At 42.8% G+C, this 72,089-nt stretch overlaps 1 long non-coding RNA gene and 1 pseudogene across 1 annotated transcript; one reads left to right on the forward strand and one right to left on the reverse strand.

Moving 5' to 3' along the window:
- Positions 1–6,799: 6,799 nt before the first annotated feature.
- On the forward strand, positions 6,800–23,127 carry LOC140688133 (uncharacterized). The gene is made up of 3 exons (XR_012062900.1): positions 6,800–6,940; positions 15,839–15,928; positions 22,916–23,127. It is a non-coding gene; the product is annotated as an uncharacterized lncRNA (long non-coding RNA).
- Positions 23,128–30,995: 7,868 nt separating this feature from the next.
- LOC102538777 (olfactory receptor 5V1-like) lies at positions 30,996–31,942 on the reverse strand (annotated as a pseudogene).
- Positions 31,943–72,089: the final 40,147 nt, after the last annotated feature.

A 72,089-nucleotide genomic window follows, 5' to 3' on the forward strand; every position in this document is an offset into this window, starting at 1 on the left:
ATTAGAGAGATGAGGGTTTAAGTTCCAGCTGCAACACTTCCCAGCTTGGGCAAGTTACTTATTCTCTCTAAACTTCAATTTCCTGAACTGTAAAATGGGACTGTTAACAGTACTAAACTCTCAGGGTAGGCGTGAACATTGAGGGATCTGATGTATGAAGAGGATTTTATTATAATTTTTTATAACTCCAGGCACCCCAAAACACCATCAGAATTGTCTATTATTAGCCATGTGGTCTGAACCAGGGCAGTGGCAGTGGGCATGGGGAAAAGTAGATGTAGTTAAGAGTTGTGGGACATGGAATGGAAGGGAAATGTAAACTGGTTGGCTGTGGAAATAAAATAAAGAAGGTGTTGAGGATTTCTGGTTTGGGCAGCAGGTGGACTGCAGCACCCCTCATTGAGGTGGGATTTCAGGGGGAGGTGAGAATTCTGAATGGAGGCTGTGTCCTGTTCTGGGCGTGTTGCTTTTGAAGCACCTATGAGATACCCAAAGTAGAAATGTCTGGCAAGTAGCTGTCTATGTGACCTGAAGTTCAGAAGAGAACTCTGAACAGGAGATGTTCTGGTGGATAGACGAGTCCTGAGAACAGAGGAGAGGGTCGGGCACTGTGCTGGACCCGAGAAAAAAGGTGGGGAGACATGACTTACACACTCAGGGAACTCAGTTTCACGGGGGAAGCAGATCATTAAACATTATTAGAATACAATGGATATGTTTTTGAACTGAAGCTATGGGGTGGGTCCCAGGGGTTGAAGGAACTGAGGATGAGACAGAGACTCCAAAGGTCAGAACCAAAAATGGAGACAGCCAAGGGGGTAGGGGTGGGGCAAGGAAGGAAAGGGTGGAACAGCTTGGAAAGTATTTTTTTAATATGCTTAACTCAGAGACAAAGTAACTGTAACATCATAGCATCAGGAAGAGTTTTAGGGTTTTTAAGTTCCATGCCTCTCAGCCTGTGCTCTCACGGAATCCTCAGAGTTCCGGGGGCCCCTGTACATGGAGGCCGCCGTAGTGTGGGGAGCTGAAAGCAAGCAGAAAGCCGCTGTTGAATAGAGTGTCCTCATTGTTTTGGAAATTGGGACTTTGGGGTGGTGTGCAAGTTTCTTTGGGGAAAACTGTTGTACAAAAAAAAAAAAAAGCAAAAAGCTATTGACTTAGGTCAGTGTACAAGATAAGGAATCTGAGCCCAGAGAAGTTAAGTAATTTTCTTAAGATCATAGAGCTAATTAGGGGTCAAGCTGGGCCTAGAATCTAGATTTTTGATTCTCAAGCTAGTGTTCTTTCTTGCTGTATCTGAGACCTTGTTCTTCTCGTGTGCCTAGTCTACATTTAATTGTATCTTCCGATTTTTCTGAACTGTAGTAAAAGAGATGGGTGTGTGGTTTCTTTCACAATGAAAGACTTTTCACAGTCAAAATCCCTTTCCTATCAGGGCAGCAGGAAGTTAACCCTGGAGGAAGCCCTCAGCCTTGCTGGGGACCCGGACATCACTGCCCTTTAAGGGAGCCCATTTCATCAGAAATGGCCTAAGTTTGAACAAACACCACCACCTGATGGTGGCATGAAAGCTCTACTATGATCTCTGTGAAAAGATCGTTCTCAATGAAAAGTAGAATCATGACTCTCAAACAGATTTAGAATGAACAGGCATTAGAGGCTTTATTTAATTCAGTCAGTCAGGGAGCTAGGTAGATGGTACAGCTGGTTCAAAAGAGAATCCAAAAAGAACAGGCCCATTTCTAGGTCAGGAATATTGGCATTAATGTGGAAAAAGAGGCAAAATTGGTTTCTTCCTCGGGGGCATGGGAGACAATTGATCCTCCACCAGAGGGGACAGAAATTTGCTTGTCTATAGACGAGAATTGTTGTGGAATGCTGTCAGTTATCTATAATATGCAGAGTTGCAAAATAGCTCCCATTGAATCAAAATCAGATAACACAAAATTGTGCTACAGGTAACACATAGTTTTCCAGTGATGTGAAAATTTTTTCCGATACCTAAGAGAAAAGCAGAGACACATGTTACAAACATACACATCCCGGGTGCCCTTTCTCTGTTGCCTATGTATATATACAAAAATCCACACGCACGCGTATTAACACATTCTTTTTAAAAGTTTCACAGAGCAACACTTATCCTTACAACATGCAATGCGCCCTGATATTTTCGGTTCTATTCTCGGGTTAATGCAGGTATCTACACAGATTAATTTCATGCCTTATCAATGGGTTGCCACCCACTTATGGATCAAGGGTTCACAATTTGAAAATGGGGGACTAGCTCTGTGCTCCTTAAACCACCTGTTGTGAAGAACCCATTAAAATTTTTCTTTTCTTTTTTTTTTTTTTTTTGCAATTTCCAGTCCTTCATATACAGCTGACCCTTGAACAACATCTGAGTTAAGGGTGCCAACTCAGCTCAGTTGAAATCCAGGTATCACTTTATAGCCAGCCTGCCCTACCTGTGGTTCTGTATCCAAGGAGTCAACCAGATTGTGTAGGATGTATTCGTATTTACTAAAAAAAATTAGCATGTAAGTGGATCCACACAGTCCAAATTTGTGTTGCTCAAAGGTCAACTGTACTGGTAATTTTGTAAAACACAATAAAAATACATGACTACAAAAATGCACTGGAAAAAATCGCCAATTTATGAAATGCAAGCTCAAAATTTTTATTATGAGCTTCAACAGACATCAAATTAGATGTTGAGGCAAGGTCACATTCCTATTAAAGTTTTCAAATGCTTACTCAGTTTCTACTCTTAGTCGCCGCACACCGGGACAGCAGTGGGTTCCACTGGTCCTTGGACCACCCTTTGAGTAGCACCAACTAGGTGAGCCCTGACCAGCCTCTGACAGTCCCAGGATTTTTTGTTTTCCAGGAACCAACTCTCCCTTAGCATACCTCAGTCAGTGGGGGCTTACTGCGGTGTGCCTGTGGCAGTAAGAAGAGAGACGCATCATAAGAGCATCTGGCAGCGGTGGCCTCACAGTGAGTGAAATGCCGGATGGGCTCTGGGAGGCTCTGGCCCCAGGGGTGGGCCTTCATCTCTGGTCTGTTCACCAAAAGCATGACCAGGCTGCTCTCTCAAGCTGTGTTCATTTTCTTGATGCTTCTCGTGGTGCTGATCGATTTTTGTTTTTGGAGTTTCTCCGTGCAAATTCCTGAAATAACTTTAATGCCCTGTTTAATCGTCACTCCTGTTGTGGCAGAACTTTGTGTATTACTGGAGTTACTTGACAAAATTCAGATGGCCTGCCTTTATATCAGAAGTCAACTATACATCCAATCAGAGAGCAGAGAGAAGGCTCTTGTGATAGGAAACAGGCTCATCCTTGTTCAAGGGACAGCCCGGGGCCACTTCCCTCAGCCCAGCCAGGAATGGGAGGATGAGGCCAGCTCTCCTCTGAACAACTGGCACATCCCAAATACACTGTATCATTCTCCATTCCACATTCTAAATAACACTGAGATGCTACTCCCCAGGAGGCTTAAGGAGGGCAGAGCTGCCACAGCCGCCGCTCCAGAGTACCTGCAGATGCCGGCCCCTCTGACTCTGCTACTATCCTACCCTGGAACTAGATAATAAAAAGACATTGGAGATTAACCCATACCAATGGGGTATTTCCTCTTCTCTAAAATCAGGAGACCCTTTGTCTTTGTGAAGTATGCTCCTGAAGATCTTTGCAGGTCTGCAATCTCTCAGCGTCAGTTCAAAAGAATGACCAACTCAATGAAACACATAGAACAACGAAGTTGTATCGAGAGGTAGACAGTGGGCAGCGGACAGCTAAGAGAGCATCACTGCCCACCGCAAGTCAGTCCTGCATCTGAGAAATGACAAGTCAATCCGTGTCCTGCACTCTGAGGGCTGCTTGTGAACAGTCACAACCAGTTACGTCAAATCCTTGAGTGCAAGCTCTTACACCTCAGATCCATATCCTTTCATTTACTTCGCTTCATGCCAAATGAACAGGCATGTGACTTGATGTTTAGATTTCCTAGGCTTGCCCACGCTCCTCGTACATAAGACGTAATGTGTATAAAGTGCTTAATGCTGCATCTGCCACCTGGCGAGCACTCAATCAGTGTTAATGCTGACGTACGTGTGTATTAAGCTTATACTATGGAGACGGCTTGAGTTATTTTTTGTGCATGTGGTGGTTCTGCTGCCTGCTTCGGTTATAGCTGTCTTCATTATTCAGTATGACTCTGCCTTCTCTTAACGTTCAGAGACGTTTTCCTGGGGTGATCTCCTCCACTAGTTTTCAGGTTCATCTTAGAGGGTCCTTTACAGTCTGGCTAACTCCCTGCCATTATTAGTACCCGAACTGCTCTGCGCACAGTGGGGACCCAGCAAAGGTTGCTGGCTGGCTGGCTGGTTGATCTACTGCCGCCTCCCCTCCGGCCCATTACAAGCTTTCATCACTGCAAATGTAAGACCCTCCTTATCCACATCTCCTGCCATCCAGAACAGTCTTCCTCGCTCTTCCTGCCTCATTGACTCACCATCTTATTTCACCCTTTCTTCCTTTTTCTGGACCTTCTAACTTCGTTTTCCTCCCCAGACTATCATTTTAACTCAGTGCACATATTATTTAGTTCTGGAAAACGTTTCCCATTTGCTCTTGTGTCTTCATTTGGCTGTACCCATTTCTATGGAGCCTCCCAGGATCATGAGACCATGGCTCCAAGGGCCACTTGTAAAAAATGAAAAGCTCCATGTGGATGGTCGGGGACATTAAACACATATTTGAGGCCGGAAGCTGAATCTACGGGAGAGAAAGCTTCCTTAGCTCATCTTCTCTGTGAAGCTGTATTGGGGTGAATGTTGTAAAGGAACTCTCTGAATATGGACAGGGGTTGGGGTGGGGTTGGGATGAAGCCTTGGCCATCTGGATGAGAAAGATTCAGATTCTGAAACAGATCTCTGGAGTTCATGAATTTCACAGCCCTTTGCACTTACTGTGCTTCAGTCTCAGTCTAGGAACAGACACCTGTTTTGCACTCGTTAAATGGCAGGCATAAGTAAGGAAGTGAAGAAGAGGTGAAGCAAACTGCTCTGCAAACCACTCTCCCTGTGAAGTGAAGCAGGTAGCTTGAGGAGTGAAGGTAACTCAGCAGCCTCCTGGCTCCGTGCTGGGCGTAGCGCTGAGGTTCACACGCGTTTACGCACCTGCAGCTTTTTTTTTTTCTAAATCAAGTCTGGGCTAATTACAGAATTTCATTGTATTTTCATACATATAATAATCTAGTTTACCCTGTAAATGATTCATTTACAATTCCATTAAACAGCCAAGGAGAACAAAATATTAAAATAAACATATGTGGAAATAAGATACAATATGTATAATTAGACACAGCACATACCCATGTCTTTGTGTTTGATGTGCACAGTAAAACAAAACAGGTCATTTGAGGCTATGCCAAATAGCAGGGATTAGATGACCTTTAAGTTCCTGCCAAGCTGGAGAGTCTATGATTGTGTGATCTGAATGAAAAATGAAAAATTCAGTGCATCGTCCAAATGTTGACAAGAATCCAGCTGTTTGATGTCAGGTAGGCAAAACAGCCCAGGCAACCGACAGAGGCATTTCATTTCCATCCAGATGTTTTCGTGTTGTGTTGATTTAACCTGACACATAGCGAAGTTCAGTGACTTTCTCAAAATCTGTGACAGAAATCTCCACGTACTGGCACTAAAGTTGCTAGAGGTTTGCCGTTTCGGGGTCCGCAGCACCGATGCCTTGCTCCTGCCCCACTGATAGCTTCTGGGTCCACGTGATGAGTGTCAGTTCAGTCCTCTGCGTTCTCCAAGTCTTTGCTCTCCTTATTCCCCTGCCCCTTCCCAACTGAGGTCTGGTTAACCTGGGCTCTGACCCATGACAAAGTGGGCTCCTCTGTCACAGGGCTGTGCCTCGTGGCCTTTGTCTTTGAAACAGCTTCTGTTCACGGAGATCACTGTGTCTCTGGGACATCGTTATCTGGCCAGGGGCTGGCCCGATCAAAATTTCTAGCCATCTTAAAGGTTGATTGCAGTGCAGACAATCCCAGCCACCATTCATCCTCCCATTACCGTGGTCAGTAATACAGCTCATCTAGATTTGGCTGTGATTCACAGGCCTGGCTGAGGTGGCTGATGCCAACCAAAAGTCCTGTCCACACTCCATAAATCTAAGTGCTGTCCTTGAGTTGCAGCTGCGGCTTCTGTATGCAGAGCCCTGTGCTGTTTGCAAATCAGCCTCTTTGACTCAGCTTCTTCCGGTTGCCTTGACTCCCAGCGAATTTCCTGATTGCTGCCCATTCCTGGTCCATCTGGTCCCTCTCATGCCCAGATGTCTCAAGCTTGACCATTCAGTTGAAACTGTGCTTCTGCAGCACCTTCCTCTGCCACCTTTCCCGACTTCTTTGCTTCCAGCCCCCTGCACCCTCATTCCCTTGACCATGGCCTCCTTGCAGCCCTCTGTGCAGATGCCGCTGCGGATACTCAGGCCCTGCCTCAGTGTGGACAGTGTGTCCTTGATGTCCAGAGGGCGGTTCTAGACCAAACTCCCTGTGTGACCTTGAGCAAGTCGTAACACCTCCCTGGCCCTCACTGTCCTTATCTTAACATGAGAGCATTGGGCTAAATTAGGTCTGAGGCCCCCTCCAGTTCTAAAATTATATTATCTCTCTAATACTGTTAGACTGGCTGCCTTCCAAGGTGTCACTGCTCATCATTCTATCTCGTTGTTATGCAGGGATTTTCGGGGTGAAAAAAATGAGGCTCTGGGACTGATACCTTGAAAAATTATCAAATGCATCTGCTACCCTTCTCATCTTCGTGAGCCCCCTCCTCTTCTCTGTTGAATTGAAAACTCAGAGACTCAAACAGACACATTATGACAGCTCTGTCACTTCCCCAGTTGCACAGGAAAAACAGAGAAAGGTGCAGGTAAGCTTTGTGCCCTGAGTGTTACACAAGCCGTGCTGCTTCTGGGCCCAGATGGATGCAGGATGCGGGGCAGGGAAGGCAGAGGGGAGTGAGAGCAGAATGAGGGAGGAGAGACAAAGGGGGACTGCGGGAGGGGAGGAGTGCTCACCTGGAACATCCAGTCAGCACTTTGGAGTTTAGATATGTTAATTTCAAATGACTGTAAGACTTTCGAAAAAGACGTTTAGCACATGCACAGTGTTTGGGTGCTTCCGGTGTTTAGACTGTCAAATAAACAGTCATCTCTGGTAGTAAAAGCTTGTCCATTCCTGGAGTGACTGGTCCAGGGAGATCACGCTAAGCGCTCTCCCCTCACATGTTTATGCAGGTGAAATCAGGTTAGTGGACATCTGGGGCAGTTTTCACGAAGTCACAGAGTGTTAGTCTACGGAGGGGGTGCTGACGTGGAGAAGAAGGCTCTTTTATACCCTCTCTTTATGTGAATGAACAATAGGGGTTTTGCTGTGGTGATTGTGATGGTTTTTATCATTTGAAACCACCAGCTGATCACTGATTTTCCTACAACATCCCCCTGGTGGTGACTTTAAAAAAAAGTCACTTGAGAGTATCCTTGATTTTGGCCTCTAAGCTCAGGAATGGTTCTGAACAGCAACCCTGTTTCCAGATTAAGTCACAGGAGGTCAAATATGCGTGCTGTGTAGGTAGCCCAAGAGGAGAACGGGGCCCCTCCCTTTGGAGCTGGCAAGGGGCGTCGTCCTGTTCAGTGCGACGGGTCGCTGTCAAGGGATCCAGTGCGACCAGGGAGGGAGGAGTCACTGCCCTGTTCACCCAGCGACTCTCTTACCCTCACGTATACTCCTTACTTCTCTTTCTCCCTTTTCTCATGCGATTTCCAACCTCCCTCCCCTGTAATCCGTGGATTGAGTGTTTGCTTTAAAACTCTTTCAGCATTGTCTCCTTTCCAAATCGGCTTCTCCAATGGCCCGGAGAACCTTAGCTCAGGGTCCCCTCTCCCACAGTTACTGCAGTGAGTGAAAGCAAGAGCGGGCTGGCAGGGTGGTTAGGAACAGAAATGCTAATCCTTCGTGCGCAGGCAGTCACTAAGACCCCCAAAGGTGGGAGGACTCAGCCCAAAGACCTGAACTGGACTGAACCAGCACTGAGCTATAGGTGTGGAGGGGTGAGTGTAAGACCGAGGCTCAGCTGCTGACTGAGCCGAGTTGGGGGGTGGACCCGGCAGAGACGACGTGGAAGACATGCTGAGCAGCTCCTGGGTCAGAAGGGGGCGCCTCGGATGGATCTCAGCGGATGGGATGTTGAGACATCATGATCTTTTGACTGCTGAGGAGATGGTGGGTCCAGAACGAGGATGAGGAATCTGGAAAAGTAGGGGTGATCAGCCACACATAATTTGTTTTTATTGCTGTAGGGGTTTGTTCTACGATTTCACAGCTTACGAAGTTCGATCACAAATACTATCTCATGCAGCGTCCACAATTACCCAAAATAACTGAGAAGTAGTTACAATTAACTCTATTTTGCAGTTCATCCCCCTTCATTCAGTATACTTTGAGAGCTGTAAGATGCCCTGCTAGGAATTCAAGATACTACAGTGAGAGGGAAGGGTGCGAGCTTAGCATATCGAGCTTACTACAACTCAGCTTAGCATGCACGAGGTCCTGGGTTCAATCCCCAAACCTCCATTAAAAAAGAAAGAAATAGAAAAGATGCTACAACAGACAAGACTACACCAACAGTTGAACAGTGACTGCAATGAAGTGTGATAGATTACGTTTGGGGCAAATAAGAGTGCCAGCAAGACTGAATCTGGTCTAGGGAAGTATTTTCAAAAGAAGAGACATTTAAGATGAGACTAGCAGGTAAGCAAGGTTGAACCAGGTGAGGGGCAAGAGATGGAAAATATTACAGTTAGAGGTACAATTGATTAAAAAAAAACAAAAACCAGAGACAGGAAAGGCAGAGAAAGCAAGTGAGTTTGGCTCATTCTAGGAGCTGTAAAGGAGTGATCACAGCTGGGTAAAGATTGTCAGGGGATGAATCAGAAGAAATGGAGCCAGAAGGAGAGGCAGGAATCAAGTCCTGAAGAAGCCTTGCAAGAAGCCGTTGTTAGGGAGAATGAGAAAGATGACACTGAATTTTCCGATTTGTGCAGTTGGTGGACAGTCATGTGATTTTACTGAAATAGGGAGTTTGGGAGGAAGAGCAGGTTTTGAGGGAAAGAAGACGTGTCATGTGTGAGGCATCGTATGTTGCTGTGCCTTGGGCAGTCGGAGGAAAAGGTCTGGAGCTCAGGAGAGGAGCTCGGGCTGAAGACAGCAGGGTAGCAGTATTTCTACATGGATGGTTATTAAAGACAAAGAAGTGGGTGAGGTTATCCAGGGAGAGTTGACAGAGAGAGGAGAAACAGGCCCAGGACAGAGCTCCACGGATCTGTAAAAGGAAAGGCTGGAGTAGGAGGAGAGAGCCTATAAAGGAGAGTGAGAAGCACGTTTCTGTTGAGGGAATGTGCCCTGGAATCAGACAGCTCTGGCCATGTGTCTCTGGGCAGGTTCTGTCGCCTGTCTGAGCCTTGGTCTCTTTTTCTTTAAGGGGCCAGTAGTAGTTCCTAGCTCGTAGGACAGCATCTAGGAAGTTTAGCATAACCTTGGCACGTAGTAGCGTCAATTCAGGCTAGCTAGTATGTTGGCTATTTTCATAAGAAAAATAAGAATGAAAACAATCAGAGGAAGCAGCAGCTGGAGAAGTCAGAAGAGGAGCAGATGAAGATGATGTCATAAAAGCTGAGGGAAGAGTGTTCAGGGGAAACTGGTCAATGAGGACCAACGTGCTGAGCTGTAGGTAGGACATGGATGATCTTTGCAAGATACGTGGTGCAAGAGGGGAAGGACCTGGAGACAATGACTGCGGGAGCAGCGGGTGCGCAGAAGAGCCGATGGCTTAGCCAAAGTCAGCGCAACCAGCAAACTCCATGGTCGCACAGTGACCAAAACTTAAGATCATGAGAACCCAAATGTGGTTTGCTTTCACTTGGAGGACTCATAGAAGATGATTTAGCAACTGAACATGACTCCATGACTTGTGCTGAGTTTGCTGAGGAAGGGAATGAATGAAAAAATACGAAAGGATGGGAGAGGGCGAAGGTGGGGGTATCCAGCAAGGGACAGAATGTGTCAGGAGGGCTAGTTAGGCGGACCCTCTCCCCGAAAAGGGAGGAAATCGGATATAAAATCAACAAGTATCTACTGAATACCTGTCAGATGCGTCAAGCGGATGGGCCCTGTTGCTGGAACCGACATAAGACGGGATTTCTGCTTCCAGGCACAAGTCATACACATGTAAGAGCTTTAAGGGTTAAATAGTTGTTAAAGGCAACAGTAGAGGAGCTGTCACAAAGCAATATATGACTTATTGTCAGATGAATTGTAGCATTCAGTGAATGGACAGCTTCTTCAGACCTCGCCAAGGACGGCTCTCCCAGTGGGGGTGGAATTCTAAACTGCTGGTTTCGTGTAGATGAACTGGTGCCATTAGCAGGGCGCAGGTACTGAGGTCTCTGGGCGCTGTGTGATGAGAACGCGGCCGGGAAGAGGTGTGCGGGAAACAAGCCTCGGTGGGGCAGAGCCCAGAACCACGGCCCGTACCTGGGCTGTGGGATGAAAGCGCTTTCTCCCCCTGGCTCAGGGGTGGTGCACGTCAGAGTGAAGTCAAGAGACAGACAGACAGGAAAGCAGACACAGGGATACAGAGAAGACTATACAAAAAAAAAAAAAGAGAAAAAAAAAGAAGAATGCCCAGCACACAGTGGGTACTCATGGGATAAATGAACAGAAAATCCCAGGAGACACAATCCAAAGTTTATGGGAATGACCGAGCCACGTACTGGGAAAACTTCAGAGTCAGACTGAATCCTGACTCTTCTGATCTGCACACATTTAGACAAGTTTACTTAACTTTTCTGGGCTCTTTTTTTTCTTTTTTTTTGCCAGAAAGCAAGGGAGACAACTTCCTTAACAGGCTCTTGTGAGGCCTGAATGAGATGATACGTACATAATATGTACCATGCAGTCCAAAGTTGATGCTCAGTAACTATCAGTTGCCACTGACAGCTCAGGGTGCTTACAGATGGTCACCTTTTGCTGAAGAAGTTCAAGATGCTTTATAAATACTAGAACAGGAAGCCTCGTAAGACCCTGGAAAAGCGGATCACAAATGTTACCATCCCTCCTTTATGCGTGGAGAACCTTGGCTCTGAGAACTGGAGTTTTGCAAGAGGAAAAAGCAGTTCTGTGGGAGGATGGGGAAAAGAGGAGGAGGAAGCAAAGCATCCAGGAAGATTCTGGAAGCCAGCCCGCCTTCCTTCCCTGCTGCCCTCCAGCCAGCAGGTGGTGGGGTCAGATTACACCCTCCCCAACTCAGCCACCAGCCTTGACTGGGGCAGGCTGGCTGTGGAGTTTGCAGGGATGCAGCGTAACCCTGGGCATTTATTTCTCAAAAAATCAGGCAACATTAAGAGAATGAGCTCTGACCAGACCAGCATTGGCTTCTCCTGAGAGCAGCAGTCGACGAATCAGACTCTCTTTGGCAAGCTTCTCCCACCTCCTCCACGACAGCTTGATAATAGTCTGTCCTGGTGGAATTTTCTCCCCCAGGACATTCCTGCAACTGAGTTTCAAAACGCAAGCCAGCAGAGCCCAGAAACTGAAACAGCCTTCCGTCTCATTAGCGCGCTGTGTTTCCCTGTTGTTTGGATTTGCTGTTGTGGTGCCTGTGTGAGAATGTGATCCCTTGTTAAAGTGCTCTATTTGTATGGTTCTTCTCTTTAATTTCCCCGCATTACTCAGCACCCGAGAAATCCAGAGAAGTTGGTGCATCGCACTAATGATTTGGGGGGCTCTGGTTGCTCATTGCGAGCTGGGAGACCCAGAGCCTGAGGAGGCTGTCAGCATCTGACCGGGTCCCTCCGCCTCCGCCAGCACATCACATCCGCAGGCGCGCGCCCAGGGGAAACACATCTTGGTCAGACGACTTGAGCGCATGGCAGAAGCAGGCTCCTGGAGGACACCTGAGAACTGAGGTTGCCCAGGAGCTGCACACTCACATGCACGGTTGTGGTGCTTCAGAGCGGCCGGCAGGGAGAAAAGGCCTAGAATATAAATTAGGTGTGGGAACTCCAAGAGGGGTTGGCAAGCAGTAGGTGCCCAGTCACTAGCGGTTAAATGTGGAAAAAAATAGAACCGAAGCAACCAGGAGAGCGGGTCCAGTGCTGGGGTCTGAGGCCTGGGGCTGGCGTGAACCATCTTCTGCTCACCCCGGGGCCTTGGTGAAGCTCTCTCTTCAGCAGGATCAGAGTTTATCCATTTACATTTTACAGTTCCCCAAAGTAGGAAACAGGAAGCCCTCCTCCTCCCTGAGCACTCTGTTCCTAACCCTTGATCAGGAAATTCTCCCCTCCTGTATGAAGGAGTCTCGCTTCCTCTGGCTCTGTCCTCAGGCGAGGTGGAGAGGTAGTTTGCTGGCGTGATTTGAGGAGCCCCCTTCTGCACGTTGCACGTCATGACTCAGGCCTTGACCTTTTCTCCTCCGTAACAGTGAGTCTCAATTCCTTTCGTGTTTGTCAGGTCTCTTACAGACTGACAGTTTACATCCCCCTCTTGCCCCTGCCACAACGTCTGTAAGAGTAGTAATCAGGCTGAATATGGTGGAAAGACTGGACTAGTTCTCGTCTGTCCCACTCACACCATGTTAGGATTAGTAACAATGGCTAAATTCATAGACCCCTTCACCTTGTGCCAGGGCGACAGGTGTATTACCCTATTGTATCTTTCTGCAACCCTATGAGGTAGATGCTAATTTTGTCCCCAGATATAGACAAGGAAACCGAGGCACAGAGAGGTGGGGGACTTGCCTCAGGTCACAATTCAGAGTGGCAGAGCCTGGACTTGAACTTGAAGGAGTCTCATGCCCGAGCGGGCGCTCCTGGCAGCCCTCCCAAGAAGCCTCGGTGTCAGTGTCTGTCTGTCCCTCCCGCTCTCACCCGGCTCTGCCACTGGCTGCGCACAAACTGTGCTTTTACTTTCTTTTCTGCGCAAGCTTTTTCCTTCCCTGAGCGAGCATTTTATTTTTCCTCTACAACTTATTTCCTTCACTTATTTGGCTCAACAAGTATTCCTTGAGTACCTCCTGGGCGCAGGCGCTGTGGTGTTAACCCTGGAGATGCTGTGGCCTCTTCCAGAGCCCTGCCGGCCCTACTCTGCCTTCCTCCTTTTTGCCGCTCTTCCTGTCCTTACTTTATTCCACAGGAAGCAAGGTTAGGAGGGGTTTTCAGGATGTGCCACTGAAAGGCTCTCAGAAATTACCCTCCAACCCACTCACCTTGCCCATGGAGACCCAAGTCTGCAGAACTAATACGTGGCCGAGTCTTATTCAAATTAGAACTTGTTCTTTTCCCCTCTACCCTCTGCTTTAACCTCAGCCCCAGGTACGTTATAGATGGTAAGTATTACTTGGCCATCTGTATCATTCTGTGACTCAAGTTTTTAGTCTGTAAAGTGGGAATAATAGTAATATTTACCTCTAACAGTTCTAGTGAGGACTAAATGAGTTAATACATGTAAAGAGCTTAGATTAGTGCCAGAGTTAATAAAGGTCAGTTTATAATTGTTTTATTAATTCCATGTCAGCACTTTTCATTACTACTTATAAGCCAATACTTCTAAATATTTGTCAGGTTAAGATGTTTTTGTCCTAAACATGGGCTTAAAAAATGAACTTCTTCAATTGATCTTGTGATGCTAGCAGTGAACTAATAGAAGATATTGTATATAATTTAAAAAGTACTATGAAGTCTTCACAGCCCCCCTTCTCTATCTAGAGACTTTGGCAAGGTCAGGTCATGCATTTTCCTTTGCTTCCAAACACCCCGAACGTTGGATCCTTACTGCTTCCCACTTCCACCCCTGCTACACTGTGGGAGGCCTGAGGGCATAGCCTTGTCCTGTTCATCTTTTTATTGTCGCTCTCAGCACTCAGTGCCAGCACACAGTAGGTGCTCAGCACAGATTTGCTGTGGAATGAATGAATGCGGCATCTGCATATTTGTGTCCTTCCCTCCCTCTCCCACAGTCATCCTCAACTTCTTTCTAAGATATGTATGTATATTTTTTCTTGCTTGAATTTTTTACTCCAGTTTACCATTCAGTTTAAAACAAAAATACGGATTGTCAAATGCAGCCAGATAGATGGCTTACATAGAGACCACAGACAGGAGCAGTAAGCAAGAAGTTAATCAGAAGTCCCCAGTGCTATAGAGGGGAGAAGGTGGGCTGCGTGTGGACAGAAAAGGCCAGCTTTCAAAGCAGCCCTAAGCTTAGAGATAGAGGACAGGGACAGGACAGGGCGGGTGGTTGGGAGCGGTCAGCTTTGTAGTTAGATGCACCTGGACTTGAATGAGGGCGCTGACCTTTCTCTCTAAGCTTCTGCTTTACCAGCAGTAAAACGGGGCTGATAACTGGTACACTGCTCCTGTGGCTCTTGCAAAGACTGAGAGCATTTCTGTCCAGTGCTTGGCACATTGAGAAGCCTTGATAAGCCTCAGCTGCAGAGGAGAGGCTGTCCCTCCACAGTCCTCACCCCCTCCCAGGCACCCACAATAGTTCCTTGAGAACATCTCATGCCTTTTATTCTAAATCTGTGGTCACAAAGCGCTTGGTCTCTTGACAGGGGACCGACAACTAATTCTGGGAATTGGTGAGTGATCTGTTCTGTTCCATGTGAATGTCTTTGCATTCTGGTGTATCGACCATTCCTAAAAGGGATTGCTCACCTGATGCTTGAACCTAAGTGACAGAGGTCAGATCCTGGACCTGTGGTGGGTTTCCCTCACCCCTCCCTCCAGGCACACAAACGAGATGCAGCCACGTGGAGAGAACCTGGCAGAAAGAGCCAGGCATCACTCACCATGCAAAGAGCAGCAGCAGTTGTTCCCATCACGGTCATCACCATCGTAGTAGGTTAACAGGGCACAGGTGTATTAAGGACAAATGTGAGCTGTAAATATAAGAATAATTTAAAGGAAATAAAATCATTCATTTTAACTCTCCTCTCCACTCTCCTGAGCTTCGCTGAAACTATACAACCAAACAAGCAGCAGGCAGACACCCGGCTGAATATGGTTACCAGAAAAAAAACTCCCTGCCTTTGCCTTGTGATTGGCTGGGCGTCTCCTGAGGGCCGAGAGCTTTTTAAGCAGCTGGTGCAAATGGATGCCTTTCTGAAATTAACCAGTTGATAAATGTCACAGGCATCAGGCTTCTCCAGGCTTTGGCCAGGCTGTGCTCAAACTGCCTGTCTCCCTCACGGCCTCCAGGGCCTGGGACTGACAAGGAGATGACGGCCCCATGTGGGCGGAGTGGGGTGGGGGCGGGGCAGTCAGAAGGGAGCCGCTTAGCCCTGGGGGCAGGCACTTCTCTCCCTCGGGCATCCTTGGATCTGTTGGCCGTGTGGTTTCTGGACGTTTGTTCATACGAGGCCTCAACCCAGGAGGTTTATGTGTGTGGTACAAAGACCTGGTGTGAGCAGATGGACTGACCCTGGCTCAGTTCTCAGTAACTGTGTGACCTTGTGCAGTTATTACCCACTCTGAGTTTGTTTCCTCACCTGTTTGTGGAGAAAATAAAACCTGCTTCATATGGGCATTAAATGGTAATGTAAAAGCATGCTTTACCCCACCTGGAACATACTGGGTGCTCAGTAGATGGTAGGTCCGTGATGATGATAATTACTACTGTTACTGAAGGAGCCAAGAAGGTCAGCTAAATCCAGATATTACAGATCAGAAGTGCTATTGTCAGAGACTTAAAAATTTTTTTCTCCTGGTAGGTCCTTTTGAGAAATGGATGTCAGCTGGAGCTGCTAGAAGTGCATGCTAGTCACGTGTCTACACATAGCTGAGTTCCTGGCCTGAAAGAGGTGAGAGGTCACAAGACTAGCTTTGCTTACATTGTGATTTTGCCAAAAGTTGGACCCATGCCCAAAGGCCACTAAAATGAGTCTGGTGGAATACTGTGTTTTAAAAAAATGAGTCTGGTTACTGTGAGTCCCTCTAATTAGCCATTGGAGTGGGATCTACACATGCAAATGCTTTATAGTCCTGGTTGTTTCTGTCCTGCCAGAGCACTGGGATGGACCAGGGGGCTGGGCTGGTCCTGGCTCTGCCACCCTCTATTTGGCTTTGGCCACGTGTCTCTTTGGACCCCAGTCTCCTCATTTGCAAAATGAGAGGGTTGCATTTTATCGGTGACGGACACCAGGAGTGAGGAAGAAGAGTGGTGAAAGAGCAGACAGAGATGAGTCCAGGCCAAAGTTGCTGAAGGGAGAAGCACAGAGCAGCTAAATCCGGGTGGGAGAAGTAATTCCTGCTTCCCAAGGACCAGCACTTGGGACACGAGCCTCCATACCTCCGAGGCCACCTCAGGAAGGTTATAGCCCACCGCTGGGTAGGCAATACTGGGTGTGTAACCCAGAGAGGCACAGGTTTTATGAGGCCAAACAGCCGCCCAGAGAGGGAGTTAGATTTCAGAGCCTCCGAGTTTGGCCCACTGCTTAGACACATGCAGCACCTGCCTCCCTCTTTCTTTCTCGTAACACAGGTGCCCCTCAAACACCTACTGACTGCTACGTAATGGCCAGCACGTCAGCCGGCCTGCTGGTACTAACTGCTGTGCGCAGCCTGAGCGTTTATGCAGTAAGTTGTATTCTTCTTAGGGGTCGTTAACATCATCCCAAGGCCAGTTGTTGAGCCTGGCAAGGTGAGCTTCCACGTATCTATTACTATTCTGGCCACAAGGCTCTGTTGTCTAGAGAGTCCTTAGTGAAAGCAGTTACACGCACAACCAGCTGACCAGCACAGGCCGGCTCTTAAGGACACTGATGGCCATCAGCTTGTTGGTGGATGTTCGTTGTGACAAGCAGGTCCACCTGGGGCTCTCCCCCACTTGTCCTTTCCGCTCCTGACCCGGCTGTGGTGCAGTTGGATGTCAGCGGAGCGCCTTCTTAGTCTGGTCCCCTGTGTGCGGTGCTCAGGGATGCGGAAGCGGGAGTCCTGGAGTCAGAGAGCCGAGTTCCCGAGCCTGCCCTGCGGCTCTGCTGCTGGGTGACGCTGGGCAGCCGTGCGCTCCCTCTAACGCTGCCCCGTCAGGCTGGCGCTGCAGACCAGTCAAGGTTACCTGCTGGAGAAACATGCTGCAGACTGCAGGGCCCTGAGGAACTGTGAGCTTCAGGAGGCCTGGTCAGGGAGCCGGGCTTCTTCGGGTGGCGTTGAATATGCAGCGCCCAACGCAGTGGTTCTCAGCCACGTAGGACTCAGCTGGAGAGCTCTTAAAGGACACCAGCGCCTGGGCTGGCTCCCAGGTGTTCCTATTTAACTGGTTTTGGGTGGAGCCCCGGCAGTGGTATTTTTAGAAGCTCCCAGGTGATTCTAATGTGCAGCCAGGGCTGAGAACTACATTTGGCTCATGGCTGGAGGCTCAGTTCTGTTGGATGAATGAATGATTCTAATTATGTCTTCCTCTCCCTGCCCCTTTGGAGGGGTGTGCTTTGTCCCAGATGGAAGGACGCTTCCTGTGTCGGGTCACACTCAGGTGCCGGGCTATTTCTGGACCTGCTTTGTGAGAGCATCTGGGCGTTCATGCTCAGAAGGTGCTCACAGTGACCAACATGCTGGTGGGCGGCGCCTCTGAAGTCCAGGTTGGGGGCAGCCTTGCACTGCCGCCCTTGGCCACCAAGCTAGCAGCCTGAAGTGGCCGCCGGCCAGGTCAGGGGTAAGCGGAAGGGAGCCGGGACTCCCTGGCCTCCCATCTCCTCCCGCCAACTAGGTCAGGCCAGCCCTCGGCTGTGCTAGCGCTCTGGGAAGTTCCTGGAGCCTTTCCCCTTGCTTTCCTTGCGGAGACGTTTCCGTCAGGGTTGTTTAATAGAGCGGCTCAACATGAAATTCGTTTCCTGGGCGAGTCGGCAGTGGGGCTCACTGCTGGTACAACTCAACTTTAGATTTCTCACTTCGCCTTTTGACGCTACTTCCTTCCAGGAAGTACTCTCTTACAGAATTCTACCGGCCTGTGTGTGTCTTTCTCTCTCTTCTATACCAAATACACCATGTTTCGATGTATCAGATTTACTACAGTCAGATGTGTCAGGAATTCCTTCTTTTCCCCACCTCCCCACCAGTCACTTTGGGCTTCCTTCAGAATTCCTTTCTCAGCCCCTCGGTGCCTGCCTTTTATAGCACCTCCCACGTTCTGATGTTTTTACATCATAAGCACCTCAGAGAAGATGGGGGCACCGTGAAAAGCACAGGCAGAGCTGACCTGAAACTCCAGCACGGCCACTTATTTGCTGGGAGAACTTGGACACGTTACTTAACTTCTCTGAGCCTCAGTTTCCTCATCTCTAAAATCAGGCCCGTGAAGCCTGACTTTCAGGCTCTCGGGACTGTTGTGGGAATAAATGAGATGAGATTAATACTGTGATAGAGGTGACGCCTGGAGTGGAACGGTGGTTACTGTTGAAGGCAGGATTCGTGTGTGTGTGTGTGTGTGTGTGTGTACATCCTCCCACAACCCTCAGCACACTCCTCTGCCCATCAAAGGTACTCAACAATCATCCCCTGATTTGGGGTAGATGAAGAGACCTTGGGGACCCAAGTCCTGGGACAGTGGCAAGGAAGCCACTTTTTCCCCCGCCTCCTTGTTAAGTTAGATACACACACCTCCTGGGGTTCTGTTTGTTTGCTTTTCAGTGGTATTCGGTGCCCTCTGTGCACCTCAGTGTGCGGCAGAGTATTGTCACCAGATGGGATTGCTTGGGTTCATTACTGAGAGCTGTTCCATGAGGCTGAGCTAGTTCAGAGAGGAACCAGGGCCTCAGCAGAAAGGGGAAGGCCTGATCAGCGTTGAGTAAGTGCCAGGCGTCTCAACTGTGCTGTCTTAACCGGTGTAACAAGACCCATGGCATGGCAGAAGCACCATCACCCACAGAACAGACGAGCAGGGGGGAGGGCATAGCTTAGTGGTGGAGTGTGTGCTTAGCATGTGGGAGGTCCTGGGTTCAATCCTCAGTGCCTCTATTAAATAAACAAACAAAAATACATACATATACATGTATATATATAGACGAGGACACTAAGGTTCAGACAAGTTAGGAAATTTGACCAACGGCACAAAACGAGATAGAGCAGAACTGAAGATTCTTGGCTCTAAAATCCACGTACTTGCCATTGTATCACACTGAAGTTTGAAGCCGAGGACCTGCGATGGAACTGTGACTGCCCCTGACCAGCTGGGTAGCCTTGGGAGCAGCGCTTCGTCTTTCTGAGGCTCCAGTTTCCTCTGCTTATAGGGAGAGTCAGACCACTCGGTGGTGGCTGGCTGTGCCTGTCACAGCTAGTCTCTGCAGCCCTCTAGTGGCGCTTTGCAGGTCATGGAGCGGCACCTTACCTTTCCCTTGCCATATCCGCAAAGGACCGGTGCAGACTCCCAGGGCTGGTGGGAGCCAGGCAGCACTCTGACCTTCACTGATGACCAAGATAGACGGGGCTCAGAGGAGCCTTAGAGACAGAGATGAACAGACTGGTTTCCAGAAGACATTATTTTAAAAGCTTTTGGTCCTGTTTGTTCTGTGCTGTACCTAGGACTCTCACTCTTGAGTGATAAAGAATGAAAACCTCAAATATGGATTAAGATTTTGACTCTAAAATCACCTGTGGAATGCACACACACCTGATTTTGTCTGCGTCCCATCGGTTCTGGTATCATCAGGCCACCTTGGCTGCTGGAGGGAGTGCTGAGGGGACACTGCTGGGGGCCAACACGTGTAGGTTCGAGCTCTGGCTCTGCTGTGTGTGTACCAGCTGTGTGACGTCACTGGTCCAGTCACCTCTCTGTGCACCAGACTCTTCGTTGATACAACGAGGGGGTTGGTGGCAGAGCCCTTGCAAAGTCCGATGTCTTACTCACGAGCCTGGAGTCGCCTCTTCTTTAGAATGGCGGATTTTTCACATTCCATCCAATCTTTTACTTTGCTATTTTTGCCAATGGAAAGATGCTTTCTGGGAGCTGGGACAGAGGGTGTCAGGTAAAGGTATCATCTGAAGCTGTGAAGCAGAAGCGTGGCCTTCGGTAGCACCCACGCCAGCGTACGCCTGCATCTGATCATCTACATCTCATGATGCTCTTGGTGCCGGCTGTGCTTCCCTGAGATCCAGACTTGGAATCTAACCCTCTGTTCCCTTTGCAAGTCTAACAGACACTTCAAACCTATCATGGCAAGTAGAGCTATCAGCACCCCACTCCCAAATACACGCTCCCCGCCCCCGCTTTCCTCACTGCAGCAGACGGCATCACCAGCCATCTCGTTGCTCCAGGAGCCCTGTTTGATTCCCCTCGTTCACTCATGTCCCCACATCTGGGTCTTCAAGAAGCTCTTCGGCTCTACCTGCAAAATAGATCTCAAAGCTGACAGCTCTTCCCTCCTCACTGTCTGCTACAGCACACCATCCTCTCCACACCTCAGTTACAGCCGTAGCCTCTCAAGTGTCTCTGACCTGCTCTCTTTCCAGGGTAATCCGTCCTCTACAGTGACCATTCAGAAGAGCTGACTGTGTTGCCCCCTTGCTTAAGTCCCGCTGGTGGCTTTGCCGTTGCACATGCGATCAAATCCAGATGCGTTACTGTGGCCCACCCGGCACTGCCCGGTCCAACCCTGCCACTCGTGGCAGCTTTCCCCTCCTGTAACTGCCCCTCACTCACCTGGTGTTGCTCTGGCCACCTTGGCCTTCCCTCTTCCCTGAGATACTGAAGTCTTCCTCTTCTTGGGACCTGTTCTGTCCTTTCTGCCTGAAATGCTCTTCCGCTAGATCTTGGTGTGGCTGCCTCCTTCTCATTATCCATATCACCTCCTCATCTCAAATGTGACCTCCTGAGGGGCCCACCCTGGCCACCCTACCTAAGTGGTGCCTTAGTCATCCCCATATTTTATGTGCTTTCTAGCCCTTACTCATGCATGATTTTACTTACCTGTTTAGGAGCTAATAGGACTCTCTCTGCTCTAGAGGCAAGGGTAAAGGATGTATCTCTCTTGTTCACCACTCATTCCCTGGAGCCATGAATGGTACCTGTCACATGCTTTTGTCATTCAGAAGAAAATGTCTTTCCAGTCATGGCACCTTTGCTTCATTGTCTAGTCTTAGTTGAACCCAGTGCCCAAGAAAATCTGTAGGTATGATTTATTTTGGCTCTGATGGTAGCGTTGGGTGGGATGGAAAGAAACAACACGTGAATAAATGGAGGCAATAAGGGAGAGCACATATGCTGAGTGTGCACCTACATGTGCCTGCCTGTGTGTTGGAGGGCGGGATGTTTTTTAATTGAAGTACAGTCAGTTACAGTGTGTCTGTCTCTGGGGTACAGCGTAATGTTTCAGTCATACATATACATGCATATATTCACTTTCATATTCTTTTCCATTATAAGTTGTCATAAGATATTGAATATAGTTGGATTTCATTCGCTGGTTGAGCATGGTGAATGGTTTTCAGTTGCACTCTCTACTGCTGTAAGCCAAACTTAGTGTAAATAAAGCACCAGGTGGCAGCAGGGCAGTATTACGACATTTTCTTAGCACTTAAGACACTTCCCCAGTGGATTAGCTGCTGCACCAAATGGACAGTTAGACACAGCCCCTGCACAGGGAGCTTGCACTCCTCAGATGGATTGGTTGCCATTATATAAAGGTCTGTATCTTCACTATCAAAAACATACATGCTCAGTGTCCTTCTCTGCAAGATATTAGGCAAAGATTGAAGGATCTTAGCAGACCAGATTTCTACTAGAATTCGTTGAAAATTCTAGTAGAAAAGGAAACACAGATGGTTGCACGAGCCCTGAACAAGTCAAGGCATGATCATGTATTGCAATTATTTGCCTACTTGTTTTACAGTTTATTGTTTGTCTCCTCCTCTAGACTGAAAGTCCCTGGAGGGCAGGGCCCAGTCTTTTTCATCTTTGAACCTTGAAACACTTAGCAGAGAGCCTATCACATAAATGGGACTTTAATGAATGTTTGTTCAAAGAATTAGAAAAAAGTTTTTTAAACGAGAAGGAGAAACAGTAAATGTTACTGCACAGAAGGAAATCAGGAGCATGCCTTGTAGGAAATGTTTGAGTTGCACACTCTTAACCCCAGTTTATGATCACATTCATCTTTCCTCCTCTTCTCCTCTTAAGAAAAGTCAAGAATCCTTCCATGCCTCACTTCAGTGGAACATTAACCATGTAGGGCTCTTTAGGACAGGAAATCCAGCTAAACGCATGAGACTACTGTTCAGAGAACACCTTAAGACATACTCCCACTTAGCTGATGAGCATTGCTCACCATTTTTATAGCTTAAGAGCATTCAGTGTAAACTTGGAGACCATGTTCTGTGTTTTATAATCTTCAGCATCTTATTATCACCCAAGCAATGAAAGACAAAGACCATGTCTTACTTCTTGAGTTTCTCTTGAGATGAGGCCCCCTTTTTTCTTTCATGCCAGCCCGCAGCCTTCCAGCCCCACGGCAGAGGGGTCCTAGAGCAATTTCCCCCTCCTTGGGCGGAGAGGTGCTGGGATGGGAAGGGGAGGACTGATAAGCCTCGGAAAGCGGAATGGCAGAAAGGAAGACAGCCCCAGGCCAGAGGCAACGACAGCACAGGGCAGGGGACGGAGGAGGACACTGTGAAGAAGGGACTTGGGGTGTCTGGAGGCAGGTTAATGCAGGGCTGGCTTTCTCTAGGTCGCACTGCCTAAGCCTGCAGACGCCGCTTAGATTTCAAGTCAGATTATGATTATGTTAGATTTCCTCCCTGAATATAGCTTAAATTCTGAGAAAATCCTTTTTATGTATCTTCTCCATCTCTAAATCCAGATTCGTTGGGAAAACTGGACAGCAGCATTGGGAAAACTGGACAGCAGTATGTAAAACAATGAAGTTAGAACACTCCCTTACACCATATACAAAAATCAACTCAAAATGGATTAAAGACTTAAACGTAAGACAAGATACAATAAACCTCCTAGAGGAAAACATAGGCAAAACATTATCTGACATACATTTCAAAAATTTTCTCCTAGAAGAAATAAAAGCAAGAATAAACAAATGGGACCTAATGAAACTTACAAGCTTCTGCAGAGCCAAGGAAACCAGAAATAAAACAAGAAGAAAACCTACGGAATGGGAGAAAATTTTTGCAAGTGAAACCGACAAAGGCTTGATCTCCAAAATATATAAGCAGCTCATACGACTCAATAAGAAAAAAATAAACAACCCAATCCAAAAATGGGCAGAAGACCTAAACAAGCAATTCTCCAAGGAAGACATACAAATGATCAAAAAGCACGTGAAAAAATGCTCAATATCACTAATTATCAGAGAAATGCAGATCAAAACTACAATGAGGTATCACCTCACACCAGTCAGAATGGCCGTCATTCAAAAATCCACAAATGACAAATGCTGGAGAGGCTGTGGAGAAAGGGGAACCCTCCTACACTGCTGGTGGGAATGCAGTTTGGTGCAGCCACTATGGAAAACAGTATGGAGATTCCTCAAAAGACTAGGAATAGACTTACCATATGACACAGGAATCCCACTCCTGGGCTTGTATCCAGAAGGAAATCTACTTCAGGATGACACCGGCACCCCAATGTTCATAGCAGCACTATTTACAATAGCCAAAACATGGAAACAGCCTAAATGTCCATCAACAGGTGACTGGATAAAGAAGATGTGGTATATTTATACAATGGAATTCTATTCAGCCATAAAAACCAACAACATAATGCCATTTGCAGCAACATGGATGCTCCCGGAGAATGTCATTCTAAATGAAGTAAGCCAGAAAGAGAAAGAAAAATACCATATGAGATCGCTCATATGTGGAATCTAAAAAACAAAAACAAAAACAAACAAAGAAACAAAAACAAAGTGTAAATACAGGACAGAAATAGACTCACAGACAGATAATACAGACTTGTGGTTACCAGGGGGGTGGAGGGTGGGAAGGGATAGACTGGGATTTTAAAATTGTAGAATAGATAAACAAGATTACACTGTATAGCACAGGGAAATATACACAAAATGTTATGATAACTCACAGAGAAAAAATGTGACAATGAGTGTGTATATGTCCATGTATGACTGAAAAATTGTGCTGAACACTGAAATTTGACACAACATTGTAAAATGATTATAAATCAATAAAAAATGTTAAAAAAAATAAATCCAGATCTGCCACCAGTCCGGGGGGGGGGTCTGAATCTAAATTTCCTTTCACAGAGGGAAAGTCTTTCTTTCCACAGTGATAGATTAAAAGGTTTAAAGCTGCAAATGTACGTAGCATGTTGGTATGACTGAATGTCAGAATATACCTGAGAGCTTCTCTCCTGTTTTGTTGGAGTGGAGGGGAGAAAACCACAGAAGGGACAAGCGGGGGCTGGAAACGTCAGTCAAGCTGGTTTTTTCCCTTTCATCCTTGTGCAGACATGAGAGGCTGTCAGATCAGCTCTCTCTGCCAAGATCACTACAGATACTTCCACACCTTCTAATCTCTAACTTCCCATGATCTGTTCCACCTTTATGATCGTCTCTAAAAAATAATATAAATGTATTCTAAGTTATCTTAAAAACTGACCGTAGCCTCCTAGTTTTGATGTCGGAATTTGTGTCCATTTATGATCATATTCCTGCCAAGTGAAGGCCAAATAATACCGCCAAATCAGCAGCAGATGAACGTTTTGCATTAGTTCAGGGGAGTGAGAGTGCTGGGAGAACCGTCATCACTGTCATGTGACAAAGAAACATGGAACGTCAGCCTCGAAAGAATCTCTACAGATCACGGAGTGTGACGTGTAAGGTGTTAATACTTTAAGTGTTTTACTTGTATTCTTTGTCCATACCAACTTGCTGCAGTTCAATAGCAGAAAGTAAATCAATATGCAATAAGTAGTTTTTTTGCTTAAAAGAAGTTTTTTTAATTATAGTATTTTATTTGGGAAAGGTACACCCTTAAATTGATTGACCCATCCAAAAAAAAAATCTGTGGTTAAATGAGCGCCTTTTTAAAAAAGGAAATGATCAACAATGATATGACAGTGATTTAAGTGCAAGTTCACCGCGCACAGAACCAAAAGAACCAAGTTAATAAGATGTTATGTTTTTATCAATAAACCCTGCATTGGCGATTTTGCTTAAAGAAAACAGTATTACATGTCACATTAACTTAATGTGGTCAATTTGAATTTTATTGGGTTTGCTTATTTTAATTTGTAAATTGATTTGGTTTTATGGTTGCTTACATAAGAGCTCTTCATATAAGGAGTGGAGTTTACATCTGGTTGTATGATTGTACATATTTATGTAACTTTATAATAAAAGAAATCTAAGCCAGTATCTTATGGGTCATATATTAAAGTTTGGGAAACACTCTCTGGACTAGCATTTTGCAAAGATTGTTCTGTGGCGTGCTAGTGCCGGGAAATGAGCAGCAACAGCAGAATGCATTTGTCAACCAATAAGTTTAAGAAATGCAATATAGCCTCCTTCTAGGAATTTATAGTACATGGTAACATACCTCAACATGAAAAAACTGTTCAATTTTGCCCACAGTTTTCCAAAATTATTTGACTATATAAAGACATTTTTCATGGAACAATCATTAAGATCGTACAAAATTCTCCCGAACACAGTAAAAATTGCTCTAGACTAGAGAAAAGCAGGTCACACACTTTTCATTGAGGAGAGAAGATAACCAAGTCAGAGGCATAACAAGAATGTGGCTCCAGGAGCTGAGAGGTACTGAAAAGCAGACGTTCCTCCTGTGCAAATTCTAGTAATCTCTATGAGGAAGAAAGGTTGAGGAGCACGTTAAAAGTCACCAGAGTAGCTGCACAGGGTGCTGTCTGGTCTACAGTCAAACCTGAAGAGGGACATTTGGAGGAGAGAGAGGCACCTACACAGGGTTGATTTCTTCACTGTGACCTAAATGAGGAGATGTTGCTGAAAGTTAGATTTTTAAAAAAATCTTTTTAGCCGTTCTGTGTCTTTTGATTGGAGAATTTAGTCTGTTTATGTTTAAAGTATTGTTGGTAAGTAAGGAATTACTACTGCCATTTTGTTCATTGTTTTCTGGTTGTTTTGAGGATCCATCGTTTCTTGTGTCTTATCCTGCTTTTTTTTTTTTTCCCCTATTTTCGTGTGTGGTGGTACCCAGGCATCCTGTTTTGACTTCTTCATCATGTTCCTTTGTGTAGCTACTACAGGTTTTCCCCTTGTGGTTACCATGAGGCTTGCAGAAAATTATGACAACATATTTTAAACTAATAACAATTTAGCTTCAATAGAATTCCTAAGCTTTGCACTTTTACTTCTCCTCCCCTCACATTTTAGCTTTATTGATGTTACAATTCACTTATTTTTAAATACGTAACTAAGAACAGATTATTGTAGTTGTGGTATGTATTTTACTACATTTGTTTTAAACTTTAACCTAGAGTTGTAAGTGACTTACGCACCACCATTACCATGTTACAGACTCTGTTTGAGTATGTATTTACCTTTACCAGGGAGTTTTTACACTGCCTTCTTATGTTTTTATGATATTGATTAACATCCTTTTTTACACTCAAATAACTCCCTTTAGCATTTCTTGTAAGGCAGGTGTAGTGATGAATCCCCTCAGCTTTTGTTTGTTCAGGGAAGTTTTTTCCCTCCTTTATTTCTGAAGGACCACTTCACTGGGTATAGTATTCTTGGTTGAAAATTTTTTCTTTCAATATTTTGAATATATTATCCCATTCTATTATTTCTATTGAGAAAGCCACCAATGGGCACTTGGGGGTTCACTTGTGTGTAACTTCTCTCTTTTCTCTTTCTGCTTTTAAAATTACTCTTTTTTTGGTCTTTGACTTTGACATTATAATGTGTCTCGGTGTAGCCCTATTCAGGTTCAACCTGTTTCAGGTCTTTGGGCCTCTTGGATATGGATGTCTATTTCTCTCCCCAGGTTTGGGAATTTTTCAGCCAGTATTTCTTGAAATATACTGCCTCTCCATTTCTCATTCTCTTCTCCTTCTGGAATTCCAATCATGTGAATATTGGTTTTGTTTCATTGTGTTCCATAGGTCCTGTGGGCTTTCTTTACTCTTTTTCGCTTTTCTCCTTTTTGCTCCTCAAATGTCTCATCTTCCAAGTTGCTGGCTCTTTCTCTGCATGACTGAGTCTGCTTTTGAGGCTCTTTATTGAATTCCTTAGTTCAGTTATTGTATTTTTCAGCCCTAGGATTTCTGGTTTATTAAGGCTTCCATTTCTTTTTTAAACTTCTCATTTTGTTCATGCATTTTTTAAAAATTTCATTTTGTTGTCTCTGTGTTCTTATAGTTCACTACACTTCCTTAAGAAGATTATTCTGAATTTGGCGGTTCAGAAATCTCCAGTTTTCAGATCAGTTTTTAGACTTTTATTAATTTCCTTTGATTGTGCCATATTTACCTGGTTTTCCATGAGATTTGATTCCTTATATTGGTATCTGCACATTTGAGTAAGTGGTCTTCCCTTCTAGACTTTGCAGGCTCGCTTTGGCCAAGGTGGTTCCTCACCAGTCGGCTCAGTTTGGTTTTGGACATGGCTGCTGGTAATGTCCTTGGGCAGGTGGGACCTGCTCTTAGGGTCTGTTTTGGGTGAGGCAGCTGTTTCAGCTCTGAGGTCAAGAGCAAGAGGGTATGCCACGGGCTGAGAACAGCGGGGTAAGACTGCTGGCTTGGTTCTCTGCCCAAGGAGGCTGCAGAGTGGGAGACCTTGTAACACTCTTAGGACACAACACAGTGCTTTGGTATTTCTGGACATTACAAAATGGTCACCATGATGAGTCTAGTTACCATCTATCACCATACAAAGATATTACATAATTGTTGACTATATTTCCCACACTACACGTTTCATACTTGTGGCTCATTTATTTTCTAACTGAAAATTTGTACCTCTTAATCACCCTCGCCTATTTCTCTCCTTCCCCATCGATCTGCTCTCCAGAAACTACCTGTTTGTCCTCTGTATCTATAACTCTGCTTCTGTTTAGTTATGTTTGTTTATTTGTTTTGTTTTTTAAATTCCACATACAAGTGAAATCATACATTATTTGTCTTTCTCTTTCTGACTTGTTTCACTCAGCATAATACACTGTAGGTCCTTTTGTGCTATTCAAATGGCAAAATTTCGCTCTTTTCTTAGACTGAGTATTATTCCATTGAATATTGCATTGACTATACCACATCTTCTATTGATGAGCACTCAGTTTGCCTCCATATCTTGGCTATTGTAACTAATGCTGGAATGAACATAGGGGTGCATATACCTTTTCTAACTATTGTTTTTGTTTTCTGTAGATAAATTCCCAGGAGTGGAATTGCTGGATCATGATAGATTTGTTTTTGTTTGTTTTTGTTTTTTGAGGAATCGCCATACTGTTTTCCATAGTTGCTGCACCAATTTACACTCCCACCAGTAGTGAATGAGGGTTCCCTTTTCTCCACATCCTCACCAACACTTGATGAGCATCTTTTCATGTTCCTGTTGGCCAGCCGTAGGTCTTCTCTGGAAGAATGTCTGTTCAAGTCCTCTACCATTTTTTGTTGTTTGTTGTTTGTTTGTTTTTTGATGTTGAGTTAAATGAGTTATTTGTATATTTTGGATATTAACTACTTATTGGATATATCATTTGCAAGTATCTTCTCCTTTTCAGTAGGTGGCCTTTTCATTTTGTTGATCCTTTACTGTATAAAAGCTTTTTTTTAAATTGTTTATTGAAGTATAGTTGATTTACAATGTTGTGTTAGGTTCAGGTGTACAGCAAAGTGATTCAGATATACATATATATATGTAAATACACATATTTATCCTTTTCAAATTCTTTTTCATTATATGTTATTACAAGATACTGAATACAGTTCTCTGTGCTATACAGTAGGTCCTTGCTGTTTGTTTTATATATAGTAGTATGTATATGTTAATCCCAAACTTCTAATTTATCCCTTCCCCCTTTCCCCTTTGGTAACCATAAATTTGGTTTCTATGTCTGTGAATCTATTTCTGGCTTGTAAATAAGTTCATTTGTATCTTTTAAAAAATTCCACAGATGAGTGACATCATGTGATATTTTTCTTTCTCTGACTTACTTCACTTAGTGTGATAATCTCTAGATTCATCAATGTCACTGCAAATGGCATGATTTCATTCTTTTTATGTCTGAGTAGTATTCCATTGTATGTGTATACCACAACTTCTTTATCTAGTCATCTGTTGATGGATATTAGGGTTGCTTTCATGTCTTGGCTAGTGTAAATAGTGCTGCTGTGAACATTGGGGTGCATGTATCTCTTTGAATTAGAATTTCCTCCAGATATATGCCCAGGAGTAGGATTGCTGGATGATATAGTAAGTCTATTTTTAGTTCTTTGAGGAATCTCCATACTGTTCTGCTTAATCGCTGCACCAAACTACATTCCCAACAACAGCGTAGGTTGGTTCCCTTTTCTCCACACCCTCTCCAGCATTTATCTTTGTGGATTTTTTAATGATGGCCATTCTGACTGGTGTGAGGTGATACTTCATTATAGTTTTGATTTGCATTTCTCTGATAATTGGCGATATTTAGCATTTTTATGTGCCTATTGGACATTTGTATGTCTTCATTGGAGAAATGCTTATTTAGGTCTTCTGCCCATTTTTGGATTGGGTTGTTTGGTTTTTTGTTTTTGTTTTTGAGTTGTATGAGCTGTTTGTGTATTCTGGAAATTAAGCCCTTGTCAGTTGCATCATTTGTAAATATTCTCTCCTGTTCCACAGGTTGTCTTTTTGATTTGTTTATAATTTCCTTTGCTGTGCAAAAGCTTGTAAGTTTAATTAGGTCCCATTTGTTTATTTTTACTTTTATTTCTATTGACTGGGTAGACTGCCCTAGGAGAGCATTGCTAATACAATCTTGTAGTCTTCATTCTCACCATAAAGGTCAATTGCAGCAGTAATTTGGCATTTCAAAGACTGGTTTTCAAAAGATGTTTTATTTTAGACAATGACTGTTGATAATTCTAAGCATCTGTTTTATTACTGAGTACCATGAATGATCAGATTTCCTATTTTCCATTGGCTATGATGTCATCAATGCATTCAGACTCCATCAGATCAGATATCCAGTCCCGGACTTCCACCTCTGAGGGTCTGTTTCCTAGAACCTCTCCTGATATAAAATGCAATAGCAGTTTGTGTTCACAGAGGAAATTTAGAAAAATACTCTCAGTATTTCAACCTTCAGGAATTTAACACAGGAAGTAAGTGACAAAGGTTCTGGAAGGGCTGTAAGAGCAAAAAATGGGGGAAGGGGAGTAGGTAATATTACCGTCTGTGGAAGCTTCTACTCTTCCTATAGAGAGATACTCCTTCCGTACTTCAGTGACCTTATGTTTTAAGGACAGCTGTTACAGGAGACTGCAGACATCAGCTGAAGGCACCGCAGGAGTCTGTTCCTGCCACTGCAGTGCTGGTGTTGCTGCTAACAGATCCAGAAGGCGACAATTTCTTCTTTATTCCTTTTTCTCTAATCTCTCATGTATGACTCTTACACTGACAGAATCTAAGACGGAAAACTGCTGGCAAAGGAGCCTGAAAACTAAGGTTTCCAGGCTTTCAGCCCCTGCGATGTGGGGAAAACTTAGAAGGATCTGGATGGTGCCGAGAACCAACACGTGATATCTGACACATCTTGACTTTGCTAAGTGGGAAAAAAGCACTTGTGGAAAGAGAGGAGAGAAAGGAGTTCCTTGGAAGATCAGTTTTAGGAACTAGTATGTATGTAGGAATTGAAGACATGAATATAAACTTTCTAAAACTACGTATGTTACAAACACCTTTGAAATTTTTTCAGGTGGTCGCATACTGCAGTTTGAAGACCATTGATCTAGACACTGATCTTGCCAGGGAACCCAGACCTTCCTGACAGCTTCTTCAGTGCACATTTGACCTCCTTGTTTCTCAGGCTGTAGATGATGGGGTTTAACATGGGGGTCATAACACAGAAGAGCACAGAGATTAGGATGTCCACGTCCAGGGAGTAGCCCTCTCTGGGTCTATCATAGTTGAAGTTGGCCGTTCCATAAAAGACCACCACCACAGTGAGGTGGGATGCACAGGCAGAGAAGGCCTTGCTCCTGCCCTGAGCAGAGGGAATCCTAAGGATGGCAGAGATGATGAGTATGTAGGACACTGCGGTAAACAGGCAGGGGCTCAGGCCGATGGTGGCACTGGCCACATGGAGCACAGACTCATTGAGAGAGGTGTCTGAGCAGGAGAGTTTCAGAAGCATTGGGATGTCACAGAGAAAGTGGCTGATCTCGTTGAGCCCACACAGAGTGAGTGTGGCTGCCAGCACTGTGTGTGTCACAGAATTCACCAGCCCGCATAGCCAAGACCCAATTACCAAAAAAAAACATAAACTTTCACACTCATGAGGACAGGATATTGAAGAGGGTGGCAAATGGCAAGATAGCGATCGTAAGCCATAGCAGCCAATAAGACACCTTCAGTGCCAGCACAGGTCACAAGGAAAAAGATCTGGGAAAGGCAGCCCTCGTAGGAGATGGTCTTCTTCTCCCGGAAGAAGTTTCCCAGCATGACTGGACTGGTGGTGGACGCGTAGCAGATGTCCAAGAAACTCAGGTTGCTGAGGAAGTGATACATTGGAGTGTGGAGAGCAGAGCTGATCTTGGTGGCTGTTATTATGAGCATGTTCCCGAGGAGTGTTGTCAGGTAGGTGACCAGGAAGATCAGGAAGAATAAGCCCTGTAGGTTGGGGTGGTTGGAAAATCTCAAGAAGATGAATTCAGTGACATCTGTTTGATTGTTCATTTCAAGTGGCATCACAGCTACAAAACAATGAGGAAAAAGAAACCATAATGAGAATGTACAAAGAGCACCCCAAATTGGCATGTCTCAGGGAGACCGTAACTTCTCACAGCAGATCTGGCCAGCTCAGGCCCAGGAACCTCCCACATAGTTTTGTGTGGCTGGTGGTACATGAAAATACATGGAGATTTGGTCCAAACCTACAACAAGCAGCTGACCCCTATGTTACAGTAAGCTCATTTCTCACTGGCTTTGCGAAGTCTCCCTCCTAACATTGTACTTCACTGCATTAAATTCTTTTTTGTAAACATTTTATTTTTTAAGTAATACATTTTCACTTTGAAAAATTAAGAAAAATGCAGAAAGATACAAAGAAGAATAGAACCATCCACAGAATTAATGCTACCTTTCAGTGTGTTTCATTTTAGATTCTTTTTCTATACACGAATCTTGATTTCTATAGGCTTAAAATATTGAGAGCACAAATTCCTAAAAGGCATTATGTATTATATTACACAAAATAAATTTAATATCTCTCTTTGAACGTTTAGATTGCTCCCATTCATTTTGCTATTATAAACCCTAGAATGAAAAATTTCATACACAGATATCTGTGAACATCTCTCATTTATTCAGAATAAAATTTTGTTGGTCTGCTTTTGAATAAATTAATCTTTTTTCTCAATAAGAACATTTATCTTGTAGGATTTATAGGGTATAAAGAAACTTAAGCAATCATATATTCTCAGGTATTTTTTCTCATTAAGGTAATCCTTAGTAGTCCAAAATTTAACCTCAGTCAAATATTACATGTTTTCTGGTAAGAGAATTAATATAAGTATTAATTTTCTATTAAAGTATCTGTTCTAATCTCTGAACCATTGTTACAAACTTCAGTTTCCATTTTATTTTCAATCTGGGAGGCAAGATGATACGGTAGAATGAGTGAGCTCTTGAGCCAGATAGATATGAATTATAACCTTATATCTGCTGCTTACTAGATGTAGACAGTGGATAAATTAACTGATCTCTGTTCCTTAGTTTCCTTATTTTATTCTTATAGCAGTAGTGCTTATCTCATGGCTGTTGGGAAAAGTAACATGAGATAATGTCATGTGCCTGGCACATGTGTGCTCAATATCCTTTAGCACTACTTCTGTCCCTACTTAACTAATAGTTTTAATCATGAATGGAGGTTGAATTTTGTAAAATGATTTTTCTGCCTCTATTGAGATTTAGTATGTTAATATGGTAAATTATATTGATTGACGTTTTGAATGTTGAACTAGCCTTGCATTCCTGGGATCAGTCTCAATTGATTTTGATGTATTATCCTTTCTGTATATTGCTGTATTCAATTTGCTAATATTTTGTTTAGGAGTTTTGCATTATGTTCATGGGAAATGTTAATGGTCTGTAGTTTTCTTGTATTGTCTTTGTCTAGTTTTATTATCGACTACCAGGGTAATGCTGGCCTTATGAGATGTATTGGAAAGTTTCTCTCCTTTTAAATTTTCTAGGAGAGATTGTGTAGAATTTGTATTATTTCTTCCTTAAAGCCTGGTCAGATTAAACAATGAAACCATGTGGGCCTGGATTTTTATTTTTTGTAAGGTTTTAAACTAGAAATTTAGTTTATTTAACATACATAGAATTATTCAGGTTATCTACTTCTTGAGTGAGTTTCATATTTTTTGGTGTCTTTCAAGAAAGTGGTGTATTTCATCTCATTGTTGAGTTTATAAGCATAGGGTTGTTCATAGTATTCCATTATTATCCTTTTAATGTGGGGTCAGTATTGATGTCTCTTCTTTTACTCTTGATATTGGTAATTTGTACCTTTTACCTTTTTTGCCTGGTCAGTCTGGCTGGGTTTTATCAATTTAATTGTTCTTTTGAAAGAACTGGTTTTTAGTTTCATTGATTTTCTCTATTGTTTTTAATTTCATTGATTTCTTCTCTAATCTTTGTTGTTTCCTTGCTTTTGTTTGCTTTGGGTTTAATATATTCATATTTTTCTACTTTCTTAAGGTGGAAGGTTAGGTCATAATTTTATATATAAGCTTTTCTGATATAAATATTAAATACAAATTTTGCTCTATACCCTACTTCAGTTGTATCCCACAGGTTTTGATGTATTGTGTTTTTAGTTTCGTTCAAATATTTTTTCCTTTCATTGAAGACTTTCTCTTTGCCCCAAGAGTTATTTAAAGCTACATTGATTAATATCCAAATACTAATGAATTTTCCAGACATCTTTCTGTCGTTATTATTCTATTATGATCAAAGAATATGCCTGTATGACATTTATTATTTTAAGTTTGTTTGTTTTTTAATAATCAGAATATGATCTATCTTAATGAACATTCCATGAGCACTTGAGTAGACTGTCTATGCTGGTATTATAGGGTCAAGTATTTTATAAATGTTAATTCAGTTAAGTTAGTTGATTGTTGTTCAGGTCATCTGAATTCTTTCTGATTTTCTGCCTACTTGTTCTCTCAGTTAATGAGAAGATAATGTTGAAGTTTCCAACTATAATTATGCATTCATTTATTTCTGCTTTCAGATCTGTTAGTTTTCCCCTTATGTACTTTGAAGCTCTTTTTCAGGCATATATCCATTAAGAATTGTTATGTATTCTTGGAGATTTGACTTTTCATTATGTAATATTCCTTTTATCTCTGATAATCTTGCCTCTTCTGAAGTCTGTTTTGTTTGAAATTAATATAGCTACTTTGTATTTATTTTGGTTAGTGTTTGCATAGTATTTCTTTCTCTATCCTCTTACTTTTAACCCTTTTCTTTTCTTGTATTTAAAGTGGGTTTCTTTTAGACAGTGTATAATTGGATATTGCTTTTTTAAAAATTCAGTCTGACAGTTTCTGCCTTTCAACTGTTCTATTTAGAGCATTCACATTTAAAGTAATTACTGATATGTTTGAATTAAAATTTACTGACTTACTAGGTGTTTTCTGTTTTTTCCATTTACCCTTTATTTCTTGTTCCCTTTTTTCTGTCTTCTGTCTACTGGATTGAGCATTTTTAAAAATGATTCTATTTTATTTTATCACCTTTATCTACTTATTATTTAATTCTTTGTAAAAAAAATCTGGTTGTTGCACCAAGAATTACAAAATGCATTGTAAATAATCTGAGTCTGGATTCATATAATATACCACTTCAGTGTAGTTAAGACCTTACAGTTCCAATTTCTCCATCGCTTCCTTTTTGCTGCTGTTGTCACATATTTTACTTTTACATATATATGCTATGAACATACACTACATTGTTACAATTTTTGTTTAAACCACCAATTTTGAGCATTAAAAATAAACAATAGTTTTATTTTACTGTATTAGTTTCCTATGGCTGTCATAACAAATTACTACAAGCCTGGTGACTTGAAACAAAAGGAATGTATTTACTCACAGTTCTGGAGGCTTAGAAGTCTGAAATCAAGGTATCAGCGGGGTCATGCTCCTTCTGAATGCTCCAGGGGAGAATCCTTTCTTGCCTTTTCCCAGTTTCTGGTGTCTCCTAGAAATCGCTGGTGCCCCTTGCCTTGTAGGTGCATCACTCCAATCTTTGCCTCTCATCACATGGCCTTCTTTTCTGTGTGTGTCTCTGTCTGTCCTTTCCTTTCTTTGAAGGACACCAGTCACAGAATTTAGGGCCCACCCTAATCTAGTATGATCTCATCTTAAATAATGACATCTTCAAGTGTAATTTGGAAATAAGGTCACATTCTGAGGTTCTTGGTAGACATGTATTTTGAGCGGACGCTGTTCAACCCAATACATTTACCTTCATTTAATCCATTTCTAATATTCTTTGTTTCTTTGTATGGCTCTGAATTCCTGACTTGTATGTATAATCATTTTCCCTGAAGAATTTTCATTAACATTTCTATTAGAGTATTTCTGCTGGTAATGTACCCCTCAGTTTTTGTTTGTCTGAAAAAAGTGTTTGTCTCTTTTAATATTTGAAGGATATCTTCTGGGTTGACAGGTTTTCTCTATTAGCACTTTGCTCCATTGTCTTCTAGGTTGCATAGTTAACGACAAGGAGTCTGCTATGTTTCTTATTTATGGTGATCTGTCAGGTTGAGTTGTTTCCTCTAGCTGCCTGCGAGATTCTCTTTTTGTCTTTCAGAGTTTGAATATAATATGCCAAGGGTATTATTTTGTTTTATATGAATCCTACTCTGTGTTCTCTGAATACCTGGATCTGTCATAAATTTTAGAAAATTCTCAACCATTACTTCTTCCAGTATTTTTTTCTCTGTTCATCCTGTCTCTCCCTTCTGGGGTTCTAATTATGTGTATGTTAAAGACAGTTTGATATTATTCCATAGCTCTTGGATGCTCTGTTCTTTGTTTAACTTTTTTTTCTCCTTGTGTTTTTGTTTGGGTAATTTCTGTTGACCTGTATTCAAGTTTAAATTCTTTCTGCAGCTGTGTCGAGTATACAGATAAGCCTGTTAAAAGGCATTCTTCCTCTTTGTTACTATGTTTTTTATTTCTAGCATTTCCATTTGATCTTTTCTTACAGTTTCCATTTCTTTGTTGAAACTAACTGTCTGATCTTATATACTGTTTACCTTTCCATTAAAAATGTTAGCCTACTAACCATTGCTATTTTAAATTCCTTGTCTAATAGTTTTAGTATTTCTCTCATATCTGGGTCTGGCTCTGGGGTTTGTATTGTCTCTTCAGAATGCATTTTTTCTTATCGTTTTTGTCTGTATCACAAATTTTTGTTGAGAGATGGACATACTGGATAGGTTAGTAAATACTGAGGTAAAACTTTTCTTCTGTTTGGAGATGAGCACGTCTTTCCTTCTACTATACCTTTAGTGTGAGGGTTAATCTAGTGAGCAGTTGGACTGAGTTTGAGTCTGTTTTCCTGTGGCCACAGCCTTCAAATTACTCTAGCGGCGCTTTTTATTTAGGGTACGAGCAAGTGTGCCCACATTTCTGCTTCTTGCCTTGCTTTGGGTTTTCCTTTTTTTTTTTTTTTCTTTTCTTGTTCTGTAGAGATTATCTGTTTCTTCAAGATCTCCTAGCTGTATCCCACTGTTATTTTCATTCGATGCTTGTTAGTGGGCTGGTGGGCGATGGGGGAGAAGTGTTTGCTGTGGGTCTGGTTAAGCGTTCTGAGTTCTGCTGGAAGCCCTCTCGCCTCAGTTGTACCCCACAGCTCTGGTGATTCCTGCCAGGTTGCGGGGAGCAGGTGGGGCAAGCCTAGCTGGGTGCTGCCAAGCTCTAGCCGATTAATCCTGAAGAGCCCAGTGATTTCTACTTCGAGTGGAACCTCATTAACTACCCCAGAGAAGGTGGCAGGGCACTGGCTGCCACTGGGGCACAGTCTAGGTTGTGTGAAGCTATTCAGGCCTGCCTTTCTGGGCAAGGTCTTTGGGAATAAAAGTAACTGAGTGCTTCTGCAACAGATGCTTAATAAAATACCCTCCACCCCTCATGGGCTATCCAAGAGCCCAGCTGTCTGCCTGGAAAGCAGGTTTTGGTGTGAGAACGTGCAGGCACGGTTGCAGAACATCAGCAATGGCCCACAGAGCACAACCTAGGTCAGGGCAGACTGGAGTCAGGGGACGTCCAGAGGGTGATGAACTGGGTTTTAGAAAATCGCCAGCTTTGAAAAACTGGTAAAAACCTATAGATCCAGAAAATGCACATATACCCACGCTGAGGGTCTTTATGCAGCTGCAAATTGTGAAACCCACCCGCAAAGTCCCTAATAGGCTGCATGCCTTAGATTAAAACACCTTTGTTTAGTCCAAGAGAGTAGTGTGAGAACTGAAGGCAAAACAAAACGGCGTATTGTGTAACTGAAGACAGTTTCAGAGCTTGGAGAAAATGCCTGAAGCAGTAGTTCACAGAGGAGGAGATGTGTTTGGAGCACTTTGAAGGTGATCGATGGTGAAGACACGGGTGAGGACACCGAATCAGCGTGGGCAGGCCGGGATCATTAATTAAAACCAGAAATAAACGGGGTGCAGCAGGTTTGGGGAGAGGAGAGAGTGGATTAGATTTGAATAATATTGAATACTGTGGGATATCTGTGCAGAAATGCCCAATAGGCAGTTAAAAATAAATAATTGGTCCTCAGGAGACAGACTAGAACTGCAGATGTGGATTTGGGAGTCATTGTGTTGGAGATGGCTGTTGAAGCCATAGGTGTCCATGAAATCAACCAAAGATATAAAGTGAGAAGAGAATAAGACTAAGGCAGGACCCTGTGATCCTCAGTGTTCACAAGGAATGTGGTGGAAGATGCATCCAAGGCAGATTCTAAAATACTCACCACCCTGTCTAGGTTAGCAGGAGACACTGCTTCCCCTAAGTCTTATTAGCATTGATTTACAGTAAGTTGGTGCTGGAATTGAGTTGGGAATCTGTGAGTACCCTTAGAAAGTTCTTACATTATTGCATGCGTTTCATTGCCTGTCGTCTCTTTCAACTACACAGATGAATTTCAAGTCATTCAAAAATCAGTGACACGTGTATCTTTTTAAACTCCTGATGTCAAAAAGGTAGATATGACAATCTCTCTTAGAGATGTCTAGAGGTATTTACAGAAAGAAATGACGTTCCTTATGGAAGGTGGTTCCACAAGAGTTTCCTCTGGGAAACCGATGCCCGGTCTGTGGACATCCACACTGTGAAACTGAATTTTCAGTGGTTGGGGATTTAAAACAACATGGTTTCTGAAGTTGCGTATATGGCTCTCAGCATAAAGCCCTTGCAACGTGACTTCTAAGTACTTGAAGTCAGTCCCTGAGGAACGTATCTATGAGGGGCACATACATATGCAGTAGAATCAGAACCATAATAAAAATTGTCATTGGTCTGACTGGCTAGACTAATTGCTCGTGGGCCCCGGGGCTGGGGTGGAGTGTGGAGTCACATCCATCCGTTTCCCGCATCCGTGATGCTCGTTCTGTCCGCCTGGGGCGACTGTGTTGGATCCTCCGCCTCCTCACCGCAAACACCACCATCAGAACCTACCAACAACCAGCACCGCGTGTGCGCTGCACGGCGCCGCCGCAGCAGATGCTCGCTGTTTCTGTTACACGCGAACAGGCAGCCTCGACCAAGCCCGTTGCCGTGTGATAATGACCGTATTTTCTACATGTGGAGAAGACTTTATAGGGAAAACAGTTTAAGGGCAAGTTCTTGCGCTGGGTCTGTACACAAAAATGTCTGGCTTTTAAAAAATATATTGCTTAATGCAGTTTTTTAAAGGTATGTCTTTCTTTAAAGATTAAGCTGAGTTTAGTATAACCCATTCAACCAAAAAAACAAGCAAAAAGCCAGTGAGTTACTTTGAAAAGATGCAATGTTTTTACATATCTGAATTCAATCAGGATTTCCCAAGCTGAGTAATAAGTAGAGACACACATTAGGTAATAATAGCTAACACTTACTAAATTATGTGCCTATTATGTGCTGGCCTTTTACATGTATTACATCTAAGCTTTTTATATGTATTAACTCACTTGGTTCACACAATAACCTATAAGAAAACCTATTACACCCATTTTGCAGATCGAGAAACTGATGCCCAGAGAGTGTAAGTCATATAATAATAATTGTTACTAATAATGACACTTTAGGTTACCTATAATGAAATCTTAATATTTGTAAAGTGCTTTATAGTCTTCAAAGCTCATGCATTCTTACCGTTTATTCTATAAGTCAAGGCATATGATTAATAGGCATGCACAACTTTCATTCAAAATTCCGAATCTCATAGCTTTGCAGTGCCTAAAGCATTTAAATTTCATTAGAAAGTTGGTACTGAATTTAAACATAATTTAAAACATATAAATATAAACTGTAGAAAATAAAGACACTAGAGGTCTTAAAAGGGGAAATTTTTTTGCTGTGGTAATAAATGAAGTGTTCTGCCGACTAACCGTAAGGAGTTTGTTTCCTCAAAGGAAACTAAATGGGGATGAACTAACCCAGAGCAACTGGTATAATGGTGGAAACCCTTACGGCACGTAAAGGAAACATCTATTCGTATTTGATTTCAATGACACAAAACAGTGATTAAGATTTTTAAATCTAATTTTCCTGTGCCCAGCAAATTGCTTATCTACTTAAAATGCATGCAACACGCACGCACAAAATATCAGCACACAGGAGAATTTATCTGAAAGAAAGTCCAAACAATCTTAGGCGCTTTTGGCAAAGTTAATTGATTGGTGTGGAATATATGAGCTGTTTTCAGCTGGTCCGGATTTCTGTTTGTACAGTGCCCCATAATGTGGGCACCTGGGACCAACTGGAATCATCAGAGGTCATTGTACAGGACAGTGCCACTCCAGCTGTAATGTGCACATCAGTCACCTGATCTCCAGCGGGCTCCGGGGTGATGTCCAGGCTGCTGATCCAGGGACCATGCCTCAGTGGCAAGGGTCTAGGCTGCTCCCACCTAACAGGCAGAGATGCCCTAACCCCTGTCTACAAGGTTAAAAGTCCTGTCTTAACAAATTCACCAAGAGAAACTGTATCTTATCTCAGATTTATTTCAGCATTAACATTTGTTTCAGCCTTTTATATCTCACCTGTTTCTCCTAGTGTAAAGAGGAAAGGGAAAACAAATTACTACCTTAAATTCTTCAAGCTACGAAGTTCTCATTTCCTTTCAGTATTTTCCAAGAACCTTTTCTTAGTAGCGGCTAGTTTTTAATTCAAACCAATTTAATTCCTCTGTGGGGTCCAGTATAGCCCTAGGCTAGGTATAATGAAGGAGTCCAAAAGGGAGTGAGACCTGATCCCTGTCCTCAACGAACTTACAGTCTCCTGGAAAGATAAACTACCGCATGAGGCAGAAAGCTTTGCCACATTTTGTTTACCTTTAAGATTGTTATTATTTTGCTTGTCTTTGGTTGGATAGCCTCTGCTTGAGCAGCTCCAGGAATAGGACACTTACTACTTGTTCATAGTCCCTATTCCATCTTGAATATGAGCTCCTTGAAGTCATGGTCTAGGTGTTTCAACTCTGTGCTAAGCACTAGTCGGGGGCCTTGCCTAGAGTATGCCCTTAATAAATGTTTGATAAAATAAAGACTAAATAAATGTAAAATAAAATAAAGGGCTGTAAAGAACATCCATGGGAGTAGACATCAAAAAAAAGTTTCTTAAGAGGTGGCATTGCCATGGCCCCTTAAAGATTTAAGCGGATGGAGATTTGGGAATGCGTATTTGAGGCAGAGAGCAGGGAAGCGAAGGCATGGAGATTGAGTGCCCAGAGCTGGTTCTTTTCTCCTGAATTGCTCCAAGTTTTGTTCCTCTCATGTTTGCCCCAAGTCATACATTCCTTTAAAAGACAGATTTGCTTTTCTTAGAGCATGATTTCAGCTTCTGCTTCATTATTTCCAAAAGAAAGACCCAGACTGGTAGACCCGTGAGGTCTCTCCCCTCTCAAACCGCCTCTGGTGGTGATGGAAAGATGACCTTGTTGTCACCTGCTTAGTTTTAGAAACCTTTCTACCAAATTTGTGAGTAGCCAGTCAAAGCTGCTCCAAAGTTGGGCTCAGTGCTTCCCTGTCCATTTGTACATGTTACAAATACTAGTCCTGTGCCTCTCATTTACTTTTACTTGCTGAGCACATGCTATATGCTCAGCACTCTTCATGGATTAGCCATTAATTCTCAGTGCACACTTGAAAATGTAAATTCAGCTATTAATCTCATTTTGCAGATGAGAAAACCAAGGCTCTCAAGTGGTTATACCAGTAGCTGAATTCAAAGCTTCAGTTTTGACCACTGAGCAACACTCCCTCCCTGTACTAACATGTGAATATTCAGGTCTGCTCACAACTCTACTTACTTGATTGGTACCAAGCACTTTGTGGTAACCCATTTGCCATTTTGAACTGAAATCTCTTCACCTTTCTGCTTAATTGAGGTATGTAAATATAAGTATCAAGGCCTTATATCGATTTTTCTTTGTCTTTTAACTTTGCAACCTCTTGTTTTGCCAACTTAATTTAAACTAAATAAGTTTCATAATATAGAGTAACGAGGGCCCATTACTGGAGATGTTCAGGAACAGTCTGCAGTTGCTGCATCTCCTCCAAAGAGGATTGATTCAAGTCTCAAGTAAAGATCATTTGAGTTGCTTCTGCAGTTCCTCTCAGCCCTGAGATTCCGTGGCTCTGCCAATGTCAGCACCATCTGAAAACACAGCATGACTGAGGCCATGAAAATCTCCTATTTCACGTGCCTGGGTCAGGCCCAATATATCAGCGCACTCCTTACTGTTCACCTGCCTTGAGGAAATTCCCTTTCGGCCTTTATGAAAATCTTTTGGGGTGGCAAGCACTTCGCAATGACTGAAAGCCCCCTTGGAAGTATTTAACTGGAGTTCAGTGCAGGTCCCTCTGGGTCTGAGAGCCACCCTCTTTTCAATTTACTGTCCTGCTAGAACATTTCATGGGGTAAGAAAAGAAAGAAATAGGCAGGGGCGAGGGGAGGAAACCAAATAGGGAAAATATCTATGCTTTTAAAATTTCCTGAGAGTTTCTTGAAATCAGCTTTAAAAAAATGGGGGAAAAACCCCCTCAAGTTGATAGTGACCCCAGTCAAACCCATTTCTTGGAATTCTTCAGACAAAAGGAGTGGAATTACTGGCTGTTTGCTTTTCCACCAGCGGCCTCTGCCTGGGGGCAGCCCCTGCGTGCGGGCCGGAGGGGCTCGGCTTCCCAGCAGCCGTCTCTGCCTCGGTGTGATGTAGGCGGTCATTTCTCAACCAGGGTATTTGTCTTAGGTCTGAGCAGAGGGTGGCTCTGCAGGGACGGGAGACTGTACCTGTTCCCCAGCCTATCCCGTGGGCTGCCTAGAGCCACGAATGTGAGCATTTGAGTTCCTTCTCGTGACCGTGACTGTCAGAGCGGAGGAGGGCGGGCCTCACTAATGACCTGCTGGGGAGAGGGCGCTTCAGCTCCGTGACCGACCCGGTGGCCTGGTACTCCCAGTGGCAGCTGAGCCCCCCGCCTGCGGAAGCTGAGTGGGGAGCCAGACCTTGGGTGCAAAGCCCACTCACTAACAGCTCAGGTTAAAAACCAACGGAGAGGGAAGAATGCAAAACGGAGCCGTGTTGTCAGGCCCAGAGACGAAGAAGGGATTGAGAAGGGCCGTCCCGGCTGAGCGCGGGAGGGCGCGCCTGCTCGGCGGTTCTGACCTGAGAACACCGACGTTCCGTGGGGCCGCCGGGCCGCGGCAGCCCGCTTGGCCGTGGGCGCTCCGCCTTCTCCGCTCCCGGGAGGGCAGCGGGGTGGTGGCTCTGGCTCAGCGCGCAGCCAGAGAGCAGCAACCCAGCTTTACTCTTTCCCAGCCAGTAAATCATCGCAAAGGCAAGTGAGTGAGAATGCAGTTGGATAGGAATAACCTGAATTCACGAGATTTCGGAAGAGAAAGGGACTGTAAGGGAAGCAAATGACTCAGAAGCTACAAGGCTTTTACTGCAGTTAATAGATTGCTTGCAACGTATCTCGCAAACATCAGTGTGTTGCAGCATAAAGGTGAGAACCCCTAGGTTAGTGAACAAAAAGTTTCCAAATATGTTTTATGCAAATTTAATTACATTTTGTTTAAACATATTTTGTGTGTCCTGAACGTCATACTATAATGTAGCCTAGGAGACAACACTTTTCCCTGAAAATTATTCCTTTCTGTCTTGCTTGTCAAAATTAGAGTAGGGGTAATACTATGCATTATATAATATTTACTGTGAACAGATTTCCCCTCATATCACCTTACTTAAGGAATTCAGGCATCCCTCAGGCTTTCAAATACATAACCACTAAGGTTATTTAAACTCTAGTTTTATTATTACTATTGTGGACATTGGTATGCACAAAAATGATTTTAAACCTATGTTGTTACATAACTGTCATGAAATTGGTAATGAAAATAGGTTTAATATTTTACAATATGCTCTTAAGAAGTAGGTGTCTTCAGACACTGGACAGTTTTTCTCAGTTGTGCTACTTACCGCTGGCTCTCGCTGAAAGCCTTGGATTTCTGGCTTTGGTGGCAGGGCTCGCTGCTCTCACTCTAGGTTCTGGACTGGAAAGGACACTCTGTGCAGCAGGCTGTTGACTGCTATGCGTCATGGCGGAGACCTTCCATTCCAGGAGCTGCCTTGAGCGTGCTCATCGCCGGATGCAGGAGTGGAAAGCCTTCTCTGATCTCTCCGGGAACTCGTTTCTCTAGGATGGACAGTTACAGATGCCGTGGACTGACCTTTGGGGAGTCCCGTGCAATCTCTCTCTCAACACCTGCTCTGGCACTCCTCAGGGTGCAAGCACAGCTCAAGGGCAGAAGCCTGAATAGATACTGTAGAAACGAGGATCAGTTAATTCTCTCATGGATTCATTAAAGTCATGGTGATCATCTTTTCCCGGCATGCAATGAGGAGATCAGCTTCTTGTCCCTTTTGGGACGTTTTGGGTGAATTTCTGTACTAGGTTTTTTGTTAGGCTGCAGGTAGCTAAAGCCTGGAAGACTGTCTTCTCCTTCCCATTATGGAGAGAAGGGGGTTGTGTGGATGTGGGCGCTTGGTTGGGATTCTGCAAAGCACAAGGACGTTTCCTCCACGGGTTCTGTAGGCATGGCCTTGGATCTTGGAAGTAGGCTCCTGGTGTTTCATGCGTAGTCAGACGTGTGTGTGGAGCTGCAGTACTGAGAGTGCCCCGCTCCCTCAGCCCTGAGTCACCGAGCCAGGCTCCTCGCCTGGATGTGCTTCTTCCCTTCTTCCACATCGACATCTTTATGTTTTCACATCCCCTGATTTCTGGTGCTGCTGTTGCTCATGGCCTGGTGATGACACTGTTGATCTGAGTTCTAAAGGGAAAAAGGCAGAGGTGCCAAACAGCTCTTTAGGGCACAGAAGCAGAGAAGACTGTATGTTTGAAAGTCTTGCCGTATTTTACCTCACTAAAATTAGAATATAAACATTAGACAGGGTGAAGAGTTAAGTCTCTAAAGTTCAAAAAATCCCCTTGGCAACATGGGTTTTTCCGTTCATGGAGGAGAAGCACAGAATTGATGCTTATTAAAAACCTCAGAATCATTAGCCATTAGTGAAATACGAATAAAAACAATGAGCTAACACTTCACCCACTAGGCTGGCTGTCATCAGAAAGACTAATCACAAGTGCTGGTGAGGATGCGGAGAAACTGGAACTCTCGCACACTGTTGGTAGTAATAATGTAAAACTACCCAGCTGTTTTGGAAAACAGTCTGGCAGTTCTTTAGAAGTTTATGTACAGAGTTACCATTTGACCCAGCAGTTCCACTCACAGATATACACCCAAGAGAAATGAAAATATAAGTCTGTAAAAACTTGTACACAGATGTTAACAGCAGCGTTATTCATAATATCCCAGAATTGTACACAACCCAAATGTCTACAGCTGATGAATGGATAAATAAAATATGGTATACCCACACAACAGAATATCATTTGGCATAAAAAGGAGTGAAATACTGGTACATGCTACAGCATAGATAAAGCTTGGAAACGTGACACTAGAGGAAAGAAGCTAGACACAAAAGGCCATGTCTTGTGTATTTCCATTATGTTAAATCCTAGGATAGGCAAATTCATAGAAATAGAAAGTAGGTTAATACTGCCTAAGGTTGGAGGTTTTGGGGGGAACTACGAGTAACTGCTTATGGGTATGGTGCTTGTCTTGGAGCTGTGGATTGTTCTAAAATTGAGTTCACTGGCGAGAACACAGTTCACCTGCGATTACAATGTGTCAAGTGCTCAGCACAGTTGTAATTTTTTGCCTTGTTGGAATAGGGTGCCACAGTTGTAAAGAGATGCTTTGTTACCTTGCAGCCAGAATGCCCATGTTTTTCTCCACATGAATTCTCCATAATGAAATGCATCACTGCTAGACTCACCTTACAAGAAATGCTAAGTGCGTTAAGTCGAAATGAGAGGCTGCCAACTAACAACATGAAAACATATGAAAGTATAAAACTCACTATAACGGCAAAAATATAGTCAAATTCAAAATGCTCTAATGATGTAATAGTGGTGCATAAATTACTTTTAACTGTCATAAAAATAAAAAGACAAAATATTAAAAATAACCATAGCTACAATAATTTGTTAATGGATGCACAACATATAGAAGATGTGAATTGTGACAGCAGTAACATAAAATGTGGAATTATGAGAAATTAAAGTGTAAAGGTTGTATATGTTGTATTGACCTGTAAGGAAATTACAGGTCAGTATGCCTCTGAACATAGATACAAAGTCCTTCAACAAAATACTAGCAAACCAAATTCAACAGCACACTAAGAAGTATTACACACATTGAGCAAGTGGGATTCATCCCTGGGGTGCAGTGATGGTTCAGTATGTGCAAATCATTAAGTGTGATATAGCGCATTATAGAATAAAGAATAAAAATTATATGATCATCTCAATGGATGCAGGAAAATCATCTGACAAACTTCAGCACACTTTCATGATAAAGAGAGTTAGCAAGTTAGGTATGGAAGGAATATACCTCAAAATAATGAAGTCCCTACATGACAGGCCCACAGCTAACATCATACTCAATGGTGCAGAGCTGAAAGCTTGTCTTCTAAGGTCACTAACAGGATAAGGATGCCCACTCTCACCACTTCTATTCACTGTAATAATGGAAGTACTAGCCAGATCAATTAAGCAAGAAAAATAAATAAAAGACATCCAGGTTGGAAAAGAGGAAGTAAAACTTTTTTTGCAGATGCCATGCTCTTATATATACAAAGCCCTGAAGACTTCACCAAAAAACCCTTAGAACTAATAAGCACGTTTAGTAAAGATGCTGGATGCGAAATCAGCATAAAAATTAGTTGCTTTTCTACACACTAACAACAAACTATCTGAAAAAGAAGTTAAGGAAATAATTCCATGTATGATAGCATCAAAAAATACTTAGGAATAAATTTAACCAAAGGAGTGAAAGATCTGTACACTGAAAACTATAAAATATTGATGAAAGAAATTGAAGACACAAATAAATGAAAAGACATTTTATGTTCATGGATTAGAAGAATTAGCATTGCTAAAATGTCCCTACTATACAAAGTGATCTGCAGATTCAGTGTAATCCCTACCAAAATTCCATGGGCATTTTCCACAGAAGGATAACAAATAATCATAAAATCTGTGTGGAACTACGAAAGACACCAAGTAGCCAAAGCAATCTTCCACAAAAAGAACTAAGCTGGAGGCTTCACACTACCTGATCTCAAAACTAGGCTACAAATTTACAGTAACCAAAAGAACATAATCATAAATATAACAAGACATGTAGACCAGTGGAATGGAACAGAGAGCCCAGAAATAAATCCATGCAGTTGTGGTCAGTTTGTCTTTGACAAAGATGCCAAAACACACAGTGGGGAAAGGATAGCCTCTTCAATAAATGCTGTTGGGAAAACTGATTATCTACATGCAGAAGAATAAAATTGGACACCTATCTCACTCCATATATAAAAATCAACTAAAAATGATTAGACTTAAATGTCAGACCTAAAACTGTAAAACTACTAGAAGAAAACATAGGCAAAAGCTTAGTGACATTGGTCTGGGCAATGATTTCTTTTTAGATATGATCCCCAAAGCACAGGCAACAAAAGCAAAATAGATAAATGGGATTTTGCATTAAGATAAAAAAGTACTTCTACACAGCAAAGGAAACAATCAACAGAGTGAAGAGAAAACCTACAAAATAAGAGAAGATAGTTGCAAACCATACATCTGATTAGAGGGCTCATATCCAAAATATATAAGGAAGTCATACAACTCAATAGCGAGAAAAGAAAAAAAAAAACTGATTTTAAAAATAGGCAAAGGACCTGAATAAACATTCACAAAAGGACGCACACGAAGGGCCGACCGCTGCATGACAAAGTGCTCCACGTCGCCCTTCGTCAGGGAAATGCACAGCAAGAGAACAATGAGATGTCACCTAGTGCCTGTTAGAACGGTTATTCCCAAAAAGACAAGAGATTACAAGGGTAGGCAGGAATATGGAGAAAGGGAGTCCTTGTTCACTGTTGGTAGAAATGTAAATTGATGTAGCTGTTACAGGAATCAGTGTGAAAGCTCCTCAGAACATTAAAAGCAGAACTGCAGTGTGATGCAGCAATCCCACTGCTGGGTCTGCATCCCAAGGACATGAAAAAGCCCCACAGGAGATTAACATTTTTAGCTTTATTCCACAGCACAGTAGAGGGTGCACAACTTAGTCTCTAAGTCCGAGAATGGCATGAAACTAACGGGGAGCTAAAAATCAACCAGGATGCTGAGAAAGCCCTCAGAAGCACTTCACATGCTCTTGCCAGTGTGTAGGTTAGTCAGTAGCGTATTAACTCTTAGGGAGAAGCACCTAACACGTGGCACAGTCCAAGAGGAGTTTCCAGAAGCAGTAATTCTCTAAAAACTCATTCTGTACTACTTTGATTTTTAAAATAAATAAATAAAATATTGATCATCAGCAAAAAGGGAACCAGAGATGCAATGCTATAGCACTTCTAGGGGCAGTAGCCCCAGAAGAGTACATGAGGTTCTGATGGCTGACTCCCAATAATGAAAAGTGGAAATAGTGAAAGACAAGAAAGATGAGCAGGAGGATGAGCAGACAAACTGAAAAGATTCGGAAGATTAAGGAAGAAAAGGGACATGACTGAAAGTTATCAAATCATGAACGGCATGGTAAGGTAAGCACAGACTCATTTAACGTTTGTGGCTTCCTTACAGAAATCCTGCAAGTAAGACAGACTAAGCGTTATTAACTCCAGTTTACAAATAAGGCGACTAGAGTTTGGAGAAGTTGAGTGAATGGGGTCACACAGCCGTCAGGTAACACAGCCAGGACTCCTCCTGCGGCACGCTGCGTATTACACTCCTCAGGCTCTGTGACTTCGTGCGGCACATAATAAACTCATCACCCCCCGAAAGAGCAACACCTAAAGGAACTGTAGATAGACAAAATGAAAAGGAGTTAGAAAACTGATTTTTAAAAATTGAATTTTAAATCCTTCCTTGTAATAACCAGGATATACTAACTGAATGAGGTAGAAAAAAAGGAAGTCTAATATATTAGAACCTCTGAGTTGAGAACCAAGAAATAAAGGGGAAATACCATCAAGATAGAAAAGGGTCAAAGAACGAAAATTTTACATAAAGCTGATCATCTGTATGCAAAAGAGGTAGCAGACCCCTTGGGAAGCTACACATCGATTGTTAACAGCATTTAAAATCCGTTTTCAGAGACTGCAGTCTTTTCTTTGAAATATTGAGAACATGTGATTCTTTGTAAATGGATGATCTTTGGAAACATCTCAAAGTTATTTGAAACAAGTTGTTTTTAGAACAAATCCAGTGAATCACACGAGCAATTAAGTTGGGTAACACCATCTGGGTGTATGTGGTTCTGAGACTTGTGTTCTTGTGTGGCTGGAAAATTGGCTTGAGAGGAAATAGGGCCAAGCCAGGCCTCTCTTTAAGGCTTTCTGCTTGGGATTGTGGTCCCCTTCCTCCACCTCATCCATCTCCCGCGGCGACCCAGTTGCTGGGTGGCTTCTCTGGGAGAGAGTGGGCGTGTCGTGACTCCCTTCGCTGGAGTGAATAATTGGAAGTGGAGAGTGATTCGTTAGTGCTTCTCTGAAGGATGTAATTAGGTAATATCATGCAAGAAGGGAACTGTCATAAAGCTAATAAAATGCAAATGAGAAGGAACTGCAGCACTGCTCATCTGCAGCATCTCATTTGCAGAATTTAAGATGAAACAATAGAGATGAACCAGGAAGTTACATATATTCATCAGAATTGCTGGAGAGTTGTGACCCCGGCCATCCATCGCAGGGGAGCACTCACTGCTGGAAGTTGGCCTTCGCTGTATCTGGATGTGCAGCAGCGAGGACGAGGGATGGAACGTGGTCTGCTGAACGAATCAGAGGTAACTTTGTTACTATGCCAGTAGTTCTCAAACTTCCCTCACTCATGAGCTCTCTGGGAGCATCTGGCCCATCCATACCTGAATTCCCTTGCTCACAGAGATGTCACAAAACTACTTCTGTTGCCCCTTCTGAAGCCATCCAATTCCAGGAGCTGAATATACCTCAAAGACATTAATAACCGTATTAGTCATAATTTATCCAAATGCTTTTGAAATGCATTTATTCTTCCTTGGGCCAATGAATTTACTTAATATACTTAAAAGTTGCCATCTCCCTGTCCCAGGACTTCGAGTTTAGTGAGTAAGCATGTCTCTGCTCACCTGTTCATATTACTTACGATGACATAGATTTAATTACTTCCAAGTCATTAGATTTCTCATGTACAGACTGAGAGTCTAAATCTAAGCTGAAACAAAGGCTCCCTTTTCACTCCCAGTGTCTCCAGTTATCAGGATTCTTCTCCGGATCTTTTCAAGTTATGGCAAACTTGTTCTTGAGGCGCAGCAGTAAGAACTACATTGATCCTTTCAAGCAGAGACATACAGGATAAAGCTTTGTTTCCAGTGTACTTTTTAATTTTTTTCATTCTCTAGGCTTTTCTGGCTGATGCAGAATATTGGGTCCATATTTTAGGGTCGATCTGTAATGACCCCAGGCATTTTTCTTGAGTACAATCTGGTAAGGGAGAGTCTTTCGTTTTGTGTATTTTAGATAAGTTATTCCCAAATTCGCTACTTTTCCCTTACATTCGTTATTATAACATCTATTACGGATCTGCCCACTGACACTGATAAAATTATTCTGTAGTCTCTCTCTCTCTCCCCTCTGGGTGTCTCTCCACTGTCTGGAGAGATTTGTTCATCTTCTTCAACATCTTTTATACACCTACTTAACAATCCCCGCCCCGGTACAGATAGTTAAACAGCCTTACTCTTCTTTATCTAGTGATGTGTCTGCCTTTATTCCTTATTCCCTGATGATGAAAAACAATTCCCCATCACCAAGTGATTCCACCTTGAATTGTCTTTGGATATTTAAATGAGTTTCCAAGATACTGTTTCTGGGAAAGCAAGGTTGGTGGGTGTGGGTGGTTACTAATAATCTCTGAAACCTTATACACCAAACCTATGGCTTGAGAAACTCTTAAAGGGGAACAGAAGAGCTCCAGGGGAATGCAACAATTGCCTCCACTGGCTCTAGGTTGAAAGTCCAAGTAGGAGTAAAAATAAATCTGCTGGATTGTATTTCCTTTGTTTATCAATTTGTTCACCTGAAGAATTCAGAGACTGTGTTGCCATGGTTAAGTGGGTTATTTTTGCTTTAGTTTTGAATCATCTGATTTTGCCCAGCTGGCCCAGTATGGAGGGGAGATTCACCAGTTAGTCCACCTGAGAGCCTTGCTCATGAGTGAAAGGCACACCTGTGATGCTCTGGCCTCGTGATCCAGAAATAGGCCGTTGTCTTTCATTGTCATCTTTGGGGTCCTGTGGAACTGACAGGACGAGCTGGACGGCATTCAGTCCTAGGGAGCGATCTTCCTTTGTTTTGCCAGTTCGTGGGTAAGACTAAGTTGCATGTGCTTCGAACATGTTGGATACGTATTCCTCCATATATCTTAACCCTCTCTTTTTAGCATAACTTCTCCCTTTACCTTCCAAAAGAGAGCGCCTTTTAGGTTTCTGGGGGTTTTAGGAGGCTAAAAGGAGTCGGTTTTGTTTGTCCACTTTCAGAACTTATTCGTGTCATTTATTGACCACCTACTGTGCTGGGCTCAGAAATAATCACATTTTCTCCTGAGGAGGATGTGTGATGATAGAATTAGTATCAGTGGAGAAAGAGGCCCACACAGAACTGAGAAGAGTCGTCAGTGGCGGTAACAGTCTAGGGAGAAGTGCAGGCAATCGTCACATTCCATTAGAGCCCAGGTGTTGCTCTCTGAGTTTCTCAAGGCGTGGGTTTCAGTCGTATCAGGTTTTGGAGCTCATCAATGACTGCTCGTACCAACAACTCTCTCTCCTAAGACTGGAGACGTCCTGTTCCCTGCCTTATGTTTTCATTAACTTCTCCTGAGACGTAGAGAAACGACCAGAGTCAGTGTGCTGTCTGGTGCTGCAGCCTTGTTTCAGCTCTTGAGCGAGTGGACTACTTTCTGAAGCTGACATTGGGAACAACTACGTGCAAATTTGATAAATCAGGACACAGAAGTGCTCTTTTCAGGTGCTCATCACACTTATCTCACCTTCAGGAATCTGGTAATTAATCTGAAAAGGTAATTGACATGGCACTTATAAGCACCAAAGAGTAAATGGAAAAGTTACTCTTATTTGTTTATAGTGTAAGCAGTTTCCCACCATGTACCAGACTTTATTCTGAGTGCTTTATATCACTATATTATTTAATCCTAAGAACATTACAAGGAATATACTATTACTATCCCCAATACATAGATGAGGAAACAGGATGAAAAAATTTGAAGAACTTCCTAAGATCACACGACAAGTGAGCGATTAGAGCCTCCATTTAAACTCAGCTCTACCTGTCTTCTAGATAAGAGTCTTGGTTCAACTGTGTCAAGTTACCAAAAAAAAAAAAAAAAAAGAGATAAACTGGTTAGGTGAAGAAGAGAGTATGATTGGACCAGAAAATTAGAATTGGGTTATGGAAAGTGTCAAAAGCTGGTGACTTTGGATGAAAGCAATCATCTCTTGTCTGACATTTCCCTAGGACGTTGGTAGATCTAGAGGTGTCTTGAGCTTCCTCTTCTAAGAAATGTTCTGAGTTTCAGTTTCTGATCACCATGGTCACTTACAACATTGTGCAATCAGCAAAGGTATAAGAGTTGTTCTAATCATATTATCTATCATGTGCTGGCTGTTTTAACTCAGAGTTACTGAAAATACTATTTTTTAGAGCCCTGATGACATGTATGCAAATTACCTGAGTGATTTTCCCAAATGAAATAGAAGCTATTATATGACATTTACTATATATTTTCCTTTTATTTATTTCTCCATGATATTTTTAATTTGGGGGTTTCAGCCCCATTATACTTCTTCCCTAGAAGATGTCTGTGATGGCAGTAATACCCATTCTAAAGATTTTGGTCAGAGTAGTTAAACAGAAATGAATTGTTTGATGAAAACAGACATGTAAAAAGAGACGTTAAAAGTGATTAACTGCTCTGTATTAATTTGGCAGTAAATGATCTGGAAGCAAGTATCTCTAAATTCACTGGCCTTGAGTTTGTTACAACTTTATTTTAACCCAACTTTTGGTGAAAACAACTTAATGAGGAAAAAACATATTATAGTCATATGAAACAACCAGTTGATGGAATTCTTGCTTTTAAGCTCATCGTTGAAAGCCATGGAGAGTTGTTTGTTGTTTGGTTCAGGCTACAAGCTGAGTTGGTCATCTTTGTCCCTAGATGTGGGGTTACCCACACAGATTTTGCTCTGTATTGATGCTTAACTATAAAATATTACAAAGGAGACTGGTCATACCTCATGGAGAAAGAAAGTGTAGTGTGTGTGTGCGTGCTCGCACGTGTGCGTGTGTATGTGCATGTGTGTGTCTAGGAGCTCATTCCAAGAACTGGACTCCCGGAAGCAAGCCACAGCTCACAGGGGTGGGCACGTTGTCTGTGCAGGGCAGCTGCTCATGTAGAGAGCACCCAGGCTTAGGAGTGGAACAGCACTGGGTTTGAATGTTAGCATCTCTCTCCTACAACTGCATCATTCATACAAATATCAGAGGGAGCGTCGTCCCTAATCACCGCCTGGCTGATGATTGAAAGTTGCCCTTAAAAAGAGATCTAGAGGCTGCAAGGAGCTGGAAAGCAATAGAAAGACCATCCCACTCTCAGAGCATTGCTTTCCTTCTAGGAAAGAGGAACCTTACGTTGTTGATCGACAGCCCTGCCTTTTTACCAAGTCAGGATATAAAATATCATCCACCCGACTGATTCCTTGCTCATAGCTGGGTTACTTTCATCCCTTTTCTTGAAGTAAAAATTGAAATAACATGGAATCTCAATGTTATGGACTGAATGTTTCTATGTTAAAATTCATATGTTGAAGCCCTATGCCCCAATTTTATGGTATTTGGAGGTGGGGCCTTTGAGAAGTAATCATGTTTAGATGAGGTCATGAGGATGGGGTCCCCATGATGGTATTAGTGTCCCTGTAAGAAGAGGAGGAGAGACCAGAGCTCTCTTTCTCTCTTCCATATGAGGATGTGGACAGAAGAAGCCGTCTGTAAGCCAGGAAGAGTGTTCTCACCAGGAACCAAATCCGCCGGTGCCTTGATCTTGGACTTCCCCGTTTCTGGAACCATGAGAAACAGCCATCTGTTGTTTAAGTCACTCAGGCTATAAAATTTTGTTACAGTAGTCCAAGCTGTCTAAGATACTTAGTTACATATTATTTTTCTGGACAGTAACTTCCCAACAACCTTATACATCCATACATAACACATTGGAGGAACAGAAAGTGTTTTTTAATAAAAGGAAAGACCAGGAAAATTTCCTGCTGCTACAACCACTCCCCTCTGCCAAAAAAAAAAAAAAAAAAGAAAGCTTTAAGAAATGTTGAGTTCCACTGGTTGCAAGTGCGTCAGCAAACACATGCAACAGCTGGCAGCGTGAGAACAAAGTAAGAGCCAGAAGCACTTCAGAGACAGGGACAGCTATTTTATGTTTTTTTCTAATTGAAATATAACTGACATATAACGTTATATAAATTTAAGATGTACAACATGTTGACTTGTTACATTTATGTATTTCAGTATGATTACCTGCCACTACTATCGAGAGAGAGCTAACACCTCTATCAAGTGACATGTTTCTTTTCTGTGGTGGGAACAATCAACATCTGGTCTCTTAGCAGCTTTGAAGTTTATAATATAGTGTTGTTGACTATAATCACTATGCTGTGCGTTAACTCTCCATGACTTATTTTAATCTACCAATTCCCAGTTTATACACTTAACATATCCCCACCTCCTCCACCCCCCAGTCTCTGCTAACTGCCATTCATTCCACTCTCTGTTTTTATCATTTCAGGTTTTTAAACCCCACATATAAGTGACATTGCACAGTATTGTCATTCTCTGTCTGACTTATCTCACTTAGCATAATGCCTTCAGGGTCCACCCATGTTATTGAAGACGGCAGGATCTCCTTCCTTCTCGCGGTTGAATAGTAGTCCGTGGTGTGAAGGCGCTACCCCTTCCTTCCTCATCCGTCTGTTGGTGGGTCCCACTTAGGTTGTCTCTGCCGCTAGGCATTGTGAATAGTGCTCAGTAAGCACAGGAGTGCAGGTATCTCTCTGAACTCCTGTTTTTATTTCCTGTGGCTGTGTACCCAGAATTGCTGGGTCAGTGGTAGTTTCATTTTTCGCTTTGAGAAACCTCCATATTGTTTTCCATAGTGGCTTAACCAAATTACATTCCCACCAGCAAGATACAAGGTTCCCTCATCTCCACATCCTCTCCAACACTTGTTTTCTCTTCTTGACGTTGGCCACTCTAACAGGTGTGAGGTGGTATCTCACTGTGGCTTTGGTTTGCGTTTCCTCGATGACTAGTGGTGTTGCACATCTTTTCATGCATCTGTTGGCCACTTGGACGTCTTCTTCGGAAAAAATGTCTAGTTTTGCTGCTCATCTTTTTTATTGAACTGCTTGCTTTTTTGTTACTGAGGTTTTTGCGCTTTTAATTTATCTTGGATATTAACCCTTTATTCAGTCTATGGATTGCACATATTTTCTCCTGTTCCACAGGCCTCTTGTTCGTTTTGTCAGTTATTTCTTTTGCTGGGCAGGGGCTTTTTAGTTTGATGTAATCCCACTTGTGGATTTTTGCTTTTGTTGTCATATCCAAAAATTATTTCCCAGTCTAATGTCAAAAAGGTTTCCCCTATGTTTTCTTCTAGGAGTTTTATGGTGTCAGGTCTTATGTTCAAGTCTTTACTCCATGTTGAGTTAGTTTTTATATGTTGTATGAGACAGGGATCCAATCATTTTTCTGCAGGCGGTTATCCAGTTATCTCACCAGCATTTGTTAAAGAGCTTGTCCTTTCCCCATCAAGTGTTCTTGACACCCTCATCAGCTGTTAGTTGACCATATACACAGGGGCTTATTCCTGCATTCTCTGTTCTGTTTTATTGGTCTGTATGTCTATTTTTATGCCAGTACCATACTGTTTTAATAACTATAACTTTGTAGTATAGTTTGAAATCAGCAACTGTGTTGCCTCCGGCTTTGTTCTTCTTCCTCAGGATTGCTTGGGCTATTTGGGGTCTTTTCTGGTCCCATACAAATTTTATGATTGTCTTTTTCTATTTCTGTGAAAAGCACCATTAGAATTTTGACAGAGGTTGCATTGAATCTATAGATGACTTTGTGTAGTATGGATATTTTAACAATATTAATTCTTCCACACAAGAACATAGAATATCTTCCCATTTGTTTGTGAGAGAGACAACAATTTTATAAAGCAGAACAATCTGGGCTACCCAGTAAAAAACTTCCTTACAATTAAAAAAAAAAACAGCTTCCTTACACAACTCAGTAGTGATATGGACATCACTGTATTATAACAGAAGATACAACTTTTTAAAAAAGATAATCCTTCACCTTCGATAAATTATTAAATTGTGTTTCAACTAATTTGCTTCAGAAAGAAGTGAAATGCCTAACTATTTTTAGAAGATCACCCATGGAAGCAGTTAAAATTTTTAAATATTTTGGCACTTGAAGGAATAATTTCTCAATATATTGAAAATTAACTTATGCTGACCACCTTATTCTGGGTTAATAGAGGCACCCCTGTCTTTGATAGGCTCTACCAGTGAATCTCACATTTTTAATGTGACCTCTTTTTCCTCTTATAAATGTGAATGTGGCTGGAAATTTTAGGCTTAACATTCTGAATACTCTTTAGGTGAGAGCCATGAGTGTTTCTTCGTGTCAGTTCTAACCGCCTGAACTAACAATTCAGTTGGTCTTTCTTGTGATCTTACCAGACTCCATCATCACTGGTTTATCTGCAGCACGTAGAGTGGCTGGAGTGAGTTCATTGACACCCCCCTGGTAATCTGGACTATGTATGATTACAAAGCAGAGGTGTAACTACATAGCATCAGAGCTGGAAGGGGCCAGAGGTAGCTGATCCAAGAACTTTATTTTGGAATGGAGAAGTTGAGGTCCATAACTTGCTTAGGATACATGACTGGTGAATCTGCAGCCAGAATCTGCTTCCTAATTTGATTCCCAGTCCAACCCAACACCCGTCATATTTCCCATCAAATGTGAGATAATGGTGAAGTATCTGTAGCAGCTTTGAGATATCTTTAAAAGTACCCCAAATCCTAAGTCAGTTGAAAAATCACTATTTACACTTTTAATGAAAGCTACAATAATAAGAATGCGAAATGATCTTCTTTCACTAACCACTCTAAATCTGCTTAACAAAGTGCCTAGTACTGACAAACCACATTACCTAGTGGAAAGTCAGTGAGAGAGATAAAGAAAGCATTTCAATTCATGCTCATCATTAATTAGTAGGTTGTCTCCCAAAGCATGTTCCCAGGCGCAAGGTTCCAAGACAGTGAAATTGTCCAGGGGCTCCTGCCCAGGGAGTAGCTCCTCGGGTCTCTGCCCTCCCCTTTAGAGTTCTGCATGAGGTTTCTTTAGTAAAATAATCTGTGGCTAGAAATAATCTCTGAAAACCACAGAAGTGCTGGACCCAGCTCCTCAGCCGAATTCTCTTGCCCACTAAGCCTTAACCACAATCCGGTGTTCCCTCGGTTTTGCTTGTGGTCTCTCTCATTCTGACTTTTTTCTCCCCTGCTCCTTCTCTGCCTGGGCTGGGGAGGGAGGTTCTTTGAGGATTTTCCTACCTTATTGGATCAGGGTGTTTCTTTAGGGGAGGCTTTAGGTAGGGATTTCTTGTTAAGTAGATGTGCACGTTCTCTTTCATCTGGTTCTAGTATTTCGAGGAATCAGAAGTTTGTGCCCCTTTACGAAAGCCATGAATAGCGATTGCCAATCTAGCTACTCCAAAAGTTGCCTTTATGATATCTACCTGAGACATTGCATTTATCTAATAGTCAGTACTCTGTGAAGACTTATACAGACTATTTTAAAATATTTTTTATTGTGGTAAAATGCACATAACATAAAACATACCATTTTAACCATTTTTAATTGTACAATTCAGTGACATTAAATGTGGTCACAGTGTTGTACAGTCATCACCACTATCCATTTCCAAAATATTTTGTCATCCCAAATAAAAACTCTACCCAGTAGACAGTATCTCTTCATTCCTCTCTTCCCTCAGTCCCTGAGGACCTCTATCCTACTTTCTGTCTCTATGAATTTACCTATTCTAGGTATTTCTTATAAGTGGAATCATAAACTATTTTCCTCCTGTGTCTGGCTTATTTCACTTAGCATAATATTTCAAGGTTTATCCATGTTGTAGCTCATATCAGAATTTCATTTCTTTTTATGGCTGAATGATTTTTATTACATGGATATACCACATTTTGTTTATTCATGTGTCTGTTGACGGATACTTGGATTGTTTCCATATCTTGACTACTGCTAATAATGTTGCTATGAACCTTGCTGTACAAGTATGTTTGAGTCCCTGCTTTCAAATCTTTTGAGTATATACCCAGAAGTAGAGCTGGTGGATCATATGGTAATTTTATGTTTAACTCATTGAGGAACCAACAAACTGTTTCCTTTTGTGGCTACACCATTTTGTATCCCCACCAGCGATGTACAAGGGTTCAAATTTCTCCACATCCTTGCCAAAACTTGCTGGGTGTTTTGTTTTGTTTTGTTTTTGGCTGAGGGGAGGGGAGTTGTTTGTTTGTGAGCCATTCCGATGGTTATGAAGTAGTATCTCATTATGGTTTTGATTTGAATTTCCCTAATGACTGATGATGTTGAGTTCCTTTTCATATGCTTATTGGTCATTTGTATAAAAATGCATTTTCAACTTATGATGGGTTTATCAGGACATAACCCCATTGTAAGTTAAGGAAGATCTGTATCAGTAAACTAAACTCAACAGTATGTTAAAAGAATCATGCACCATGATCAAGCAGAATTAATCCGTAGAATACAAGGATGGTTCAACATATGTAAATCCATAAATGTGATACACCACATTAATAAAAGGCAAGGTAAAAATCATGATGGTCTCAATAGATGCAGAAAAGCATTTGACAAAATAAAATATCCTTTCATGATAAAAACCCTCATAAATGGGTATAGAAAAACATACCTCAGCATAATAAAGGCCATAAATGACTAGCTAACATTATACTCAATGGTAAATTTGAAAGCTTTTCCTCTAAGATCAAGAACAAGGCAAGGGTGCCCATTCTCATCATTCTAATTCAGCATAGTACTGGAAGTTGTAAATATGGCAGTCAAGCAAGATTTAAAAAAAAAAAAGCATCCAAATTGGAAAGGAAGAAGCAAAACTATCTGTGTTTGCAGATGATATGATCTAATATATAGAAAATTCCAAAGACTCAACCAAAAAACTGTTAGAACTAATCAACAAATTTAGTAAAGTTGCAGGTAAATCAACATACAAAAATCAGTTGCATTTCTGTACATTAACAACAGAATATTTGGGGGGAAAACATACCATTCAAAACAGAATCAAAAACAATGAAAAACTCTAGAATAAATTTACCAAGGAGATGAAGAGATATGAAAACTGAAAGACTTTGATGAAAGAAATTAAAGAAGACACAAATAAATGGAAAGATACCCTGTGTTCATGGATTGGAAGAATTAATAATGCTAAAATGTTTCTACTACCCAAAGCCACTTACAGATTCAGTGCAATCTCTATCAACATTCCAATGGCATTTTTCTTAGAAATATAGCAAACAATCCTAAAATTTACATGGAACCACAAAAGACCCTGAGTAGTAAAAGCAATTCTGAGGAAAACAAATCCACTAACCCTAACCCTAACCCACTACATAGTCTAAGTGACAAAACCAGCTCTCATTGTCAAATCAATCAGCCAGTCAGAAAAAAATTGTGATTTCACTTTTTGATTCAAATAAACATATTGTTACGCACTCCTATCACAGTCCTCCAATTGCTGACTCTTTATAAGATAGCTAAATATATCAATACACAAAATATACAGACTTTCCAAGAATGAAACAAGGCATTGCTGCCTTCTTGATGCTCTTCTTGTTTTATTCTTACTGGTCCAGCCCTCAGGAATGATGTGTTCTTGGTCAAGAAATGGAAGAGGTGAGATCATATTGAAGAAAAATTGTGGTTACTCCCGCTGCAATCTATAATATAGACATCATATTACCCCTTAGATCACCTTGCTAATGAGGGATCAGGCCAGGATTTAAAATCACCTCTCCTGATTCAGTGATACAATAGAGCTTTTCATTAGAATTACTGAAAATTTTACTTAAAATAATTTTGTCTCAGCTAAAGATGATCGTGACAGATACAGATCTGAATTTATAACACCTAACATGGGTCAAAATGACACTGTTTCTAATGTGAAACTTCTCCCTGAACAGAAATTGGGAAAGACTGGGAAAGACAGAGTCACAGTAAGGTGCCTTGAATAGGAGAATTTGCTTAAGTCAATATTGTAAATCATCCTCTTGTTTGGTACCCTGAGGCAATGAGCTTATTTGGGTTTGGGATGGGTGAGAATTGTGTCCCTTCTTGTAAAGTAGAGGAAAGGCAAATGGAAAAGTGGAGATGAGAAAGGAGAAACAACAGGGGACCTCCAGCCTAGAAAAACTGACCTAGCACAGTGAAAGTTATTTCATGAACTAGGTGGGTCTTTACCTTAAAAGAAAATAGTTCACATGGTATATGACAGGCCAGAGGCAAACTGATTTGTAAAGGACACAATTATTAATTGCAAACAATTGAAAGGACAAGGTCTGAAAGACTGAAAAGGACTTGTACTAAATAGTACCCCTAAATGCTACCATTAAGTGGATGGCTTCCACGTTCAGCAGGTGCATAACTAGTGGCTCCCTAAACACTCGTTGAAATTAATCAGTGAAAGCAAATAAAGGATGAATGAAAAAGTGGTAGATACAATTCTGATTCATGGTTTCAAATGAACATACTGGACTTCCCCTACATGTTTTAATTAAATCATTTACAGCTCTTTTAGAGGACAAATGAGAAAGAGTGCAGAGCAAAACTAATTAATTAATCAGAAAAAAACTGTATCACCATAAAAAGTTGAAAGAACCCCCCAGATGATCAGTGCAGTGGTCAGATCTATAATCAGTCAAGTTCTCTATATATCAGCAAGAACTTAACCCTTCTTTCCACTTGCCTGTATCCACAGATCCTGCCTAAATGTGTTTTTGACATGCTCTTCTTTCCAGTTTCTTCAGTGTTCTTTCCTTGATGCTGAGAAATTTGCTGAATCTGGAGTTTCATCAGTGGTTCGTTAAGGAAAAGACCAGCCCCGCCCTTACCCCCATTTACTTCCTGCTCCGTTAACAATGCCTGCAGCTTTCCTAAATCCAGCCTGATTATTAGTTCCATTACCTACTGTTATTCCAAATCAAATATGGATGGCGTGACAACTTTTTGATGGGAGGATGCAGTGGCTTTCCTCTTCTGATTTAGGCTGCTGAGCCCATTGAAGGTTTGGCTCTGAAACTGATGAGTGGTAAATCAGGACTCATGAGACTGGGGCACAAAGAGGTAGAAGTTGATGTTTCTAAACTATAAATACAGTGTCAGAATTTAGGTTAAAATCATGTTCTGTGCTTTTCTGCTCTAGTTTATAGATTTCTAACAGGCTTCTGAGATGAGAATAAATAAAAACCAAAAGTAAATAAGGCAGATCTTCAAAAAAACAGTTCCTGAGCACTTCATGACAAATAAGGTAGCGGGAAGACAGAGATGAGGGAATTATTTGTTCTTCACATGATCTTAACCCAAGACGGCTGCCGTCGGTTCTTCGCATAGCCCGCTGCATCCCCTAACAGCCTGCCTCAGGAAGCCTTGACGCTAATCAGAGGCAATTAAAAGTTTCATTGGGCACTATTAAAACTTTCAAAGTCAATGAGCTGGAGTAGCAGTGGCAAATGAGTGGCAATGGGGATTGTTAAATAGTCACCGTTTGCAAGATACATCGGTGGTAGGAGTGTGCAAATTAAAAGATTCCTCCTGCGACACCAAGTCACTGGGAAGCCCATTTAATCACATCCCTAAATAATTAGAAGCTCCGTGCCTTCATTAAGAACCAAAAATAAGTGCTTGCACCATGTGCAGGTAAATGACAGCAGGGACATGGAAAAGTTGTTTTCTAGTTCAGACTCAGAAAAATGTGTCATTTTTATTGGTTGAAGAAAAAAATTCCCTACAATAATTCTGCGATTATGCTCTCATTAGAAGCCGTGAGAGAGCACAGGAAGCCCAGAGCTCTCATCGAGTGTCCTGTTATTTCATCTCCTCCTCCATAACAGTTTTATGGTAAAACTAACATAATGAGACTTACTACTCTTCAGCCTTTGTAGCTGGGGATTGTCAGTGACATTAAACACATTAAGGTTAAAACGAGCCTCATACAAAAAATGTCAGGTGGCCGGAGATCTACACAGCTCGCATTGAATAGATTTTTTTCAAAGAAATGACGCCTCAATTTCTTTGGAGGCTTGTTTGAAAAGAAGGAGTGCATAAGGAGTTAGGAAAGCCATTCTTTAATGGGAAGTAATGTGTCCATTCAACAGTGGTGATGGTCTCTTGTATCCAGGTGTCATCTCTGCGGGGATGAGCCTCTGATACAGATACTAAGTTCTACACAAACTTGATAAGAGCTGGACACTCCCTTTACAAATAGGCACTGAGCTCCCACGAGGCACAAAGCCCTGGGATAAGTGCTGAGGGGATGCAGTGTTGGATCACTTGCAGATCTTGACTCAGGAGCATTGATAGAGAACATAAAGCAAGTTCCTCAACATTGATACTGCAACATGTAGAGAGAAGGGCACTCAAACGCCTAAGATACTTCCGGAAGATTACAGAAAATGTTGTTAAAGTTGTCTGGGAAAGGGGCTTAGGGACCAGGAGAGAGTGCATGTATCATCCAGCAACAGCAGATCACACATTCTTGATGAAAACATTCACCAAGATAGACTACATTCTGGGCCATAAAACATACCTTAACAAATTTTTAATGTAGAAATCACACAATATCTGCTTGAAGACCACAATGGAATTAACTAGAAGCCAACAACAGACATTGACTGGAAAAATCACAAGATATGTGGTGATTAAGCATTATTTTATACTTTTAAATAACACAGGGATCCAAGAAGAAATCTCAAGAGAAATTTTAAAATATTTTGAATTATAAGAAGATAAAAACCAACTTATTGAAATTTGTGGCATGCAGTGAAAATAGTGCTTTGAGGGAAATTTATAGCATTGAATGCATATGTTAGGAAAGAATAAAAATCTAAAGTCAATAATCCCAAGTTTCCATCTTAGGAAACTTAAAAAAAATTATATCCAAAGTAGGCAGATGAAAAGAAGTAATACGAATTAGAGCAGAAATCAATGAAATTGAAAGCAGGAAATCAATAGAGAAAATTATTAAAACCAAAAGCTGATTCTTTGAAAAGTTCAGTAAAATCAGTAAGCCTCGAGCCAGGCTAACTAAAGAAACAGGGGTGGGGGACAAATTACTAATATCAGAAATGAAAGAAGGCAGATCACTGCAGAGTCTATGGACATTAAAAGGGTAATGAAGGAATAGTATGAACAATTCAGTGCCCACATATTTGATAACCTAAATGAAACAGACCAATACCTGGAAAGGCAGAAGCTGCCAAACTCACACAAGAAGGAACAGACAATCCAAATAGGTCTGTATCTATTAAAGAAATTTAATCAATAACTAATAATTTCCAAAGCAGAAAGCAGCAGGGCCAGATGAGTTCACTGACGAATTCTGCCGAGCATTTAAAGAAGAAATTATACGAATTCTTAACAATCTCTTTCTGAGGATAGAAGCAGAGGATTTGCTTCCTAGCTCATTCTATGAGGCCAGCATTTCCCTAATACCAAAACCAGACAAAGGCATTATAAGAAAAGAAAACCTTAGACCAATATCTCTCGTGAAATTAGATGCAGAAGTCCTCAATAAAATATTAGCAAATCAAACCCAACAATGTATAAAAAGAATTTAGAATTTAGTCTCCTAGAGTAATGGCCATAAAAACAAAAATAAGTAAGTGGGACCTAATTAAACTTAAAAGCCTTTGCATAGCAAAGGAAACCATAAGCAAAACAAAAAGATAACCTGTGGGATGGGAGAAAATATTTGCAAATGATGTGATGGACAAGAGATTTATTTCCAAATATACAAGCAGCTCACACAACTCAACATCAAAAAAATGAAAGGAAGAAAAACCCAAAAAACCCAACAATAACAACAAACCAACCCAATCAAAATGATGGGCAGAAGATCTACATAGACATTTCTCCAGAGAAGACATACAGGTGGCCAACCGGCATGCAAAAAGATGCTCAGCATCACTAATTATCTGAGAAATGCAAATCAAAACTACATCATGGTCTCGCCTCACGCTGGTCAGAACGGCCATCATTAAAAAGCCTACAAATGATAAATGCTGGAGAGGGTGTGGAGAAAAGGGAGCCCTCCTACACTGCTGGTGGGAATGCAAATTGATGCAGCCACTATGGAGAAGAGTATGGAGGTTCCTTAAAAATCTAAAAATAGACGTTTTGTGATCCAGCAATCCCACTCTGGGCACATACCCAGAGAAGACTCTAACTCGAAAAGGTTCATGCACCCCAGTGTCCACAGCAGTGCTTTTTACAATAGCCAAGACATGGGGGCAATCTAAATGCTCATCGACAGATGAATGGGTGAAGAAGATGTTTTGGGGTGATGAAAATGTTCTGGAATTAGACCACAGTGATGGCTACACAGCTTTGTGGATGTAGAAAAAAGCCACTGAATTGTACACTTTAAAGGGGTGAATTTTATGGTATGTGAATTACATTGTCAGCAATTTTTTAAAACAGTAATTAACAGCCCTTGAATTTAAACTGATTGGCGGGGGTGGGGGGAGGGTGGAAATCCAGCAAACGAATTACTCAGTTCCATTATCTGGATATCTGGCTCGTACTGTCTTGGCTGGTCAGTTGGGCCAGTCAGCCCCATAGCGTCATGTAGTTTTAGTCAGAGGCAGGAAAGACCAGGGTCATCCTGTCTTTGCCTGTTAGACTCTAAGCTGTAATGGCTGCAGCTGTCTCTTTATATTGCACTTGTAAATATGTGCTGAGCCTCTCAAATAATGGACAGAGCCAATAAACATAATGAATAGATTAATAATAAAACCAAATTATGAAAGGAAAAGAGCAAATGACTGGCATGCCCTGTTGTCAGAACAAATTCACTGAAGTGAGAAAAACAGCCTGTTGGATTCAGCTGCAAAGGAACGGCAATTTATTTAGAAAGCAGCTGCCTTTCCAGAATGGATTATCTTCCGATAAAAGTAATGAATATGTATGTATGAACAGGGAGGAGGGCTGGTTAAAGATTGCACTCAGGATAACTCAATTGATTCTTTCAGAACTGTGCACCTTGGCAATGAATCAGCATCACTGGCAGGGTGTTTGCTTTTCTGTAGCAGCGCGTGGTTGAACACTTTTCTCTCTTGCCCTCCGTGTTATACTAGCGAACTCTAACCTGCAAAGTGACAGGAAAGTCTGTTCCCATAAGGATTTAGGACTGGGTCATTTTCATATTGCTCTCATCACGAATACATTTTATGAATGTAAAACAGTCATCATATTCCTTTGAAACCCTCAGTTGAGAAGGGGTTTCAAGAGCAGGTCATGCATAAAATCTCTGCAAAAAAATCAAAAACAAAAAACCTCCTAAAACCACAAAATTAACAATAAGCATCCACCACTCCCACCAAGGAGTGAGTGAAGTGGAGACATGACTGAAATCGCTGGCCTTGGGTAAGCTGTAAGGAGCCTCTTCTATCTTCGAGATTTCTTTCACTGCCTTACTCACCTTTAGATAAAGGGGCAGGACCCTCAGCTTCACCTGGTGGCCAAAGAACCCACCTCCCCATTCAGCAGAGCCTGAATATCGTGGCTCAGAACCAGAGACCCCCACTCTACCGCCACATCCAGCCAGGAGTTATACATTGCTGAGCAGGGATAGAACAGAGAAAGGGCCTTATTCCAGGTCTGTGTCCCAGTTCTAAGAATTATTTGACCTTGGGCAGGGCACTCACTTTTTTAGGTCACTCAGCTTCTCATCTGTATAACAGAGATAATAATAGTATCTAATCTCAGGAATACATGCAAATCTGGACATAGAGTGCTCAGTGATAATGAGCTATTGTGGCTGATAGTTCTCTCTTTACCTAAGTATCCCCTTACATAAATGTAAGGAAAGAAACTGAGTCACTCATTTAGAATATCAAGAGGTAAGTATAAATCACTAGAAAAACAATGGGTCTCTACCAGTAACCTTTGACTGTTTTCTGAAAACATGGAATTCTATTGAATTGATGAAAAGAGAAGTTTTTCTTTCTGGAATTCACCTCCTCTGGCATCATTTGGCTCAGGTTAGTAACCCACGGGGCAGGTCTGGGTGACTGTGGGACCTGTGGGTCACGTCCTCCCCTGACCCATCCTGTGGCACGCACAGGGGCGGGGGTTCCAGGGAAGAGCGGGGAAGAAGGAGGCTGTCACACTGTGACTGATCCTGGTTGCAGAGGAGGCTAATCAGTTTCCCAAGGGCCGATCCACGGTTCACTGACTCAGTGGCCCAGCCAGACATTTTGCTGGCAGCCCTTGGTATTTCTGCACTTCTTCGAGTTGGGGAGAAAACAAGACCTTAGATACCAAAAGAAATGCCATGAAATGACCATAGCACGTGAGTTTGCCTGAGTTTCTTCATAGAGGATTGTGGTTAGAGAGAATTACCAGGAATATTCGTTGTACGGTACTGCTGAATCTTCAGTTTGTGCATGTGTCTGTGTGTATGTTTTCTTAAAACTTGCCTTATATGAGAAGGCACACCATTCCTTTAACTGGATGCACTTTTGTTTCTGCCACAACTTCATAGAGCAACTGCGACGAGAAATCATTTTCTGTGAACGTAAGGGCTTCCTGGTGAGGAAAAACCGCGTCAAAGAGGAACAGCTCCTCGTATTTTTCTGAGGAGAATTAAATACTATTCCCTTATCGTGAAAAAGAGAGTCCCGGAGGTTCATGCTAGTGATACAATCAACTAACACGACTAGTTAGTTGTTCTCACGTACGCCGTTTGCAAGAGAAGCAGCAAGACTTCCTAGAGTGAGGGACGTTTCGGTGAGACCTCAAGGGTGAGCACAAGGTAGCCTGGTGAAGAAGGAAAAGGTGAAAAGATTACCAGGCAGTGGGAACAGCAGACGGAAAAGCCCAAAGGTGAGAGAACTCCAGTGTGGCCAGAGAATGGAGTGCGTGCGTGCGTGCGTGCGTGCGTGCGTGCGTGCGCATGTGCGTGCGCGTGCGCGCGCGTGCGCACAGGAGCTGGGCGGAGGGTAGGGAAACGGGAAGCGTCTCAGGCACAGCCGACCCCCCACTTCTTCCTAGACAGCCGCCACCGGGCGCTCCTGAGCTGTGGGACGTGGCCGCCACCTCAGCGCACACAGCACATCCCGACTGGCCTGCACTGCCCTCGGTCGCCTCAGTTCTCTCTCGACCGATGACTGGCCTCTGGTAGGTACGTGAAGAGACCAGCCTGCCCTTGAGAGGGCCGCTGGGAACTGCTCGCCTCTGGGGAGAACCGGACTTCAGCTAAAGCCTGAAGGAGGCCGAATGCATAGCTAAAGATGCTTGTCAGTCGCAGGACAGAGTCCACGGAAACCGGGTGGGAGAGCAACAGTGCGAAACGGAGGCAGAGCGCCGAGCACAGGGGTGGGAGGAGGCGTGCGCGGCAGGAGCAGGCGGCGCGCTGGGCGGCGAGAGGCGGCGAGTGGGTGTGCGGCACGGTGGGCCTAGCTAATTAGGGCCCGGCCCGTCCGGCTGAAAGTAACAGAAAGCCCCTTGAATTGGTGTATTATAAAACAAGAAGTGCAGGGGAATTTGATACCTGGATACAGAGGTCTCTCGTGCAACCGAGGGTAAGAATGTAGCCGGACCTGAGGAAGGAGCTGGAAACAAGAACTATTACATCTTTGCTTTTCTCTGCCCCTTTGCTGCTTTCTTATCTCTCCGTGCAACTTTTTCTCTGCTTCTTTGTCCCCAGAGTGGACCAGATCTCAAATTTACATATTCTGTTTCTAACCAAATGAGTTAGCAAGTTGTAACTAACTTCAGACCCAATTACAAAGTCCCGGGAGAGAAAATCTGATTGTCACAGCCTGGGTGGTGGCCAGGAGAGCAGAGTCACATGAGACAAACATGACAGCCCTGAGCTCCAGTGAGTCAGGAGCGCTGCCCCAAATTGAGGTTCTGGAAGTTGACTCTAACACACTCAAAGTAATTCATCCTTACAAGTGCTTTTTTGGATATACGGGGTGGGCTCTCTGGCGTTTCAGAGATTAGCTGACTCCTGGGTAGGTTCTCTTGCTCAGGTAGATCAGAGGTCCGATGTCTGTGAAGACCCCAGTTTCTCTGTGTGGTATCCCTTATGGTCCAAAATTAATGCGAATTCCAAAGTACATAGCTTCACAGAGGGTGACCTGAGGCCTACAGTAGATGTGCATGAAGGTCACCACGGTGAAGTTCCCCCTCTTTTCTCCGTGCAGGGCTGCCCTTTGCCCTTCAGGCACCCACTGAACTACAGGGGTTCTCAATTTTCCGTGGACACCAGAATCAACTGGAGCGCTTGTTAAATTCGTGTTCCCAGGTGCAGTCCAGTGATTTGAAACACTATCTAGAAATCTTCATTTTAGACAAGCATCTCAGGTGATTCTAATGCACGAAGTCCTTGAATCACACTTTGGGAAACTTGGCACTGCTGGCTTGATGGCCACTTTCTGGGCCCTATTAATGCAGCTAGTTGAAAGTCATTCCGTAAAGCTCTATGCTTAGCTCATTTTATATGGCTGCATATATAAGTTACCAGGTTATTTCATTTGTTGACTCAAATTTGCATTAAATGCCAGACTTTTTTGGCATCGTGTTTTGTCTTTCTTAATTTCACTCCCAGCATTGAAATTGCTGCTTCTTAATAATTCTTGATGAATTCTTCTGTTTTCTTAGCAAACTCTTTTCCTTTAGTAACTAATTTCCTGCTGGTGACAGTCTGATGGTTTAGTGCGTATAGCACTTGGCTAACACAGTCGTGGGGGCGGGTAAGGACTGTTTGGCCTTTTGACCTGTTACTTCTACTCCTTTTTGGTTAGAGGCAGGGTATAAAAACATGCAACAAATAAAAATGTCAGGTTGAGTACTAAACTGTGAACCAGGGATTCCAATGACCTGTTTATCCTAAAAAATCATAAAACCCCAGAATACTAGAACTGGTAGAAAATGTAGTTTGTCCAGTTCAATCCATCATTAGGTTGGCTGTTATAATAGAGCTGTTTATTAAGTAACTATTATGTGTGGGGTATTCAAAGTGCTTGCATCATTATTTCATCTAATCTTCACAATAACACAAGTAAGGAAGCATTATTCCTAATGGAGCCAGAGTTTAAGAAGCATCTCAAAAAGCTGGATCAGCAGGGACAGTCAATTAATAGGGATTAATATAAAGCCATTTACCTGGTCTCCAAGCCCACTGTACAGGTTTGAGTTGCGCAAGATCAGACTCCACAGCATTTCATGTGAGAAGACGTGTGTTCCCACTGACTAAGTTAAATAGGAGTGAGTGGAACCACTGCCGGGAAAGCTAAGTGTTCCTAAGTACGTGAACGGAAGCTCTGTCCTCCCTGTTCTCTGCTCATTTTACGTCACTGTGGTGTGGGGTTGATTCCAGCCTCCACAATATATGAGAAATTTTGAACAACCAGAGCCCCACAGGAAGGAGACAGGGTCTTGAAAGACATTTCCTCTGAAGAGCATATCAAGGAATGGAGGCTATTCAAACGCAGATAACATGAAAGCTGCTTTAAATTCCTGACGAGCCATAAGATGCACTCGGGAAGGGCAATGCATTGGCTCCAAGAACAGCAGGAGGCATGAGGGGTGGGCCTCAGAGGGAGAGAAATTTCAGCACAAGGCAGGGGAGCGCTTTCCCACAAGGAGGACTGTCCAGCAAGGGGCTGGACCCCTGTGTGAGGCATCGGGCTCCCCATCCCTGGAAGCGTCCATGGAGAGGATGAGTACCACTTGCCCTGGAGCTTCCGGGGGAGATTCGTCCCAGGATGTGGGATTGTGTCCTGTGCCTTATCAGATCCCTTCCAACTTGGAGAATTTGTTATTCTGGTGCAACAAACAGGTATTAGAAAGCTACCATGCAAGAGACACTGAATCAGTGCTTTGAAGACCAAAAATAAACAAAGCATGATTCTTGCATTCAAATTACCAACTAATGGATAAAAAAAAAGTTAAAACATAAATGTAATAATGCATAGCTCAAACTCCCTCTGTGTAGCTGAGGTTAAAGTTAAATAACAGATTTATAGCTTGATTTATTAATGGAAGATTGGATTGAGGGATAGGGTGATGATTGGACCAAGTGTTGCACATAATAGAATGGAGATTCTATTATGGGGTGATGCTGGTATTAAAGTGATGTTTTATTCAGGGGTTTTGGGGATGCCCTGTAACCCCTCCATGTAAAAGATTCTGATGGTTATAACAAAAGACAAAGTATACCAAAGGAAGTAAAATAATGCTGCAGTATCTCTAGATTATTCCCCACATCCAAGTGGCCTCGGCTGTACCCCTGAGAGAAGTTAGATTGGCTTGCATGGCTTGGACACAAAGCAGCCTGTTAGCTCTCTGTACCTTCCACATCCCCACCCCAGATCCTGCAACTGCAGTGGGCAGCGAGGGGAAGACAAGCCTCTGCGGCAGCTCCCGTGTGGGCTTGGCCTCCGCCACCCGCCCTGGGTCTTCACCCTGAGTGCTTGATGCCACCCTCACGCGGGAGGAGGGAGGGAAAGGTGGCCAGACAGCTGCCTGCAGGGAGCGGGAGAGAGGAGGGAACGCCACATTCGTGTCTGCTGAGAATGTTCTCTTTAAGAGCGTTGCCTGCCCGTAACTGGCCCGTCCAAATCTGGACCCCTCTGTAGGGGAGAGACTTCCTCTGGACCCCAAGTCCTCCTGCGGGAGGGCAGAAGGCAGGAAGTGCTGGGTGAGAGGGGCCAGGAGGGACTTCGACTTTCTTCTCCTAGGGGTCAACATTGCTGTTTCATATCATGAAGTTCAAGGTGCCTATTTCTAGTTTACCTTCTAGGACGTTTTGGTGTGTTCATCAGACCTTTTTAAGGGCTGTGAGCTCTTTGAAGAAATGTTCTCCGTGCCATGGCTTAGCACCGAACGTTAGTTAGAACATGAGAGTAATTTTTTGAAAAATCTAGATAAGAATTTACTGAACATAAGCTATGTAATAGGCACTCTGTCAGCACCTACTAATAAATTATAGAATTTATCCTCATAATAATCCTGTGATTTAGGGCTTAGTATTAGAGCAGTAGAAGGTTTTGCTTTCCATCACACTTCAGTTTCACACAACCATACTTCTGTTCATTCTGTGGCAAACTGTTTAAAAAGCTTCTGAGAACGTGGTTCTTAGGAATCTGAGGTGTGTTGCTGTTTTGCAGGTTTGTTTGGTCTACACGTACTTCATGTGTCTTGTTTGCCAGTGCCCAGCCCTGGGTAGTTCCTTCTGCCTGTTTTCTCTGCTGCCACCGCCAGGCTACTGAGGCTTTCTGTGAGGAAGCACAAAGCCGTCCTCCTGGGGTCCACTCAGACGCAGACTTTCCTGGGCTGGCCTCACGCTGCTCAGGCAATCACCGTGCGCCTCACTGTTGGCTCCCTGACACATCCTTCTCGGTTTCTGTTCCAGTTTTTCCCGTATTCCTTGCTGTGACGCCCTCCTTCTCTAGGACCACTTCATCCTCAGCAGATGGCCGTTCTGCTGTAATGTGGCTTCCCCATTCCTTCA

This window comes from Vicugna pacos, chromosome 21 (genome assembly GCF_048564905.1).
Source record: "Vicugna pacos chromosome 21, VicPac4, whole genome shotgun sequence".
NCBI classification, from domain to species: domain Eukaryota; kingdom Metazoa; phylum Chordata; class Mammalia; order Artiodactyla; family Camelidae; genus Vicugna; species Vicugna pacos.